The 64850-nt window shown below is 42.2% G+C and overlaps 1 protein-coding gene and 1 long non-coding RNA gene across 2 annotated transcripts; both read right to left on the bottom strand.

Annotated features, from left to right (window-relative positions):
• Window positions 1–35034: 35034 nt before the first annotated feature.
• On the bottom strand, window positions 35035–38323 carry LOC124878769. The gene is made up of 3 exons (XR_007040854.1): window positions 37934–38323; window positions 35677–35833; window positions 35035–35456 (listed from the first exon to the last, which is right to left on the bottom strand). It is a non-coding gene; the product is annotated as an uncharacterized LOC124878769 (long non-coding RNA).
• Window positions 38324–39688: 1365 nt separating this feature from the next.
• tcf19l (transcription factor 19 (SC1), like) lies at window positions 39689–56213 on the bottom strand. Its single transcript, XM_047382763.1, has 5 exons — window positions 55661–56213; window positions 51577–51746; window positions 49500–49890; window positions 48905–49412; window positions 39689–43395 (listed from the first exon to the last, which is right to left on the bottom strand). The coding sequence occupies exons 1-5, from the start codon at window positions 55932–55934 to the stop codon at window positions 43065–43067; spliced, it is 1674 nt and encodes a 557-aa protein (XP_047238719.1). The 5' UTR covers window positions 55935–56213; the 3' UTR covers window positions 39689–43064.
• Between the last annotated feature and the right edge of the window lie 8637 nt (window positions 56214–64850).

The raw sequence follows: 64850 nt of genomic DNA on the forward strand, positions 1-64850 counted from the left end.
CCAGGATTTTTTTCTATGGCACCAGTGACCCTACGTTGGGTGGGGGAGGTATGCAGTCTTTGACCCTCTTGTTCAGCTGTTGCGATTTCATAAATTGTGCAGGTGAGTTATTGGACTGAGCCGAGGAGTGCATCTTTTCATTTAAAGTTATAAAACTTCGAAAAGACAGCAGCACCCAGTTGTTCTGCAGGTCCTAGCTGCAGTAAAGAGTCAAAATATGTTCTCAGGAAATAACAAAAAAAAAAAGCTTTTTCAGACTTGTTCAAAGCAACAACACAATGACCTTTTCTTTCCTGGCTAATATCGAAGGACTTTCTTTTTCTTTTAGGCCATCTATAAAGAAAGAAAAATCGATAAAATCGCTGAATCCATCTGGAAGAGAAAAGTCAATTCCTCAGTTCTGAAAAAAAAAAAATCACAAAAACAGTTTTTATCCAGTACATTTGTGCTGCCTGTCACCCTGAGCTCTGCTGCGGGTACAGCCTTTTGTTGACACTTTGTACCAGCTATCACATTCCCCACTGAAAACAAAGATTTAGATAGATGTGTTTTTAATGAAAATATTAACTCTTTTACTTTTAATTTGTGTGACAGAAAATATCTTTTTTCTTGACAGGCTGTCAGAAGATCAGTGATGTTTGTGTTGCAACCAGCAGCTGCTATATTTACTCTGCTGTCACAATCTGATCTCTTCTTACTCACTGGACTGCTGAAGCCTCCGTGCAGAAAACTGCAAACAGAAAGGAAGAGCTGCAATCAGAAATCCTTTATCAAAATAAGAGCCAAACCAGCAACAACTGTTGTTAAAAAAGAAGGTATTGTATAATAAATAACCATAATCTGTTAACAAAGGAGTATCCACTGAAGGTCAAAACCTTTAAGGAGAAAATTAAAGCCAAGAGTCTTCAGTTTGTTGATTAAGGGTTAATCTTCGAGAAGAACTACCCAGACTACGTCACCGCCTTTGACAAATATCATTCAGTATTTTGTGACAGCAGAATAATGTTTTAAAGATCAATGCTTTATATGCTGCCATGAAGATGGCATGTTTTATTGGTCATTTACAGCATGCCATTACAATGCCAGGTCTGCAGAGAAGTTTAATGAACTGAGTTGCTTGAACTCCGGACCTACAGAGAATATATGAAGAATTTAAAACTGATATATATGATAATCCTGCACCGTATTGCTGAAAAACATAGGAAAAGCAGAAGGTGATATGCTAAAGGACAGCATGTCCAGCTGTTATATATATATGTTTTTTATGTTATATAAAAAACGTTTCTTCAGACTTGTTAAAAGCAGCAACACAATGACCTTTTCTTTCCTAGCTAATATGGTAGGACTTTATTTTTCTTTGGTTAAAAAAAAAAATCGATAAAATCACTGAATCTATCTATAAAAGAAAAGTTAATTCCTCAGTTCTGAAAAAAAAACTCACAGAAATTGTTTTTTTCTAATACATTTTGTGCTGGCTGTCACTGAGTTTCATTTGGTTTTTTCACTTATCCAAGGTGACTGAGGGAGCAGGTCCAGGATGAAACCATAATACCATCTCTCCTTCTTAGGGAGGCAGTCCTGGGTCAGAGAGGATATGTGATCTCGGATCCCCTCCGAGTGGGACATGCCCAGGAAAACCACCAATGAGAAGCGTTCGGGAGTAATTTTGACATCCAACATCTAAATAGTTAGAGAAGAGTGGGACAAAAATTTAACAAGTATTTCAAATGTGTCTTTTTGTTTGCAGGTTTTAAAAAAAATACAATTATAGGCGTGGAGGTATGATTGTTATATGGAAAGCAGGTGAGTACAATGAACAGAATGAATGGCAGCTGATTGGGGAGCAAGGCAAAGGGATCGAGGAGACTAAACTAAAAACAGCACAGAAACATGGAATAACTAGGACAACAGTCAACACCAAGTCATCAGGGCTAAATATAGAAATAACCCAAAACACAAGATTCAAAATACAAAAGTCAGACAAAAAGTCACATAGTCTGTGGGATGATCCACAAAATACACCTGGATCAGACAATCAAACGGCTATGACTCCCTCGGTAACTCCACAGGGCTAAAGACCAGATGAAAGCCACACTGCTCTACTTACTTAGTATTTGTGAGTAAATAAAAAGTGACGGATGAATGTAGGATGTTGACCGCTCCATAAAACCGAAAGAGCTCCATATAAAAATGAGTCTGCCATTAATCTGTTCAGGATGTTGCACAGGGTTGGACAAAAGGCCCTGTCAGACATCAATCAGTCCGTCACTCATCAAAACTGTCCTCAACAGGAAAGCGTGTTAACATTCCCAAAGTCGTAATGAGTCTGACAGTTGGTGGCCTTGTCATCAATATTAAGTTTTCAACCTGTCACTTCTACAGAAAACAGAAACCACTTCCACTAGAGTCGGTGAAGCTGTGTGAGAACCTTTTTTGCTGCTCTGACACCATGGTGGGAACAACTGATTGTTTGCTTTACCACCTGTGGTCCGAAACCTGGAGAAGATTGCTCTCCAACTGCAGTGGTGAAATGCACGGTGTCTGTGTGCGCGTATTTCTGTCACTTCTGTTTGCGTGAAGTTTATTCTCATCAAATGTGGGAGTCTGAGTTTAGCTCCTGAAGTTGACACAAGGGATGTGTTCATAAAGCGTGTTAGAGAAGCCATGAAAGCACCGTGTGCCTCTAATTTGCGCAGGTGTGAGCAGCTGAGCTTGTGCAGGTGTGTGGGTGAGAAACAAAACTCTTTTCTAACAATAAAGTAGATGAGGAGGTGATGGAAAGAGACTTCAAATACGGCAGGCAACAAAAAAAACGTAATAACAGCAACAGACTTTGTAGTTGATGGGTCTGAAATTGAATTTGTGCATTGGCCCTGTTCACCTGACACGTCGCAGCGGGTCACATCATTCCAGCTCTACCTGCAGCAAACTCAGCCTCACCCCGCTCACTTTGCTGACCCCATAATGGCTAAAACGAAGCCATTAAACTGTCTCGTCCAATTACAGAGCCACTTTATCTGACACATGCAGTCATATTCTGCAGCAGGCAGTTTGTCTCTGATCTGTTAATTCACAGTGAGTCGCCCTCACCAGGAGCTATCATAAAACTTTAATGTCTCTCAAACCCTAGCCTCGGTCTAACCATCATGTAAAACAGAGAGAAATCCACAGAGTGACCCCAGGCTTTCCTATAAGCCCTGCACCGTCAGAGGCTGCACTGCAGCTCCGCTCATTCTCGCTCTATTTTTATCACATCTTCCCTTTCTCTTACTTGTTTGTCTTAGTTTCTGCTGCCACTGTAGGTTCTTGGATCAGTCTGAGTTGGTTTTATTTAGCCCAATATTAGATATTTAGATTACAGAGAAGTTAGTTGGAGCAAAATTACACAAAAGTAATTTTAATTATTTAATCAAAGCTCAAAGGTCCATCCATACAAGACATCCATAACCTTTTTTTTCTGCATCACTTTGCTAGAGTATTCATGTCTGTTGAAGTTTTTCAGTTTTTTGCACTAGTAGTGCATAACTGTGAAGTGGAATGAAATAGTTTATGGTTTACAATATGTTTGCAAACAGAAACTGAAAAGGGTAGAACGGATGTACATTCAGCCCTATTTATTCTGACACCCCAAAATCAAAGATAAGTACAACCAATTGCCCTCAGAAGTCTATTAATCACACAATCAAGCCCACCTGTGTACAATTTACTCTCATTATAAATCCAGTTCTATTTCTAGCCTCAAAGGTTTGTCAGAGAACATCAGAGAATGAACGGCAGCATGAAGACCAAGAAACAGAGCAAACAGGTCAGGGAAAGGGTCAGGGTTAGGTTATGAAACAATATCCCAAGCTTTGAACATCTCACAGAGCTCTGTTCAATCTATCATTTAAAGAAATTATAAGATCTATCAAGACATGACTGTCCCCCCAAACTGAACAAACCATTCACATTGTTACACATGGTGGTGGCAGCATGATGCAGTAGAGATGCTCTGTTTCAGGAGGGGAACGATGATTCGAATGGCTGCAAAAGACATAAAACTGGTGCAAAGCTTTACCTTCCAGCAGGACATCACACCTAAACATACAGCCAGATCTGAAATTAGTGATTTAGATCAAAGCATGTCACTGTGTTAGAATGGACCAGTCAAGGTCTGACCCTAAATTAGTTTGAGCAGGAGGTATTTTGCAAAGACTAAAGCCTCTAGATGTACAATGCTGACAAAGAGATTTTCCAAAAGACCTGCAGGAGTAATTGCAGCAAAATATGGTTTTCCAAAGCATTCAGAGGAACTGAATACAAGTGAACAGCTTTTCAATTTTTTTTTTTTTTTTGTCAAGGCCAATACGTATCAGGAGTGTGAGGCGCACATCAGAAAATACACCGCTCTTATTTTCCATCAAAAAAATTATTACGCCAGCAGCATGCGGTTGGCAGTGGAAACTGCAAAGCACGGCGTCCAGAACCTGTTCTATTAAGAACGTCTACATTTCTAATGAAACTATCTAAGCCTGGAGTCCAGCAGTCTGTCCCATCTCGATGCAGCTTCGCTCTTCTGCTCATCTGGTCCAATGTTAAAGACGTGCCAAATGACACACAGATTTAAAAGAAAAATACATCCTTTTCTTTCTATGTTTAAGTTGTGTGCTGCATCATGTTGATGTACCACATAAAGTCCCAAATCAACAGATTTTTTCCTGGTCATTTATATTTATTTTGTGGAGAAATAACTGGGAGAAGACCTTTACTTAGAAACCAAGCATAGAGAGCTGCACCTCGATCATTTCAACCCATAGTCTGCGCTGTTGATTTAATAATGCTTACATTATTGGTGTTTAAATCCAGTCCTCAGAGGCCGGCGTCCTTTATGTTCTAGATTCACCGCTGTCCAAACACATTTCAAATAGTGAACTAACTGCCTCACCAGGCCTAGTGATTACTGAAGGAATTAAATCATTCAAATGAATATATTCATAACCTGCATTCAAGTTTTTGAGAACCTTGAACAAAGTAAAGTGTTTTTTTTGGGGGGGGGTTGACAATATGATTTTCAAGGGCAAACCTTTGATACTTTATGCAAAAAAGAGCCAAAACATTTGGTGACTGCTGTGTGTCTATGTGTGTACAAGCACAGTTCCGTTTTTAGACCAAATAGACTGATAGACTGATGGCTCATGCAACAACCACCATTTTGGTATTTCTCCAGGCGGGTTAGCAGCTCCTGCAGACGAGCAGAAGAGTACAACTGCAGCAGCAGATCTTGTTTTCACTGGTGATCCAGAATCAGGATTTTATCAGAGACACAACCCCTGAAGTGCATCAAAAGTTGCAACAAATCCAAATATAGTCTTGTAGTACCATTGCACACTGAACATTTTGACTTATTTTGCTTTTTGGCAGTGAAAGCATTAAATTGCTGCATAAGGACACAATCTGTATGCTAATTGGTAGAAGACTGTTTGACCTTCATGGTATATGAAAACTGTATTTTAGACATAATGTGACTAAGGATCTATGAAGGATCTATGAATTTGTGATGAACTATGTAAAAAAATTGATTCATTTGAGCCTGGATAAACTAAATGGAACTAGTTCTTTTTTGTGAATTGGGGCAACACTGAATCGGCAGAGCTGCATAAAGAACACAGAATCTAAAACTGGATCAAAAAAAGAAAAAAGCCAGGAGTCCTTTCCTCTGCTCTTCCATGCTTCATCTGAAGGGAGCACTGTGTTTTTTAAATCAATGCTTTCTTCTTTTACTTAAGAAAACAATTTTTGCTGCCTCATTTTCATCAGATGAAGAATAAAGTCCTTTTAGAAGGGCCCTCAAAGAGAAAAGTGCTAAATTGGAGCTTTTCTGAAAAAGAAATGCTAATTATCTCAGATGGGCCCCCGTCTAAAAAACACCATCTATTTCAGTCTAAACCCAAGCAAGATTTATCATTTCTTATCAATGTTGTTTATCACAATATAACCCAGGAAAGGCCTAAAAAATGACCAGGGAACTGTTTTCCTGTAAAAATGAGATTATTTTTGATAATGAAACCAATAATTAAAAAAGATCTGGTAGCTTCTCCCATTTGTTAATGCTTGATAAAAATAGATATGTTGTTGTGATGGATGATGACGCATGAGTTCCAGCCTGAAGGGGACATGAAGGAGAGTTTAAGAACAACTGCTACGTTCCATAACATTTATAGCCAATGCAATAATGTAGCTATACGCACACAAAAACAAGTGATGAATGGAAAGAAATACCAATAACTGATCACATTTGGCTGTATTGTTTTAAGAAATGCAAATTAAAATGTTTTCCGTCATAATTTTGTCCTAAATGAGATATTGAGGCAGTTTCTAGTAATTTTTTTTGTCTCAATCTTTCAGTCATTGTGTTATTTTCTATACTTCTTACTCTTTTCTCTCATTCTTACCCCTCCAGTAACATTTGTTTCCCCTCCAAATTCATCTGGGAGAATGAAAATCCAATCCACTCAATTAATTCGTTCTTCCTCCATCATTTTGCTGTTGTTCAGATTTTCTCTGCTTGATTTTTTCCCCTCTAAATTCCTCCCAGCTATCATCACATCAAAGGCAGTCCGAGTGTGCAGCACGATCATAACAGCAGACGCTGCCTCTCACCTACCACTGAAACGGTCTGACAGTAATTGATGCCTTAACAACTTGTAGCCACACAAAGCACCGGCACTGCCTTCGTTTTCTGCATGAAATGACACCATTAGTGAGCAACACTCCTGTGCTTAAACATCCCTCACAAACCCCTGAATGCAACCTAAATACAGAGAAAACACTCCAGTGTTTGTTGAAAGGTCCTTATTTTCCTGAAGATGGAGAGTTCCTCAAGTGTCAGCTCAGCTGATTGTTAGCTGGCATCAGACCGGAGGATCTCTGCTTCTTTCCACCACGTTTCTGTTCCTGTCAGAACAGGATGCAGGAGGCAAACTGAGAGAATACTTTTTTAAATTTAAAAATAGATTTACCTGCCTTTTTTGTCTTGCTTTCTCCTCTCTTTATACCTTTCCTTTCCAAATCTCCAGACTGCTGACTTCTGTGTTTTTAATCTTTCTGGGTGACAGAAATATCTGTTCCTACCCACCACAAACAGTCTGGTTATCTAAACTGATAATCTCTCTCCAACAAAAAGTTTTTTTCTGCCTTTTGGTGCGACATAACAGAAAAAAAATATTAGGATTATAGAGTTTTTATTCCCTCCTTGGTAATATTTTTTACAACATGTACTTTATCAGGGGTGCTGGATAGTGCCCCTCCTGGGTACCCCATTATTCTGCTGGGGGACTTCAACGCCCACGTGGGAAACGACAGTGACACCTGGAGAGGCGTGATTGGGAGGAATGGCCTCCCCGATCTGAATCCAAGTGGTGCTTTGTTATTGGACTTCTGTGCTAGTCACGGATTGTCCATAACGAACACCATGTTCAAACATAAGGGTGTCCATCAGTGCACTTGGCACCAGGACACCCTAGGCAGGAGGTCAATGATCGACTATGTTGTCGTATCATCAGACCTTCGGCCGCATGTTTTGGACACTCGGGTGAAGAGAGGGGCTGAGCTGTCCACTGATCACCACCTGGTGGTGAGTTGGATCCGCTGGAGGAGGAGAAAGCTGGACAGACTTGGCAGGCCCAAACGCATAGTGAGGGTCTGCTGGGAACGTCTGGCAGAGCCCTTGGCCAGGGATGTATTCAACTCCCACCTCCAGGAGAGCTTCGACCAGATCCCGAGGGATGTTGGACACATAGAGTCCGAGTGGACCATGTTCTCCGCATCTATTGTCGATGTTGCTGCCCGTAGCTGCGGCTGTAAGGTCTGCGGTGCCTGTCGCGGCGGCTATCCCCGAACCCGGTGGTGGACACCGGCAGTAAGGGACGCTGTCAAGCTGAAGAAGGAGTCCTATCGGCTGTGGTTGGCTTGTGGGACTCCTGAGGCGGCTGACGGGTACCTTGGGGCCAAGCGTGCCGCGGCCCGGGCGGTGGCAGAGGCAAAAACTCGGACCTGGGAGGAGTTCGGTGAGGCCATGGAGAAGGACTACCGGTTGGCCCCGAAGCGATTCAGGCAAACTGTCCGGTGCCTCAGGAGGGGGAAGCAGTGCTTCGCCAACACTGTTTACAGTGGGGGTGGGGAGCTGCTGACCTCGACTGGGGACATTATCGGCCGGTGGAAGGAGTACTTCGAGGATCTCCTCAATCCTGCCATCACGCATTCCCTGGTGGAAACAGAGGCTGGGGACTCGGGGTTGGACTCTTTCATCATCCAAGCTGAAGTCACCGAGGTGGTTAAAAAGCTCCGCGGTGGCAAGGCTTCGGGGTTGGATGAGATCCGCCCTGAGTACCTCAAGTCTCTGGATGTTGTAGGGCTGTCATGGTTGACACGCCTCTTCAACATTGCGTGGCGGACGGGAACAGTGCCTTTGGATTGGCAGACTGGGGTGGTGGTCCCCCTTCATAAGAAGGAGAGTGTGTTCCAACTACAGGGGGATCACACTCCTCAGCCTCCCTGGTAAGGCCTAAGCCAGGGTATTGGAGAGGAGAGTCCGGCCGATAGTCGAACCCCGGCTTCAGGAGGAGCAGTGTGGTTTTCGTCCCGGCCGTGGGACACTGGACCAGCTCTATACCCTCTACAGGGTACTCGAGGGTTCATGGGAGTTTGCCCAACCGGTCCACATGTGTTTTGTGGACCTGGAGAAAGCATTCGACTGTGTCCCTCATGATGCCCTGTGGGGGGTGCTCCAGGAGTAGGGAATCGGTGGCCCTTTACTAGGGGCCATCCGGTCTCTGTACAAGCGGAGCAGGAGTTTGGTTCGCATTGCCGGCACTAAGTCAGACCTGTTCCCGGTGCAAGTTGGACTCCGGCAGGGCTGCCCTTTGTCACCGGTCCTGTTCATAACTTTTATGGACAGGATTTCTAGACGCAGCCAAGGGCCAGAGGGGGTCTGGTTTGGGGACCAAAGGATTTTGTCTCTTCTTTTTGCAGATTACGTGGTCCTGCTGCCACCCTCTAGCCAAGGCCTACAGAATGCACTGGGGCGGTTCGCAGCCGAGAGTGAAGCGGCTGGGATGAAGAACAGCTCCTCCAAGTCCGAGGCCATGGTTCTCGACCGGAAAAGGGTGGCTTGTCCTCTTCAGGTTGGAGGGGAGTTCCTGCCTCAAATGGAGGAGTTTAAGTATCTCTGGGTCTTGTTCACGAGTGAGGGAAGAATGGAGCGGGAGATCGAAAGACGGATCGGTGCGGCTGCCACAGTAATGGCGGCGCTGTGCCGGTCTGTTGTGGTGAAGAGAGAGCTGAACTGAAAAGCGAAGCTCTCGATTTACCGGTCGGTCTACGTTCCTACCCTCACCTATGGCCATGAACTTTGGGTCATGACCGAAAGAACGAGATCCCGGATACAAGCGGCTGAAATGAGCTTCCTCTGTAGGGTGGCCGGGCACTCCCTTAGAGATAGGGTGAGGAGTTCGGCCATCCGGGAGGGGCTCGGAGTAGAGCCGCTGCTTCTCCACATCGAGAGGAGCCAGTTGAGGTGGGTCAGGCATCTATACCGGATGCCTCCTGGACACCTTTCTGGGGAGGTGTTCCAGGCACGTCCCACCGGGAGGAGGCCCAGGGGACGGCCCAGGACACGCTGGAGGGACTATGTCTCTCGGCTGGCCTTGGAACGCCTTGGGCTCCCCCCGGAGGAGCTGGTGGAGGTGTCTGGGGAGAGGGACGTCTGGGCGTCTCTGCTGAGACAACAAGTACGAGTACGAGTATGTACTTTATCACTAAAATAGGGATGTCCTGATCTGGTTCCAGTTAAAAGCGTGGGATGCAATTCACTTTTTTAAAAGTGAATGAGAAAACTCATCTCTTGATACTTGCTGTTGGTAGCCTGACTGCCATTAGGTACCGAGATGAGATCCTCAGACCCCTTTTAGACCATATGCTGGTGCGGTTGGCCCTGGGTTCCTCCTAATGCAGGACGATGCTAGACCTCATGTGACTGGAGTGTGTCAGCAGTTCCTGCAAGATGAAGACATTGAAGCTATGGACTGGCCCGCCCGTTCTCCAAACCTGAATCAGATTGAGCACATCTGGGACATCATGTCTCGCTCCATCCACCAACGTCACATTGCACCACAGACTGTCCAGGAGTTGGTGGATGCTTTAGTCCAGGTCTGGGAGGAGATCCCTCAGGAGACCATCTGCCATCTCATCAGGAGCATGCCCAGGCATTGTAGGGAGATCATACAGGCACGTGGAGGCCACACACAATACTGAGCCTCATTTTGACTTGTTTTAAAGACATTACATCAAAGTTGGATCAGCCTGTAATGTGTTTTTCCACTTTAATTTTGTGTGTGACTCCAAATCCAGGCCTCCATTGGTTAATAAATTTGATTTCCATTGATAATTTTTGTGTGATTTTGTTGTCAGCACATTCAACTTTGTACAGAACAAAGTATTCAATGAGAATATTTCATTCATTCAGATCTAGGACGTGTTATTTGAGTGTTCCCTTTATTTTTTTGAGCAGTGTATTACAATTTTTACTCACTTTAGGAAATGCAAACTTATTTGGAAAAATCCTGCAAAGGTATTTGCTGCTAACTATTCATCTGTGTTTTATTGACATTTAGGACAAAAAAATTTACCTACATCAGTAAGAAATCTGTGATTGCTAGTAAATGAAATGGAGAAGACTTTTGTAAATTGTCACCATATAAATAAAACTGAAATGATTCTTATTATTTACAATTCCTGCTCTAAAGGCTCCAAAGACTAAATTCCAATAACCAAATAAGTCAGGTAAGTTTGCATGAAATGACTCTCAGGTTAGTGCGCAAGATTTGTTATTAATATGAGGATTTGCACTTTTTTTCTGTAATAATAATATAAATGATATAAATAATTGTAGGAAATGATTATTTTTCCTTGCTGTGTTAAGGTTAGATATGTTGCAAGTCCACGCATAAAGCTCTTCTACATCTTGTTTCATCAAAGGCTTTAAAGTGCAAGAATGATTTTGTGTTTTCTTGATATGAAGAAACAAAGCAGAATCAAACCAACTCTGCTCGATGAATAAAAGAGCGACTCTATAATAAAGATGCAAATGTCCTGCGGTATCATCATGTTATGTATGCTAATTACTTTGAAGATAATTATCGGATTCTCCCCTGAAGGAAAACATTTATTGCTTCATGCTCGAGGCAGAAACAGTTTTTCAGTACACGACTGTGGGTCCATATCGAGATCTTTCTAATGAAAGGACATTTCTGAGATGAATTGTTGCTGATGTCGTGCATACTAAATGCATACTGTCCCCCAAAACTGATTTATTTCTGAGTTTGTAGCTCCAAACCTATTTTATGAAAAGGTTCTGCAGCCCAGCAACATGTAATTGCTGCAGAGACCTGGGTGCTCCCTCAGGTTAGAACCTCACCTTAACGGACCTGAAACAGTCCCAATAACCAACTCAAGCTGGGCACAGTGCAACCCAGCTGGGATTTGTTTCCATTAGGTTTGACCGGACATTTCTCCTAACTTATATTTGAGACAGCCTGTTTGTCCTGTTGCATATTTCCTCATGAAATAACCTGTAGCTTGAGCTAAATATAAAAGCTTGATGATAAGAGAGAACATCACAGGGAGGACCTGCCCCTTCCAGAAATCATTAATTTTAACACATTTACCCGTAGGTTTCTTTGTCTCGCTAATTTCCCAATGTCCCTGTGCACAGAAAAGACATGTTTGTGTGCCTCACAGGAAACTAGTTTCCTAAATCATAGCGTGCATGCAGGAAGAGTCTCTCGGGATGTGTTTTGCAATTGTACTGAATCTCCCGAGCATCCGATTTGCTTATGTAGAGGCTTCCTGTAGGATCAGTGCACTGATGCAAATGTCTCAGTCAAACTGATGGTTCTTAGTGATTTAATACAATTATAATTTACATTTTGCATTTGTTTTAGAAAATTTGTGGAGAGACAGAAAGAATGAGGTGTAACAAATGTAAAAAACTGAGCTTTGGTCACAGAAATGTTGCAGCATTTCCCAAAGGGATCATTCATGTAAATGCTAATTAATGGTGTGTGCCAGCACAGCTCAGAAACATTAGTTTAACAGCATAGCAACAATGTTGTCTGTTAACTAAGTGTGACTTTTTGCAATCATAGATGATAATTTAAATTGTGAAAGTGAGGGCAACCTGCAGAGCAAGGTTCATCACAAGCTGTACATATCAGTCATAAGCACAGTTCTTCCTTTCTTTCCTACTATCTCAACTGAAAGTACCACCCGTCCTTTAATTGTCTGGCTAGTTGTGGGCTTGCTATTGAGAGTTTCAAGTATCAAAATCCAATAAATAACTCATCCCACAGGTTTTCTACAGGATTTAGCTCTGATCACTGAGATGGTCATGGAAGAAGGTTGATTTTGTGCCTGGTGAAACATTTCTGTGTTAATTTAGCCAGTTGTTTAGGATCAATATCTTGATCAAAGGCACTTTCTGGGTTTTTTTTGGCAGAGCTCAACAGATTCTGATTTAAAATGTCTTGACATTTCAAAGAGATCATGGAGCCATGCGCTTTTAGGTTTCCCATTACATTACAAATAGGCCCACAGCGTCATAGATCCTCCACCATACTTACCATTGTACATGACATACTTTCCCTACTGAAAAACGTTTGTTTCACACCATAACAATCTGGAGCTTTTGTTGCTGAAAAACTCAATCTTAGTCTTAAGTGCATCATGACAAGATAAACTTGGGTCCTCATCCAGCCTTGTTCATCACAGCTCCAGTTGTTTAAACATTTTAATTATTAATTGGACTTTGGATAAAGGGTTTGGCCGGTAGCTATTTCCTTGTTGTAAATTATTGACTTATGAAGATCAACACACATCTGCCTTATTTGACAATTGATTGTAATGTAAATGTGATTTCTTTGTCTTTATTGCATAAATGTACTCCTCTGAGGTGCCAATAATGATGGTGTGCGCTGTATATATTCAGAGTCAGAAGAAACCTGGATTCGTCCACTGAATAACTGTTGTTTTGGTTTTTTGCCGTGTAATTTGTTCTGGTTCTGCAGGGCAATGTTTGAGTTTTTCCATCTGTAACGAACGTTCCTATGACTGAACATTGTGGGTATACAACTATAACAGCTTTCAAATGTAAAATCCACACTTGCAATCAATTTCAGACATGACGGATGAAGAAATAACAAAGAAACGCTTCCATCTGAGCATGAAACAGCTTTTAAATCCACTGATTACATCGGAAAAATGGGCTACTACACATTAAAGAACTGTTACCTTCCCTTTCAAACTGATCTTAATACACTCAAATCAAAGTTGAGAGTTTTATATTGGAGCATGAATACAGAATTTCAATGAGTTTTGTTCCAAGTTGGGCCTCATTCATCCACATTAAGTCGAGGTGGTAAGGTTGCAGCCAACCTCCTGAGATATATTTTTCTGTTCTGGATGTCATCACTCATCTTAACCACCAGTTCTGCTGTGTTTTCTGGAGACTAAGAGAAATTTGTCCTGCCAGTAATGTGAATTTAATTACATCTTGTGAAATGTAGGAGTTTTCCCCAGAGTTTGAGCGCTGTCTGAATTTACTGTCACTTTAAATGCCTCTGAGGACTCATTCTGAATCCTGACCTCTCCCTTTGCCTTGTTAATTAGGTTGGAGCCAGAAAATTCAAAACATTGGGAAAACAAGATGGACCACAGCTGTCAGTCAAGGAGATGATTAATTTTCAGTCAAACCAGAAACATGGAAGAAATTAAGTTCTAGTTTTCAAGGCAGGGTCAGGAAAGTTCATTATTTTTATCTGTTAAGTTGGAATCATTTCAAGCAAGAGCAGTAAGAGAATTACAAATTACTTTAAGACATTTATTTGTTTTAAAGAATAAAATAAATTTTATTAAGTTGTTCAAATAGGAAGAGCTGGTGCTCATGTTTGGTATGGTTCAAATTAGGAGTTCCACATCTGGTTAAATTCAAGCAATATAAGCTGTCTGTGTACAAATTAAAACTGGTGGTTTTTATTTCCCTGTTTATGTAAACTAATTGTGTCATGTGTTCTCTAACCAGAACCAAAAGAGAAACTGGCTCATGAACAGAAAGTTTAATTGCTGTGAGCAGATTCTGATTAGACGAGTGGATTGGATAGTTTGTAGCCAAGGAGCAGACACAGTCAAAGGTTTTCTGTTACTTCATTGTTTTCTGTTGTTGCTCATGTGAAAGGATTAAAGCAGCACTTCTTTACATACAGACGCTGATCCAGATCCAAAGTCAATCTGGGCTTAGTCTATGCTTTATTTTTAGGGCCCACTCAGTTCTGTCACAGTATGTGGTTGGTTGGGACCGGGATGCAGACAGACGCCTGGAAGCCACATAATTATGAATCTTCTTTAATAAAAATAAACAAATAACTTACACGAGAACACGGAGCAGGAGACACAGGAAGATAACAGGAGGAACCAACGGGGAACAAGGAGAACCAGTAAGTAAATATACAGAGGGAAGTGCAATGTAAAACCAATGGGAAGGGAGGCAGGTAATCAGATGATAAATGACAGGTGTGATGACCAGGTGTAGGGAACTGAGGGAATGGAGGTTACTATGGTTACTGGTGCAGGGAATACAGAGACATGAGGAGAAACTAGACTGGTGACAATAATAAGGGAAACTATATACAAGGAACAAATACAAAACTAACCGGGAGGAGCAGTGACACGAGAACCTAAGTCAACTACTAAACCATAAAGAACCAAAAACACCTAACAGCAAGAGTAAACAAAAACAAAAACCAAAATGGCAGAACCTGACAAGTTCCCATCCACATCTGTGAGCAAGAGACAAAATCACAGCTTAACACACTGGCGCAACACCAGTCATTATAACATTGTAACTGCGTTGTCAAAACCCAAATAATTCGGTATTCCGAGTTGTTGCAGTTCAACCTCATCAAGAAGTAGTTCTTAAAAAGTTCACATCCTTAAAGTTGATTTGATTCCTGTTCATAGTTCATCACCTAAATCACCTAAACTGTGTTCACACTATCAATTCAATTCAGTTTTATTTATATAGCGCCAATTCACAACACATGTTGTCTCAAGGCACTTCACAACAGTCAGGTACATACATTCCAATTAATCCTAACCATTGAACAGTGCAGTCAAAGTTAGTTATTTATTCAAATTGGATAAAAAGTTTTACTATCTAAGGAAACCCAGCAGATTGCATCCAGTCAGTGACTTGCAGCATTCACTCCTCCCGGATGAGCATGTAGAGACAGTGGACAGTCACTGTCATTGACTTTGCAGCAATTCCTCATACTGAGCATGCATGTAGCGACGGTGGAGAGGAAAAACTCCTTTTTAACAGGAAGAAACTTCCAGCAGAACCAGGCTCAGTGTGAGCAGCCATCTGCCACGACCGACTGGGGGTTTGAGAGAACAGAGCAGAGACACAAAGAGAACACAGAAGCACTGATCCAGGAGTACTTTCTATGGGAAGGAAAAGTAAATGTTAATGGATGTAGCTCCTTTAGTCATTTCATCTAGAAAGAAAGAACAGATAAACTCTGAGCCAGTTTTCAAGGTTAGCGTCTGAAAAAGAGCACATACAGTTAGTTACAGTTAAGCTCAGTCAATCACCATGTCTAGGAGAGAGAAAGGGTTAAACACTAAATGGCAGGGTCATGTGGATCATCGGTAGAGGGTGAGCATTAAGTTGTTGCCAGCAGAAGCTCGGACGATTCCCCTCTCCAGAAAGATGTCACAGGTAGACATAGAGTCAGGCCAAGTGTAGCTTCTAGGAAGAGAAAAGACAGAGAAAAAGTTAAAAGCTGAAATAACAGCAAATAATGCAAAATTGGAGAGTAGTGTGAGAATGTAGCGAAGAGGGTGAAAGTGGTCATCCTGGGCTGTCTCTGTAGTTTTGCCACTATATGCTCACATGGCTGAAAGATCCTGATGGATTTCCTCACTATTTTCTCTTACTACTTTACTTAATTTATTATTTGTAGTTATTGCTTCCATTAACCCTCTCTTCTCTCTTTGTTTCTTATCTGTAGAATTCCCTTCTATCACAGTGCATCTTTGTTTAGCTGTGTCTCTTTCCTGGGCAGAACCTTTGAAAGTATTGGTGCTATTTGTGTGTTTACTTGAATTTTGTTCCTATTAGAAAGCACTCCTGGCCCAGTGTTTCTGGATCCGTTTGACTCCCTTTCCTGGATGTAGCCATTCGCAGAGCTATTGCTGCCATTAACCTTTGTGTAGTCTTTGTTATTATTTTCAGTAGAATGTATTCCTTGTCCAGTGCTTCTGTTTAGCTAAGTCTTTTCCATGGATTGAGCCATTGGCTGAGCTATTGCTGTCAGTAACTTTTGAGGACAATCCTTGTGTTTTGTTTTCCATAGAAACTATTCCTGAATCAGTGTTTCTGTGTTAAGCTGTGTCTGTTTCCTGCAGAGCTCTAAATGTAGCTAATGCTGCCATTACAAAGTGTATTATTCTTGTTTTTGATTTCCATGGAAAGTACTCCTGACCCCGTACTGCTACTTTAAGCTGTGTCTCTTTTTTGGGTTAAACCATTTGTGGAGATATTATTAATAATATTAGTATTCCCTTTGTTTTTTCCCAAAGAAAGTACCCCTGCCCCAGTGGCTCCATATGTCTTTTTTTGAGAATGGAGTGATTGCAGGAGCTATTGTTTCCATACATTTTTGCATACTGTCTTTTTTTATTTCTACCTGCTTCAGTGCTTCTGTGTTTAGCTTTGTCTTTTTCCTTGACAGAGCTGTTGCTGTCACTAACCCACTGGTACTCTCTGTTTTTATTCCCAATAGAAAGTATTCCTTGTCCAGTGCTTCTTGGTTTTTCTGTGTCACTGTCCTGGATTTCTATTGATGGACTTATTGCTGCCATGAACTTTACTGTTCACCGTTTTTCTCTCCGATAGGTGCCACTGCTTGTTCAGTGCATCGGTGTTTCTTCTGTGACTTATTCTATCCTCTCCAATCCCATCTAGTCATGGCAAAAAAAAAACTCAATCAGCTTGACGGTTGCCGAGGACTTTTCTTATTAAAAGGGAATATTTCTTTCAATTGTCTCCAATCGCTTACTCAGAATGAGGAATTGCTGCAAAGTTTAAGACATGAAGTAATTGCTTGGACTTCTGTAGACTAGATTTGACCAGTCTGCATTTTATGTTCAATTGATAGTGAACATTCTGTTAATCTTAACATTCTTAAGACCACATTTGATCGTGTTTATTTGGATATGAATTGAGCCCGTTCGTAATGTGCTTTCAAATAACTTGTGTTGTGATCTGGAGCTGTACAAAACAACTGAATTGAAAAATGCAACTTGCAATGTTTTCCTTTCTCTCTCTCTGTTTATAATAAAAAGAACCAAGCAGCGTGTAAGACCACATTCATTTGGAGCTTTTTAAGGGCCTTTGTTGAAGCTTGGGGCCTTCAGGACTGGTAACCCATTTAAGTCCACTTACAGAGGCAACTTTAGAACCCATTGATTAATGGCATTATTAAACAGTTTAGAGAGGTTGTGTGTTTTTTTTTGTTGGTGCTAATAGAGGCTGATTTGTGAAGTGAAACAATAAACTGAAATGAAGCGAAGCATGTGTGTGCACGTGGGAGGGAAGGGGTTTAAAAGTGTGTGGCTTTACTTTAGGAATCTGTGCACAAATAAAGGAGAATGTCTGAGTTTCCTGAATGTTTCTTCTACATTAGAATCAGAAATCAGAAAAGCTTTATTGCCAAGTATGTTTTTGGACATACAAGGAATTTGTTTTGGCGTAGTCGGTGCAATACAATACAAATTAAACAGTATAAACATATCTACAATATAATATAAATATATGTGCACAGTTTTAAGTGAGTGAGAGTAAATATAGAGCAGTATTGGGTGCGAGAGCACTACCACAGTGCAGGTGATCAGTGTGCAAGTATGGCAGTGCAAGTAAAGCAGGAGTCCAAGCTGAGCGTTAATGTGACGCATAGAGTTGCAGGTTACAGGTGTCCTGTCAGCAAAAAAGGGGGGGTGTGGGGGAAAGGGAGAGTGTCAGGGTGGTTTCCGGGCTTTGTTAACAAGGCTGGTGGCAGATGGGAAAAAACTGTTCTTGTGGCGTGAGGTTTTGGTCCGGATGGACCGCAGCCTCCTGCCAGAGGGGAGAGTCTCAAAGAATCTGTGACCGGGGTGGGAGGGATCAGCCAGAATCTTCCCTGCCCGCTTCAGGGTCCTGGAGGTGTACAGTTCCTGGAGCGACAGTAGACTGCAGCCAATCACCTTCTCAGCAGACCGAATGACACGCTGCAGCCTGCCCTTATCCTTGGCTGTAGCAGCGGCGTACCAGATGGTGATGGAGGAGGTGAGGATGGACTCAATGATGGCTGTGTAGAAGTGCACCATCATAGTCTTCGGCAGGTTGAATTTCTTCAGCTGCCGCAGGAAGAACATCCTCTGCTGGGCTTTCTTGATGAGGGAGCTGATGTTTGGCTCCCACTTGAGATCCTGGGAGATGATGGTTCCCAGGAAGCGGAAAGATTCCACAGTGTCAATTGTGGAGTCACAGAAGGTGATGGGGGCGGGTGGGGCTGGGTTCTGCCTGAAGTCCACAACCATCTCCACTGTCTTTAGAGCGTTGAGCTCGAGGTTGTTCCTACCTGTTGGGGGAAAGAAATTACAAAAAAGTGTATTTGAATGGGTCTGTTTGCGAGACACACAGAGGTCAGACTGGGGACAGGTGGAAATAAGCCAATAAGCTCGAATCTCATTTCCTGTGAGCCAGAGAGGTGAAAGAGTGAAAGTTCGATGGAAAGAAAAACGGGAGGGAGGGAGGAGTGGGAATAAAAGATAAAAGAGGGAAGGTAGAATGCCATTGATCCAGTTCTGCATGTGAAAGAAGGCTGAACACAAACAAAGAGCTGCCAAAAAAAGAGGAGAAGAAGGTAAAAAGAGGAGTGATATAAAAATGCGAAGATAAAGGAGATTAGAGAGGGAGGGGATCTGGAAGAGAAACATGTTGAGCGGAAAGGAAACAAGATGAAAATGTGAGGAAAGAAGAGAACAGGGTGAGACAGGAGAAGAAAGAGGAGGAGAAGACACGGGTAGAAAAGTGATGAGAGTGGAGACAGAAAAAGCAAAAAGAAACAAGAAGGAACAATAAAAGTAGATTTAAAATAACAGAAGAGGATAAATGTGAAATAAAGGTGAGAAGGTGAGAAGACTGGAAGGAATGGAGAGAAAAAGCTTGGCGCAAAGGACTAAATAGCAGAATAATCAAGGAAACAAAGAAAAGAGCCATGGGTTTACAACTGGCAGAAAATAAAAAAGAAAGAAAACTTAAGGTGGTTTGAATAGAAAAGGAAATGAAAAGGAAAGAGGAAGAGGAAGAGTGAAATGAGATAAAAACAAAGAATGGAAAGAAAATAGGATGAAATGAGGAGGAAAATGAGAGACAAAACATAAAGGGAAATGCACAGAAAATGGGAAAGAAACAGAAATTGCAATCACAACTGGATAGGAGTTGAAAGGAGAGGAAATGAATCAATATGATGGGAAAAGATAAATTAGAGAAAAAGGAAATAGAAGGTAGAGTACAGTTGGGATGAAGAAAGCTGAATTGAGTTACAGAAAGGTTGATCACCTCTTCACCATTTCAAATGTTTATGGTTTTGGTCATTTTATACCTTTATGTGTCGAAATGGAGCCTTCTACCACAGGAAATGTTGTATGTATTATTTCATACTGAGTCGTTTCTTACTAACTTTGACATTTTAAAGTGATTTTCTACTATCTACTCATAGACTGCTGTAAAAACCCGGGATCATATGATTCCAGTAATTCATACGTTTTTAATCATTCATCTTCAAATTTGATCAAAACACAAAGAAAAATACTGCTCAAAAAAATAAAGGTAACACTCAAATAACACATCCTTTGTTCCGTACAAAGTTGAATGTGCTGTCAACAAAATCAGACAAAAATCATCAATGGAAATCAAATTTATTAACCAATGGAGGCCTGGATTTGGAGTCACACACAAAATTAAAGTGGAAAAAAACAATACAGGCTGATTCAACTTTGATGTAATGTCCTTAAAACAAGTCAAAATGAGGCTCAGTATTGTGTGTGGCCTCCAAGTGCCTGTATGACCTCCCTACAACGCCTGGACATGCTCCTGATGAGACGGCGGATGGTCTCCTGAGGGATCTCCTCCCAGACCTGGACTAAAGCATCCGCCAACTCCTGGACAGTCTGTGGTGCAACGTGACGTTGGTGGATGGAGAGAGACATGATGTTCCAGATGTGCTCAATCGGATTCAGGTCTGGGAAACGGGCGGGCCAGTCCATAGCTTCAATGTCTTCATCTTGCAGGAACTGCTGACCCCCTCCAGTCACATGAGGTCTAGCATCGTCCTGCATTAGGAGGAACCCAGGGCCAACCGCACCAGCATATGGTCTCACAAGGGGTCTGAGGATCTCATCTCGGTACCTAATGGCAGTCAGGCTACCTCTGGTGAGCACATGGAGGGCCATGCAGCCCTCCAAAGAAATGCCACCCCACACCATTTCTGACCCACTGCCAAACCAGTCATGCTGAAGGATGTTGCAGGCAGCAGATCGCTCTCCACGGTGTCTCCAGACTCTGTCACGTCTATCACATGTGCTCAGTGTGAACCTTCGCCAGTGGCGAATTTGCCAATCCTGGTCTTCTCTGGCAAATGCCAAGCATCCTGCACGGTGTTGGGCTGTGACCACAACCCCCATTTGTGGACGTCGGGCCCTCATACCATCCTCATGGAGTCGGTTTCTAACCGTTTGTGCAGACACATGCACATTTGTGGCCTGCTGGAGGTCATTTTGCAGGGCTCTGGCAGTGCTCCACCTGTTCCTCCTTGCACAAAGGTGGAGGTAGCGGTCCTGCTGCTGGGTTGTTGCCCTCCTACAGCCTCCTCCACGTCTCCTAGTGTACTGGCCTGTCTCCTGGTAGCGCCTCCAGGCTCTGGACACTACGTTGACAGACACAGCAAACCTTTTTGCCACAGCTCGCATTGATGTGCCATCCTGGATGAGCTGCACTACCTGAGCCACTTGTGTGGGTGGTAGAGTCCGTCTCATGATACCACGAGTGTGAAAGCACCACCAACATTCAAAAGTGACCAAAACATCAGCCAGAAGGCATAGGTACTGAGAAGTGGTCTGTGGTCCCCACCTGCAGAACCACTCCTTTATTGAGTGTGTCTTGCTAATTGCCAAAGATTTCCCCCTGTTGTCTATTTTATTTGAACAACAGCTGTGAAATTAATTGTCAGTTTGACAGTTGGACAGTTTGATTTCACAGAAGTTTGATTTACTTGGAGTTATATTGTGTTGTTTAAGTGTTCCCTTTATTTCTTTGAGCAGTGTAAATTGACATGGTACATGGATAAAAAATGAAGGTAACAATGGACAAAACTCCAACGTGTTGCTTTGAAAATAGGGTACAAATTGCCAAACGAGGGAACAGAGCAGGAACCAGTGTGATATTATGAAGAAAAGAGGGAAACAGGTAAGAAGTTGAGAATATAATTGGGAAGCAATGTGACAATCCATCCATTAACTTGCAATACCTGCTTTTCCTTTTCCTGCTGGTGCCCATCTATAGCAGCCATTGCGTAAGAGATGGAGTACACCCATGGAGGTGTAAAATGGAAGTGGAAGAAAAAAGAAAGAAAACTGTGGGATAGGAAAGAAGAAAGATGAAAACATTAAAAGAAAGAGAAGGAGATGTTACAATTATACAGAGAATAAATAGGAAAAGGAAAGACTGCTCCCTCCAGATCTGGGATCAGTCTCTTCCTCAAGTGGAGGAATATCTTGGTGTCTTGTTTAAGAGTGATGGAGATGAATTGTCTCTTCTACAGTAACATGGGTGCTGCTCCAATCTGTCATGGTGAAGAAAGAGCTCAGCCCAAAAGACAAACCTTTCGATTTACCGGTTCGCCTGTGTTCTGACCTCACATATAGTCATAAGATTTGAATCAGGACAGAAAGCCTGACAAGTGAAGAAACTTCCTTTATATGGGTGAGCGGGTTCTACCTACAAATGGAACTCAGAGTGAAGCTGCTGTTCAGTTGAATATGAGAATGGGAAGGTAGGAGGAATTTTATTTATAAAGCTCATTCAGTTTCATGATATTTTTCTATTTGTACTGTCAGGGCTTCCCTCCTGGAATGGGTCCAGGATGGAAAGAAGACAAAAGAAGAGGGAAATGGAGGTACAATCATTACCAAGGAGGAAGGGGGAAGCAGAGAAAAAAGAAGTTGCGATGACAGCTAGAAACAAATGCAAAAGGAGGAGGAAATTAAGTGATGTAATTAATGAACAAAGGAAAAATTAAGTAAAACAAGAAGAAGTGACAGATAGAAATGAGGATAACAGAAGTTGTCGTCTTTGGACCGGAGTCTTTAAAAAAGAAACTGCTTAGTCAATCACTTAACCTGGATGGCATTAAATTGAACTCCGATAATAAAGTAAAAAAGCTTGGTGTTATTTTTGACCAGGACATGTCATTTAAATCCCATATTAAACAGGTTTCTATGATTTCCTTCTTTTACCTCCGGAACATTGCCAAAATTAGAAATATCCTATCCAGGAGTGATGCTGAAAAACTAGTCCATGCATTTGTTACTTCAAGGCTGGACTATTGTAATTCTTTACTATCAGGATGTCCACAAAATGAAGTTAAAAGCCTTCAGCTGATCCAAAATGCTGCAGCAATAGTTCTGATGAAAATTAAAAAGAGAGATCATATTTCTCCTATTTTAGCTTCCCTTCATTGGCTCCCTGTTAAATCCAGAATATAATTTAAAATTCTCCTCCTCACATATAAAGCCCTTAATGATCTAGCTCCATCATACATCAGAGATCTGATTGTTCCATATGTTCCTAACAGGGCACTTCGTTCTCAGACTGCAGGTTTACTGGTGGTTCCTAGAGTCTCTAGAAGTAGAATGGGAGGCAGATCATTTAGTTATCAGGCTCCTCTCCTGTGGAACCAGCTCCCAGTTTTAGTCCGTGAGGCAGACACCCTGTCTACTTTTAAGGCTAGGCTTAAAACGTTCCTTTTTGATAAAGCTTGTAGTTAGAGTGGCTTAGGTTATCCTGAGCTATCTCTATAGTTATGCTGCAATAGGCTTAGGCTGCTGAAGGACATAATGACCACTTTCACTCTCTTCGCTACATTCTCACACTACTCTCCAATTTTGCATTATTTGCTGTTATTTCAGCTTTTAACTTTGTTTTCTCTCTTTTCTCTTCCTAGAAGCTACACCTGACCTGGCTCTGTGTCTGCCTGTGACACCTTTCTGGAGAGGGGAATCGTCCGAGCTTCTGCGGGCAACAACTTAATGCTCACCCTCTACCGATGATCCACATAGCCCTGTCTTTTAGTGTTTAACCCTTTCTCTCTCCTAGACATGGCAAGACTGAGCTTTTACTGTAACTAATTATATGTGCTCTTTTTCAGACTCTAACCTTGACTAACTGGCTCAGAGTTTATCTGTCTTTTCTTTCTAGATGAAACGACTAAAGGAGCTACATCCATTAACATTTACTTTTCCTTCCCATAGAAAGGACTCCTGGATCAGTGCTTCTTTGTTCTCTTTGTGTCTCTGCTCTGTTCTCTCTAACCCCCAGTCGGTCGTGGCAGATGGCCGCTCACACTGAGTCTGGTTCTGCTGGAGGTTTCTTCCTGTTAAAAGGGAGTTTTTCCTCTCCACTGTCACTACATGCATGCTCAGTATGAGGGATTGCTGCAAAGTCAACGCCAGTGACTGTCCACTGTCTCTACATGCTCATCCGTGAGGAGGGAATGCTGCAAGTCACTGACTGGATGCAATCTGCTGAGTTTCTTTAGATAGAAAAACTTTTTATCCAATTTTGAATAAATAACTGAATCTGACTGAACTGTTCAATGGTTAGGATTAATTGGAATGTATGTACTTGACTTTGTGAAGTGCCTTGAGACGTGTGTTGTGAATTGGTGCTATATAAATAAACTGAATTGAATTGAAAATAATTAAACTAGGACAAAAGTGGAGGAAAGAAGAGAAAAAAAAAATACAGACCAAGAAGAGATAATGAAGAACACATCGAAAAAAAAGAAATTGGGTAATACTATAGAGAAATGAGAAAGGAAAGATAGACGACATAAGAGGAAAATGCGTAAAATAGAATGAGTTGAGAGATTAGCTGACAGATAAAGAGAAAAGAAAGAGGAAATGAAAAAGGGGAGGCAAAACAGAAGAAATCAAAAGAAATAAGAAGAAAGAAAAAGATGGAGGAAGAAAGGTGAAAGGACACAAGAAAGGAATTTTGTCTGCAAGGATGAAAGAGGAGAGTGGGAACAGAAAAAGTGTGAAAGCAAAAGATGAGGTAGACAAAGAGATGAAAGGGAGAGAAGAAGAGAGGGAGAAGTGAACGTGAGAGACTGTTGGGACAAATCGACATCTGCTCCCGAGAATCTATTACAGCCCAGCCTGAAACACACGAGCTCTCCCACATTAACTGAGCATGCTCAAACAAGCCTCATTGGCTCCAAATTGTGTGATTGCAAAGTCATAGAGCTGCACGGACAGATGCACACAGGTTGAAACTCTGCCCGCTGCAACATTTTGCTCCGAAACAGCCACAACAGGGGCCACAGCAGCACAGGTAGGAGATAAAAGCATTCAGATGATCCAGATCACTACAGGATCCACAAATTTCTTCCCTCCTCACAAACCCCTACTGCTGACTCCACTTCCACTCACAAGCAATTAAAGCAGCATCAGCAGCGCTCTCGGAGAGCAGAAATGAACACCATCATTTCAATTCAGGGTGTAATGCTCAGGGAGGGGCCCTGCACACTTATCACTGTGTTGCTCCTTTCCCTCCTGCTGACAGACCTCTGTGGGCGTCTGCTGGGATCAGTCAGCTCAGCACTGCCCCCTGCTGGGCTGGGAGATAACAAACACTAAAAACTGCCAGGAACGACGTCCTTTTGCAAGATTTTCTGTAGTGAAAATGACTGATTTTCCATCTGCTATTGGTCTATTATTTGTTATGCGCTTAATTGTTGTAATATTCAAAATTAAAACAACAAAAAGAGCTGAAAGCTTTATAGAAACTAAAATCTCTACTTGGAACAGCAGATGTTTAATTCCTTACCACACGTGGAGAATTAAAATGCAGGCAGTGATAACCCATTCAGTCGTTTTAAAATAATAAGAAATTATGCTAAAGCTCATTTAATGTTATTGTTTTAAATCTAGACTGTTTAAAATTAACTTTTTTATTGCACTGATTTTATTTAATCTTTTTAATAGTGCTACTATTGGAATGTGGTAAATTAAATTAGCAAAACACCTCCACATCTTCAAATATTTACCATAACCTTCAGTCATTTTTCCTCACTCCTCCTTGATGTTTAAAATTAACTTTTTATTGCACTGATTTTATTTAATCTTTTAAATAATGCTGTTATTGGAATGTGCTAGATTAAATTAGCAAAAAAACTCCACAGCTTCAAATATTTCCTATAACCTTCAGTCATTTTTCAGGACTCCTTGATGGGATTCCTGTTCCCAGAAAATCAATACGGGTCAGGGATATTTCTCTGAATCCAATAAATACAGGATCAGAACAACTGATAGTGTCCATAACACAGCAAGATTTATTCTCTGTGGAGTTTATAGATGAAGATTGATTACAGAGTCACTAAAAATAGAATATCTGAAACACAATGAAAAATGAAGACCTTGTCAGTTACTTTCTATGACCCTTCTTTGCTTCATGGTTTAATGTTCATGGATTTAACCTGGTTTTACAGCTGTGATAAACCAGGACTAGATAATTAATGATGAGTGACCATAAGAAACATGTTTTATTTGCTTTAGCCAAAACTCATTTCCTGATGGAAGCTTCCATCATGAGACACATTGGACATATTCATCTTCCTGTCCATAGGGCTGTAAAACTCGTCTCAGCTACAGTAGAAGGAAAGAAAGCACCACAGATGCACCTGCAGATTCTCCAGGATGGTCCTGAAAGTTGAGCTGAAGGCAACAGGACTTCTCTGAGATTCTTGATTAGGAATTTTAATCTTAATAGTTGGCCGTTCATCTGCAAGTTGCTGATTTTATATGGTTATCATTTTCACTCTAGAAACTCCCAAGAGTCTTTATTGGCCCATCTCAACATGACCCAAAGCTGTAAAGACTGGACAAACAGAACCAAAGACTTATTCCTCTCTTTATTATTCCCCTTAATATTTTGACACTGATGGCATCTATAAATGGTATGCTAGCTAAAGCTATTTTAGACCTAAGTGCACAGATTAGTATTGACCTAAAGAGCTTACTCTAAGGTGTTGTGCTATACTCCCTAGCAGAATTCCCTTAAGGAGTGAAAAATAAAACTTTTCATAACTAAATAATGCTTTAATGTGGCTAGAAAATGAGAACTGAAGACCGAGCAAATGCTTTGAAATTAAATCACTATTCACACCTCCCTGCTTTACTCATCAGAACTGAATTCTGCATCTTGTTTATGCTTTTAAATTGCACAAGGTGCCTAAATCCCGCATTGAATTGTTTTGTGAAAGAGGCTACAAACTGTAGACGTTCAGTGTTTGGAGGGATGCATTTTTGCCAAAAAAGCAGCAGAAGAAATTGAAGCATTGCAATCAATCGTAGACATACAGTTTAACGTTTTAATTAAATGAAAATAAAAATAAAGTGTTACGAATAGAATGTCTTTTGATTTTTTAACCTTTATCTTTGCAGATAAGAAATGTCAGATGTATGAATGTGCTGAGTTTCCAACTTGAACACTGAACTCAATAACAAAACAAAACCTGAATGAACTAAAGCAACGATCATCGTTTATGCTGCTGTAATTTGGCTTCCAGTGGAAACATTCTGCTAATGTAAGAGCTTTTACTCTAATCATACAGCTTTTATACGTTTATCCGACATTCATTCATTGATTATCTATAGATTTATTTAGACTATTTAAGCTTTGATGCATCTACCATCAAGGAGAAAAGAAAGTTAGTGTCAACGCAGTGATTGGAAAAGCTACACCCATCACGTTAGTCTGTGGCCACATTCAGCAGCTTTATCATTGTCTCAAGTTGTTGTGGAGGGAATCTTTGTCTTCTCCTCTTTCCAACAATGTTTCAGCTCGAAGTTTTTGCACAACTCTCCAAAGGGCTTGACATACTTCGATGCATCTGTGTCCACCATTTGGACCTTGTGCTCTCACATTTAAAGTCTTATTTGCTCAGCTGAACAAAAGCATTCCACTCAGAGATGAATAGTTTTAATTTAAGCCTCTTGTGGGTCCATATTGTGCTGGTTTCTATACTGTCTTCTACAGAGAAGAAGAATATGAAAAGAAAAGGGCTTTTGTATTGTTGCTGCCCCTGAGAGAGAAGAAAGCAGCAGATCTTTCCTCACTTTATTTCTTCTGTGTGTTTGGCACCAGCCTCTTCCCAGGAGTATCAGGTCCCTGCCTGTGCACAGTAAGCACGCTCACAAAAATCTGGGCTGCACAAAGACATGTGCAGAGAGTCCTGGTGGATCCTTGTGGGTGAATACAGATGATCAAATTTACTCCACACAGGCTTTGAGGTCAAGTGAACAACAAAGCGAACACTAGGAGTTGTGGTCTCATCACAGCATTTCAGTTGGATCAAGATCTGGTATTTGACTGGGCCCATGCAACACCTTCAGTTGTGTTTCTGTTTTGGATCATTGTCCTGTTGATGGCTCAGTTTGGACCAAGCTGCACCTGTCGGACAGATGGCTTCACATTTAACTCAAGAATACTTTGGTATTCAGAGGAGTTTATGGTCTATGGCCCATTTACTGCAAGGTGCCCAGGTCCCGCAGCTGCAGCAAGTCCTCAGCCCTCCAGCACCATACTGGTCAATTAGTAGGAGATATTTGTGCCTATGTGGTGTGTTTGGTGTACATCATGGCCAGACATCTCTACTTTAGTCTCATCCATCAGAAGAACATTTTTCCACAAGTCTTGAAGGTTCAGTGAGATGCAACCTTACAAACTTCACGCTATTTTCTTGTTAGACAGAAGTGCCGTTCATTTTAAACCCTTCAGAACAATTCCCAGTTGTTCAATGGTTTTTTTTTATTATCCTGTGAGGAACTTTAACATTTAACATGCTAAAGCCTCAATGCTCAGAAAAAAGAGGCTCATTTCAGACTCTACGTCTGAAATGAGCCTCTTTTTTCTGAGCATTGCACGGTCTGACCTTGGAGTGAATTGGCTGGGATGTCCACTCCTGGGAAGACTGAATGTTTTCCACCTGTGAATAATGTTTCTGTCTGTAGAGTGTTTATGTATTAGTCTGAAAACAGCCTTTTAACCGCTCTCTAATGGGCAGCAGCAACAGCTGCTGTTTGTCTACCTATCTCTGCCTCTATCTGTCTTGGTTATTGGAAGTGCAGGCTTGCCACTGAATTCTCTGGTGACATTTGTGTGTGTGAGGGAACTGTTGAATGCAGATTGAGGTCTTTGCAGGTTTTAGCTCTCTGTGTCCTCCGCTTTTATCTTTCTGTGACCACTCTGTTCGAATGCAGTATCAAGACAAGACGGCAGCAGCAGCAGGTATTCCTGCCGAGCGTCCCTTGACCAAGATAGACATGTATGTGCAGCCATGATATTAGCATGCACATAAAAACACATCTGGACCTTCAACAAGTCTTAAACCTCTGACAGACCTCAGTTATTTTCTAGTTTGTTTAATGTGCTTTATAGCAATGTCCTCTTAGATATTGTATTTGGGTGTAATTTCTTTCATCTATATTTGGTTCTTTTTATTTTGATTATTTTCTCGTACCTTTGTTGTTCCATCTACAAATGAATATCCTTAGCTTCAGTCAACTAAATGTGCTTTATGAATAAAATTACCCCAAACCTCCCATAATCATTTTCAAATGAACATGAATCATTTTTGGAGCTCTTTTCTGTGTCGGGACATTTATCATTGAAGGGAATGAAGGTGGCAGACAGTATTACACGATGGAGAACAGCCTGGTTTCTTGCAGCCCCAACACCCCCCCGCCCGAAATCACACAAAAATAAAAAGCCAGAGAGAGGAGTGTTGCTATGGAAACAGTTCAGACAATTGTAATTGTCTACCTCCATCTTTGCAGGTCAGAGCAGTGGGCATAACAGCTCCATAATCTCTCTATCACTCGTATAACTCCCCACTGGACCAGCACAGTAAAATGGGTTTGCAGGAGGTTGGAGCCACAAATTTGCTGAGTGATACATCGGGTGATTTTCAACCCAGTGTGTGTGGATTTTTTCTGCTCTGAAATGAGATACTGCATGTTTCTGACTCTGGTGGGACATATGACAGCCCATCATGTTTTACTTTCATCATCCATCCAACTCCAAAACATTTTCGAGACCTCCTTGACAATTTGAACAATTTTTAAGATATATACTCAAAGTCTCATTTCAGAACAGTAATCACCCTGTCAATTCAGAAAAATCTGTGGGTTTTTTCAGTTAAAAAAAGCAAAACCAATCTGCACTGAGGTGGTCATACCCGGCAAATATTGTGCAACAAGGAGATGAACCAAACATGAACTTTTACTGGAGATACACTGTGAACAAGTCTGCTTATATTAGTCAAAAGACGTCTTCTAGTAGAAGGTAGACATGCAAGTATGGACATGAAGATGATGTAGAATACAGTGCTATGAAAAACAATATTTGCTCGCTTACAGATATGTTTTGTTTTTTCTTTTTTGGCACCAAAACACAAACTTGCTTAAGCGTTACAGGTAGATATTAAAAATTTTAATATTGTGAGAAAGTTCAATATTTTCGATTCCTCATTTTAGAAAGATTCATTACAGTAGAGTGAAACATTTCAGGCCTTTATTTCTTGTAATTTTGATGATTATGGCTTACAGATAGTGAATTAGACAATCGTGAAAAGGTTAAATATTCATCACCATTATTCATGGTGTCACATCCTAATCAGCTAATTAACCTAAGCTTCCTGGCCTTTAAATGGTCTCTCAGTCTGAGTCAGTAGGCAGCACAGTCATGGGGAAGACTGCTGACTGGACAATGTGAAGTTTCCACACTCTGTGATGATTTGGGGTGTTATGCTATCTGCTGGTTCTGGTCCACTGAGTTTTCGGAAGTCCATAGTCAACACTGCCATCTATCCAGACATTTTGGGGCTTTTCACCTTTCCTTCTCCTGACAAGATATTTGGAGATGCTAGTTTTATTTTCTAGCAGTACTTTGTACCAAAAGCTTGTCCAATGACTATGGTGTTAATGTGGTTGATTGGCCAGCAAACTGGCCTTACCCGAAGCCCGTAGAGATCTATGGAGTTCTGTCAAGAGGAGTATGAGAGACACCAGACCCAACAATGCAGATAATCAGAAGGCTGCTATCATGGCAACCTGGGCTTCCATTATACATCAGCAGAAGCACAGGCTGATCTCCTCCATGCCACATCGCACTGATGCAGTAATTCATGCTAAAGGAGCCCCAACCAAATACTGAGTGCATAGAAATGAATGTACGTTTCAGAAGCCTGACATTTAAGTTTAAAATATCATTTGTTATTCATCTCATGTACAGTGCCTTGCAAAAGTACTCGCCCCCCTTGAACTGGTCCACCTCTTGCCACATTTCAGGCTTCAAACATAAAGATATAAAATTCTCATTTTTTTGAAGACTCAACAACAAGGGGGACACAATCGTGAAGTGGAATGAAATTTATTGGATGTATCAAACTTTTTTAACAAATAAAAAACTGAAAAGTGGGGCGTGCAATATTATTCGGCCCCTTTACTTTCAGGGCAGCAAACTCACTCCAGAAGTTCAGTGAGGATCTCTGAATGATCCAATGTTGTCTCAAATGACTTATGATGATAAATAGAATCCACCTGTGTGTAATCAAGTCTCCGTATAAATGCACCTGCTCTGTGATAGTCTCAGGGTTCTGTTCAAAGCGCAGAGAGCATCATGAAGACCAAGGAACACACCAGGCAGGTCCAAGATACTGTTGTGGAGAAGTTTAAACTGGATTTAGATACAAAAAGATTTCCCAAGCTTTAAACATCCCAAGGAGCACTGTGCAAACAATCATATTGAAATGGAAGGAGTATCAGACCACTGAAAATCTACCAAGACCCGGCCGTCCCTCTAAACTTTCATCTTGAACAAGGAGATGACTGATCAGAGATGCAGCCAAGAGGCCCATGATCACTTTGGATGAACTGCAGAGATCTACAGCTGAGGTGGGAGAGTCTGTCCATAGGACAACAATCAGTCATACACTGCACAAATCTGGCCTTTATGGAAAAGTGGCAAGAAGAAAGCCATTTCTCAAAGATATCCATAAAAAGTCTCGTTTAAAGTTTGCCACAAGCCACCTGGGAGACACACCAAACATGTGGAAGAAGGTGCTCTGGTCAGATGAAACCAAAATCCAACTGTTTGGCCACAATGCAAAACGATATGTTTGGCGTAAAGCAACACAGCTCATCACCCTGAACACACCATCCCCACTGTCAAACATGGTGGTGGCAGCATCATGGTTTGGGCCTGCTTTTCGTCAGCAGGGACAGGGAAGATGGTCAAAATTGATGGGAAGATGGATGGGGCAAAATACAGGACCATTCTGGAAGAAAACCTGTTGGAGTCTGCAAGAGACCTGAGACTGGGACGGAGATTTATCTTCCAACAAGACAATGATCCAAAACATAAAGCCAAATCTACAATGGAATGGTTCACAAATAAACTTATCCAGGTGTTGGAATGGCCAAGTCAAAGTCCAGACCTGAATCCAATCGAGAATCTGTGGAAAGAGCTGAAGACTGCTGTTCACGAACGCTCTCCATCCAACCTCACTGAGCTTGAGCTGTTTTGCAAGGAAGAATGGACAAGAATTTCAGTCTCTTGATGTGCAAAACTGATAGAGACATACCCCAAGTGACTTGCAGCTGTAATTGCAGCAAAGGGTGTCGCTACAAAGTATTAACTCAAGGGGGCCAAATAATATTGCACGCCCCACTTTTCAGTATTTTATTTGTTAAAAACGTTTGACACATCCAATAAATTTCATTCCACTTCACGATTGTGTCCCACTTGTTTATTCTTCACAGAAAAATTAGAATTTTATATCTTTTTGAAGCCTGAAATGTGGCAAGAGGTTGAAAAGTTCAAGGGGGCCGAGTACTTTCACAAGGCACTGTAATATTCTGATTTTCTGAGAAACTGATAATTTAGTTTTCATTATCTGTAAGCCATACCCATCAAAATGACAAGAAATAAAGGCTTTAAATATTTCACTCTATGTGTCTATATCTAATCTATATAATATTTGAGATTCACATTCTGAAATGAGTGACAAAAGATATTCAACTTTTCACGATATTCTGATTCTTAGATGTATATTTTTATGTTCTAAAACCCTTAATTTTTCTAACTCTGGAGGGAAAATAACAGCCTGACCAGTTTTACTTGCAGCATCCATCCTATTTCAAACTATCTTTAAGACCACCTTGACATTTTTAGCTTATTATGGTGACTGGGCTAAAAGCAGTTGACCCCATCTGCACTGAGGAGTTTATACCCTACAACTAATGACTAATAAAGAAAAGCACATAAAACAGACATTGCATTTTACACATTCAGGCTGAGCTAATAGTTTATTCAATTTAATTGGGATGGAGGGTCAACCACAAATAGAAAGGATGGTTTACAAAAAGGAAATGTACACTCAGTGGAACATATGACCATGTTTTAGCACCCTGTTTTACCTCAGGATATGATTTAACTGGAGGCTAAAAGTTGCCCCATAACAAAATCTAATTTAAATCAAATTTAACCAGATTCCAGGGAATTAAACATTTATCAGATAATCTTGAATTTTTAAAGCTTTAGTTAATCCACAAGTTGTATTAGTTATGAAAAATGTTGTGAAAAATAAAGTATTTTTTAGTCTGCATTAGGATCTACCTATGGCAGTCAAAAACGTTTTTTGTTGTTTTTTTAAATATGGACGTCTGCATTAAAGTAGAAAAAATAAACTATAAAATGATAAGGGAACGCCTGCCGGAGCCCTTGGCCAGGGATGTATTCAACTCCCACCTCCAGGAGAGCTATGACCAGATCCCGGGGGATGTTGGACACATAGAGTCCGAGTGGACCATGTTCTCCGCATCTATTGTTGATGCTGCTGCCCGTAGCTGCGGCCGTAAGGTCTGTGGTGCCTGTCGCGGCGGCAATCCCAGAACCCAGTGGTAGACACCGGCAGTAAGGGACGCTGTCAAGCTGAAGAAGGAGTCCTATCGGCTGTGGTTGGCTTGTGGGACTCCTGAGGCGGCTGACGGGTACCGTGGGGCCAAGCGTGCTGCAGCCTGGGTTGTGGCAGAGGCAAAAACTGGGGCGATTCTGGCAAACCGCCCGGCGCCTCAGGAGGGGAAAGCAGTGCTTCGCCAACACTGTTTATAGTGGGGGTGGGAGGCTGCTGACCTCGACTGAGGACATTATCGGGCGGTGGAAGGAGTACTTCGAGGATCTCCTCAGTCCTGCCATCACGCATTCCGTGGTGGAAACAGAGGCTGGGGACTCGGGGTTGGACTCTTTCATCACCCAGGCTGAAGTCACCGAGGTGGTTAAAAAGCTCCGCGGTGGCAAGGCTTCGGGGGTGGATGAGATCCGCCCTGAGTACCTCAAATCTCTGGTAGGTATGTTGTAGGGCTGTCATGGTTGACACGCCTCTTCAACATTGCGTGGCGGTCAGGGACAGTGCCTCTGGACTGGCAGACTGGGGTGGTGGTCCCCCTACATAAGAAGGGTGACCAGAGGGTGTGTTCCAACTACAGGGGGATCACACTCCTCAGCCTCCCTGGTAAGGCCTACGCCAGAGTATTGGAGAGGAGAGTCCGGCCGATAGTCAAACCTCGGCTTCAGGAAGAGCAGTGTGGTTTTCGTCTCGGCCGTGGAACACTGGACCAGCTCTATACCCTCTACAGGGTACTCGAGGGTTCATGGGAGTTTGCCCAACCGGTTCACATGTGTTTTGTGGACTTGGAGAAGGCATTCGACTGTGTCCCTCATGATGCCCTGTGGGGGGTGCTCCAGGAGTATGGAATCGGGGGCCCTTTATTAGGGGCCATCCAGTCCCTGTACGAGTGGAGCAGGAGTTTGGTCCGCATTGCCGGCACTAAGTCGGACCTGTTCCCGGTGCATGTTGGACTCCGGCAGGGCTGCCCTTTGTCACCGGTCCTGTTCATAACTTTTATGGACAGGATTTCTAGACGCAGCCAAGGGCCGGAGGGGGTCTGGTCTGGGGACCAGTGGATTTCGTCTCTTCTTTTTGCAGATGACGTGGTCCTGCTGGCCACGGTCACTCCCTTAGAGATAGGATGAGGAGCTCGGCCATCCAGGAGGGGCTCGGAGTAGAGCCGCTGCTCCTCCACATCGAGAGGAGCCAGTTGAGGTGGCTCGGGCATCTATACCGGATGCCTCCTGGACGCCTTCCTTGGGAGGTGTTCCAGGCATGTCCCACCGGGAGGAGGCCCAGGGGACGGCCCAGGACACGCTGGAGGGACCATGTCTCCGGGCTGACCTGGGAACGTCTTGGGCTCCCCCCGGAGGAACTGGAGGAGGTGTCTGGGGAGAGGGACGTCTGGGTGTCTCTGCTGAGTCTGCTGCCCCCGCGAACCGGTCCTGGATAAGCGGAAGACGACGAGTACGAGTACGAGATTAAGGCACAGACCTGGAAGCGAGGAGGTCCTTCAAGAAACTTGTTATAAGAGATAATAATATTTATTTAGGAAGTCCTATTCTTATATAAATAGAAAACATACAAATTTGAACAGTTTTTTTCTTATTTCACTTCTGTTTTCCATCCATACAGCATGTTAAAAAACAAAGTTAATATTGAGATTAGTTAACTATAAGGAAGCAAAAATAAAATTAAATAATATAGTTTTACATAAGGCTGAAAAACATGATACATTGGTAAATTACAGTCTATTAATATAAAATTAGCTAACTGTACCATTTGCAGCCATTTTATTGGGTATTTTTGTATTTAGAACTATCTTATTTCTTGCAGGTATCGATTCAACAAGGTGTCAGAAACATTCCTTAGAGGTTTTGATCCATATTGACCTGATCGCATCACATAGTTTCTGCAGATTTGTGGTTCTGAACATCTATGATGTGAATCTCCTGGCCAGCACATCCTGAAGGTGCTGTACTGGATTAAGATCCGATGACTGTGGAGGCCATTGGGGTACAGCGAAGTCATGGTCATGGTCAAGAGAAGCCCGGTTGGGAAGATTTGAGCTTTGTGACATTATCATCCTGATGGCTGTTGAAATCAAAAAATGAGTATACTGTGGTCATAAAGGGATCGACATACTTAGGTAGACTTTGGTGTTTAAACAGTTCTCAGCTGGTACTAAAGAGCCCAAAGTGTGCAGACAAAATATGCCCTACACCATGACACCACCACCACCAGACCCCTGACCTGTTGATACAGGGCAGGATAACTCAATGTTTTCATACTTTCCATTATCTTAATGTCTCACCTGAAACCAAGACTCATCACAGCAGGCAGAATTTTGCCAATGTGTTAGTTTTGTTAGCCAGTATGAATGTAGTCTCAGGTATCCGTTGTGGTCTTCTGCTGCTGTGGCCCATCTGCTTCATGGTTCCACATGTTCTGCTTCAGATTTCAGGACCAGCCTGTCCGTGTGTATACGGTGAGTGTGTATGGAACAATGAAACAAAAACATTTCCCTTGAAAATATAAGCTCTTCTTACTTCTAAGGTAGGCTTCAGTCTTTGAGCTGTGAACGTTTTTTTTTTTTAAATTCAAACATTTAAAATGATTCAGAAAATAAATTTCTTCTGTTTCTTTTTTAAGCTGCATATTAGTGCTGAAACCTTACTGGGCTCATACAACAATGCTCAGCTACAAATCCTTAAATCATTTTTAACGAGCAGTTTGAAACGCACATTGTTTTCTGTTTTATAACCTTAATATTGCACATAAAATTGTACACATTTTTACAAACACATTTATAATACCTAAAGTAAGTAATCTAAAGGAATCTGGATGATCGTAGCATGTCTGCCATGAATAATTAGTAGTCTCACATGTTTATCTCTGACCGCCAGTCACGATGACCTGCTGTTAGTGAAATATAATTGTTTCTGGCTGCAAAAACAGAGCAGATCACATCATGCAACAAGTCCAAACAAAACACAGCAGCATAAACAGCTCCAACAGTTTTAACCAAACATTTACCGTCTCACAAGTCTTTGCACTCACATGCTCACAAGCATGAAAACCACACACATGCCAGGACTGACTACTACATCTGGACTGCATTGTCTTCACGGTTGCACAAAGCTTTTGTTTTGGCCTCATAGGGGAGCATACACAGGGTTCTGGTTCTGGCACAGTTACTGTCAACACAGTCTGTAAAAATCATTGAGGGTGATTTTAAAGAATCAAATACAAAACCATAAAGATGAAAATTGAGTCAGACCAAACTATGCAAAAGTCCCACTGCGAACCTGTTGTCTGAGGTTAGGCTTGCAAGGTTAAAGAATCAAAGCCCCACTTAAGCTCCATGAAACATACAGAACATCATGTTTCAAAAATGTACAACAAATATTTTTGTTCTTTATTTCCTCTGAGCTAAGTTTTGTTGGTTATTTTCTGAATGTTTTTTGCCTTTCATTTGCCCTGGAAGTTCGGACATGAATGTATGAATTATGTCTCACCCAACCTCACCTTATTCTGTTGGAAAGTTGGGAAAACATCAATTTATTGACATTATATACAAAACAAAAATGCCATTTGTAAGACAAACCACTGCTGTTCATATCCAATTATAAATACTTCACTTACGTCCAAATTAAATCTTAACCATATACTGGAATTCACATCCAAATCTCCAACCGTCCATTGTCCATACTTGCTTGGGTGCCTATCCTCAGCAGTCAATGGGCAATATGTCTGGTACACCCTATCTCTCACTTTGTTTTAGATTTGTATCAGAGATGCACAACCATGCATGCATGCACTCACACCTAATGGCAATGTAGTGATACCAATTAATCCAATATGCATATTTCTGGACTGTGGGAAGACGCCAGAGTACAAACAGGGAATCCATGGATGCACTGGAAAACCAGACAAACTCCATGCAGAAAGGGCCTGGCCAGGATTGGAACCTAGGACCTTCTTACTGCAAGGTAAGATTAATAAAGACTAATTCAGTTGATCATAAAGAGCCCCATGCTGAAATAAAACAAGTCGATTGCATCAAGTCAGGAGACTTTCCTCATCTAGAGCAAGCATGTAGGGAGAGTGGAAAGACATCCCTCATTTTAATGGGAAGAAACCTCCTACAGAACCAGGCTCAGTATCATGAAGGTTTTAGTTTGCCCATTCAGCTAACGTTTCATTGACCTGTAATTTGCATGTTTAATCCCACCATTGAGATGAGGTGAAAATATAAAAACTTTCTAACAGATCCATCTACTGAACCAAAGCAGCATTTACAGTTTACTTTGTCTTTAAATGAAAACCAAATACAACTACTGAGTCTCACTGAAATTACATGCAAACAAAAAGTAGAAAACAAACCATTTAATTAAAAATCAAAAGCAGTCAGATGGCAGTAAGCCGAATTAAATAAAGGCTTTGTTTTGTATCACAGTCTTGAATCGATTCATCACCTTTTATAATAAAACCTGCAGATTCATCAACAATCTGAACTTTAAAATCCTCACCATAGGTTATATCAACCTACACAACAAATGCCACCTTACCTTAAAGCAGAATGTAGTCTTCCTCAGCAGCCTTCACTGATGCAGAATTCCTTGCAGCTGGACCTGAAGATGAACCCTCACCCTGAAGCAACAGGCCTGTTCACCAGGCCATGATGTTCCCTGTTAGAGATAGTTTCTCCTCTCTGTGGCTGCTTTCATGAGACAAACATCCACAGAAATGTTCCCAGGTTGTGAGGCTGTAATTTCTTCAAATTACCCGTTTGCACCTCACTAAATGTAGCACTTAAGCTCTCAAGCTAAAGACAGAAAGGATACTATCAGTTAACCTGCGGTCCACACCAACAAAAAGCCATCCTGAAGACCAATCAAAATCCAGAAAATCCTTTCAGACGTGGGCCAGAGGAAAATGTTATGAGGCCCATTCAGGTAAGCTGCTTCCTCTGTCAGCAGCAAACAGGATGTGGACACTCAGCACAGGAGGCATGACAACTCCTCACTTATAGCACATGCACCCCCTTTATATCAAAAACTGCCACCAAATGTCCAAATAATGTTATTTTTCTGAAATGCTGTTAGTTTAAGGCCATATGTAACGGGGAGCACCTTCCACAGTCCACAGAACATTGTCTGAAAAGTCTTGGGGATCATACAGATGTTTCTGGTAAATGTGAGGCGAGCCTTTGTTCTTTTTGTGCAGCAGTGCTGGTCTCACATCGGTGCCATTTTTGCCCAGACCCTCTTTCTTTATGTTGAATCATGAACTTTGACCTAAACTGAGATAAGCAAGACCTAGAGTGCTTTAGATGTTGTTGTGGGTTCTATTGTGACCTCCTGGATGAGTCATCAGTGTGCTCCTGGAGACATTTTGGTAAGGTTCTCCGCTGTTCCATCTTTTCTCCACAACTTGTTTCTCATGTTCACAAATTTCTTTAGCTCGAGGCATGATGTATTGTTTTTAGAAACTTTTGCCTACTTCATGTTGTCAGACAGGTTCTATTTCTGATCTACAGATCAGGCCTGGGTGAATCTGATGCATTTGAAATTAGGTTAAATCACTACTCTCCTGGACACAAGCTAGAGCCACAGTTTAGTCCTTTTTATTATCTAAAAATTGTGAATAAAATGCAGATTTTCCTTGACATTTATAGTTTTCATGTTTTCCTTTGAGACAAAACAAGAGTAGTTTCTGCTCCTTCAGGCACATTTTTGCCTGTGTGGGCTATAAAATGTCCTCAAACTCTCAGCTAAAACCATGTAACACTGGAGGGATATTAACTGTCAGGTTCTTCAGTGAACATCTCCACGCCAGATACGACATTGCTCTACATTATGGGTGTAAATTATTAAACCTCCATATCTGTACATGCCCCTGCGGCGATCCTGTTCAACTCTAATTCTGTGAGCGAATGTAACGTCATGCATGGAGAACCAGGATATCATCCAGTCTGAAGTAAAGGGAAAAACGTTGGAGATAATGGGTCTCAAATATGAGAATGCTGCCTGTTTGTTGGATCACGCTCCTGTGTAATCGCTTCAAAGAAAATAATCAGCAGAAACATCATATCGGTGGCTGCGGTTAATGGTTTAAACAGAAGAAAATAACAGAGCTGGAGGAAAACAAAAACTGTGATATCAATGTTTGATCAATCCTGACTGGAGCTGGATGAGAATCTATAATAAATGAGATGTGCTTTTGATCACGGCCCCCTTGTCTCCGAAGATGTTTCTGTAGAAGAGGAGAAAAGTTCAGCCTCTGAAGATAAAAAAAAAAAAGAAAAACAGATAATGCAGCAATACATTTTTTGAATAATCTTTATTTCTCCTCTGATAACTCTGACGTTCGTGGCATCTCAGAGATTTATGATTCTGTACAACCTCAGAAAACCCAACAAAGTCAAACTGATTCTCTGCATTTTTTATGTGCTAATTAAAGCGCCGGCCATGTAAAAGCAGAGCGCTGTGAAGCTCCGAATCAAAGCAAAGCAATTTACGAAACAATCCTTTTGATTCGCTGCTCACTCATAAAGCGGTCACCTCGTAAGTGCAGCTTTGTGGGACTTTATCAGGAGACAAAAATCTGATGTAGATCCAGATGGTACAAACAAAACGCTGAACACACGAAGTTGTGACCGGAGCAAAGTAATCATCAAAATGTCTGCTGGTTACAGACTGTCAAAGTTGTTCAAGATGATGGAAAAGATAAAAAGTCTCAGATCTGCAGAATAATGACCCGCAACAACAGAACCAACAGCTACAATTAAAAGAGGTCAGTTCTCTCTTTCATTAAACAGTTTTGAAGAGTCGTTTGAATGATCTGAAGATGCAGAATTTTTTAAAGGTTTACACGCCCCTGTTAAATGGCAGTTTTTAAGTGATTTAATAAAATTAGACCACATCAAGTCATCTCAACTTAAAAAAAAACATCTTTTAGGAGGAAAAAATGAAAACAAAATTGAAGTTGGAATAATCAGGTTGCCTGATGGTGCAAAACTTTGTTGAAGCAATAAGAACAATGAACCAGAACAACCCGAAATTAAGTTCAGTGGTTCTGGCTGGATTTTCGCATCTTTAAGTTAAAGTCCAAATGTGCAGCGAGGTTGAAAAGGATCAAAAGTATCAATCAGAAGAAGAGCACGAAGAGAAATCAAATATTTTAAATATTTATATACCAGGGCACAAGCAAGGCCATCATCAATAATTGGAGAAAATATGGAAAACTGATGGATATTTTCTCCAGAACCAGATTTAACTGGTTTTTAATTGTTATTAGGGTGGAGGAAATTCAGAAAAGTTCCAAATGCTAATCAGATCTGACCCAAACCCTTCAGGTGTCCGGAAGGACCCTCTGGAAGGACCCAGTCGGAGTCCAGATCAGAAGATCCCACCAGGTGAGCTCACCAGAAGAGGACTGTGGACAAGAGACGTTCTCACAATCGGAGAACTTGCAGAACCTTTGCAGGATAGAGTGGAGAGATTCTACCGGCTCAGGATGTGGGGTGCTGAAAGATTTCTTTCAAAGAAGAATAAAGTTAAAATTAAATAAAACAACGTATTATTTTAAGAGTGTGCAGACTGGTAAAACTAGGTCATTGAAACTTTAACTTGTTTTTACAATTCCTTCCGATTTGTTGGTATTTTAGCTGAATTGGACGGTTTGAACCCAATATTAAAAGGTTACATAAACATGCTGTTTCAGCAGGGGTGTGGACACTTTTTAGATCCTCTGATCTCAGTATCTGTCTGCACTAATAGGACACATTTCCATCATCACCAAGCAAAGAAGACAAACTATAAAAACAGAACCTACCAAACACAGAAAACAGTACAATTAGACCACATTTTCATTCACAGGTTTGTTGAATGAAAATCCTTCCGAGATGTTCAGGAAATCCACAACAAGAAAAAACTTTGCCCTAATATCATATTATTTGACTCTTTCCAGACAATTCCAACACTTCGGTATTAATTTAGAATCAGGTAAAAGTTAGAAGTTGTCTGCAAACCTGCAGGGCCTCATTCTGCAATCTGCTCAGAATAACCCTCTACAAAGATCCAGTTTTCACGTTTGTGGTTCCTGCGGTCGACATTGCAGTCGTTTCAATTTCCCAGCAAGTCAAACCTTTAACACGTGTTGGAGCCAAAAACACCTGATTTGTAAAAGATCTACAACAGTCGGTTTTACCACATGAAAGTGGAAAACCGGCTGCGTGCGAAGGTGCGTTAACCCAACTGCTCCACGCCGTGAAGATCGCAAACACCTCGTGTGAAGCAGAGAGGCTGAAAAGATGCATTTTAAACATTTTTATCCCAATAAAACTGCAAACAAACAAACAGAAACGTTCTGAACACAGACGACTAAAAGATCAACAGAAAACCCAACAGGCTGCAGCAACGCCTGAGCAACCTGAGCTGAACAGCACCTTTACGTTTGTAATGAGGTCAGAAAGTTCATTGCAACTTATTTAAAAATAAATTGATTTTTTTAAATTGTTAGTAAAAATCTAAACCTTTGAGCACCTATTTAATTTATTCTCGACAAATTAGCTGAATATATGTACTGAATTTCAACCTGCTAACTAGTGATATAAAGTTCATTTAGTTTGGTTATGATGTCATACAGACGGCTGTGAATTTCTGCCTGGGTTACTAAGCTGCAGCAACGTTGGATCAAATCTAAACGCGAGTGAATTGAAAGTAATTAAATCTGCAAAACTTCAGTCGCTTCAAATAAAAATAATTTTTTTTTCCATTAATCTATCTCTTTTTTTCCAACATTTTCTCCCACTTTCTCTTTTTTTAAACTTGTACGACAAACTTTTTCCCAGATGGGTTTACCAGAACAGAAATTCAAAATGAAGATTATGAAACGAGTGAAAAAACTAAGTATTTTGAGAAGATTTGTGTACATTCAGGGTAAACACAGCAACTTTGGCTTAAAGTTTCAGTAGTGTGAAGAGCCTATGGAAGCTGAAAGGAAGACCATAAAATCATCTCTGACATTAACACCTAACCCATCGGACCCAGAAAAGAGCATCGGTTTTTCTGTCTCCATTAGGAGTTTATATTTCATATCATTTCAGTGGTTAGGAGTTATTTTCTGACCAGCTGCAGCTCTGCATTTTAATAAAAATCCAATCCTCCTTAAATCCTGCAGCTGCTCCTGCAGAAGTGCTTTCAAACATCTGATGATCATCCTCAGCAGCGGCGACACATTTCTGTGCTTTTAATTGCCCCGCCGCCTCCCACGCCCACTGCTGCTTCCACCCAGGAAAGTCTTAAATATCCGTGAGGCGGCTGCATCAGCAAAGCGAAGATCTGCAGAGGAGATCTGAGAAAAGTTTATTCTGTTAAAAAACATTTCATTAATCTCCCTGAACGCAGCTCCGGTCAACAGTGGGCAGGAGCTTAAACATTTCATCAAGTGTTCCCGTCGTCATCTCAGCTCTTCAGGCAGCGGGAGCCGTAATGAAATCCAAGCAAAGACATTTCATTAGTTTCTCTCCTCTGAAGCTTCAGAGAGGGACTGAGGCTGGAGAAGCAGCTGCTTCACAAGGGGATGAATCATGACTGCCTGCTTATGCAGAGGAACCAGTTTTCATTTCATGTTTTTAAGACTAAAGGAATTAAACATTTGAGGGTTAAAATGTTCAGTCGGAACCCCGGGCCTCCGTCAGCGGCAGCCGCAGTGGAAGTCGGCGTTGGGGTCCATCAGCACCTTCTTCCGGTCCACGTGCAGACAGTCTATGTGGTACCAGGCGTCGCACACGTCGCACTGGATCCACTGCACCGTGTCCTGCTGTGGCAGCCGGCACCGCGGGGCGGCGCACGGCTCCACCACCCCCACCGCCACACCCTCGTCTTCGTCGTCCTCTGAAGAGGAGGACGAGGAGGAGCCGGAGGAAGAGGAGGCCGATGAAGTGGAGGAGGAAGAGGAGGAGGAGGGAGAGGGCAGGAAGGGCCTCGGAGGGAGGGGGTGTTTTCTGGGCCGGCCTCGTCGTTTACTTCAGGGAGAGAAGAAAAACACAAAGCATGAACTGAAGGAAACTAGTTACAGGGTTAAAGTTATAACCTTAATAAACTAGAACAACATCAAGAAGCTTCTTTAATTCAATAATTAAGTTCTTTTATTTTACACACAGGGATACATTTCAAGTGGTTTGGATGACAGCTGACAAAAACCCAAAAATTCTCAGACAATTTGAATATTTTACAAGACCAATAAAAATAAAATAAATACATTTTTATTTTAAGAAATGATGCCCTCCGCAGGAAGGGGAAGCCACAAAGGTCATTGTAAAAGTGGAGAGGTTACAGAATCCGTGCGACTTGAGGTCCAGAGCAAAGTTTCCAGTCGGTGAGGATTCGGGTCATCGTTACTTCTGCTGGTTTTGGTCTACTATGTTTTATTAAGATCAGAGTCAGAGAAGATGTCCACCAGAACATTTTAAGACTTAATGCTTCCTTCTGCTGACAAACGATCTGGCAGCTGCCCTCATGGTCCAGCATGGTCTGACCACTTAGATCGCCTCCCCTAAACCCAACAGAACCTTTGGGCTATTGTTCAGATGAAGATAAGAGACACGAGAACCAGAATGAGTCAGTTTACTGTCCAGTACATGGACATGCCTTTTATTAGGAGTGAATTTCTGTGTGAAAAATCCTTTTAGTGGTCTTATGTTCCATCCAAACATATTGATAAAATCTGAATTTTTGGTTTTCATTAGCTGTAAGACATAATCATCAAAATTAATAAGAATAAATGCTTTGAATATATCACCTCATCATCCTTTTATGTAGGTTTACCACCACTTCTGATATTTATACGTATTCTTTTTAACAGGCGTCTCTCTTCTGAGTAGGCCAGATCAATTCTGTTATGTTCGTTTTAAATGTTCTCAATAAAAATATTATTGAGTTACGTGCCATTAGCTGAATAATAATTAAAACTAAAAATAATTACTTAAATGTCTTAATAATCTTTGCAATAACAAATTGTCTATGAATTACGCACTAATTTAATTAAAAACGTGACATCTAATGAAACTGTCGAGCATTTTTTTAATGTAAAAACATTTATTTTATTATTTATTTGTGGCATTCTACGCTGCAGAGCGTCACAGAGGTAGATGCTAGTGGCGTTGCTGCTCCATCTATCAGTGTGTGTAAATAAAACAGGCGAGAGGCGGACGATCATTAAATCTGCTAAGCGGTCAGGTTGCTACTTTACATTTTTTTCCAGGTGCTTCCATCTGCTCCCCTAACTGTCCAAAACCTCCCAGCATGCACCAAGCATGACGTTTGTGTTTTTGTTGTGAATAATGTGAGCGTAGATGATTATTAAAACATAACCTCTGGTGCAAAATGTTTCAGCCTGTTGGCTTCAAGATGAAAACCCACTTTTCTACGTTCTGATGAACAAATTCTGCCTGTTGAGATAAAAGCAGTAGATCTAAACATTGTTATCATTAATTTCTAGATTTGTTTTAAATAAATTGGTTCTCATTTTGGAAACGGTCCAAAGCAAATTTAATAAAATCTATAGAAGTTCATCTGAAATGAACCGTCAGTTTGTGTTTAGCAGAACCGGCCCACCAACAGATCCTAACCTCATTCAAAGGTTCTGTTTTCAACACAGAAGTTGAGTTTCTTCTAAATGTTTTAGGGTTACGACATCTCTTAAACATATGAGCAGATGTTTATGCTGAAAGAGCTCAGCAATAATCTGGACAATAACGTGTCCTCGTCCGTTTCCTATAGTGTTCCTCAGGGTTCTGTACCAGGTCCATTTGATTTTCCTTATACAGGCCTTCTTTGGGTTCAGTTATCAGAAAATCGATCTACTTCCGCTGCTATGCTGATGACACTCAGCTTTGTGTTAGCAACGAAACCTTAGGACATCGAACATTGAAGTTACAGGCTTGTCTTAAAGAGACATAAAACATAATTCTACCTTTTACAAATTAAATATATATATGTAGTCTTTTCCCCTCCTTGAACCGCCACCTTAACGTGGTGGAGGGGTTTGAGTGCTCGAATGATCCTAGAGATGTTGTCTGGGGCTTAAATGCCCCTGGTAGGGTCTCCCATGGCAAACAGGCTCTAGGTGATGGGTCGGACAAAGAGCGGTTCAAGAATCCCTCATGAGGACAAAAATATTGAGGCACGTGATGTCGCCCGGTACGGCGGAGCCAGGGTCCCACCCTGGAGCCAGGCCTGGGGTCGGGACTCGTCGGAGAGCGCCTGGTGGCTAGGTTGCTCCTCGCGGGACCCGGCCGGGCCAAGCCCGAACGAGAGACGCGAGACTGTCCCCCAGTGGGCCCACCACCTGCAGGGGGAACCGTGAGGGACCAGTGCAAAGAGGATTGGGCGGCGGACGAAGGTGGAGACCTCGGCGGCCCGATCCCCGGATGCTTAGGCTGGCTCTAGGGACGTGGAATGTCACCTCACTGGGGGGGGAAGGAGCCTGAGCTTGTGCGGGAGGTCGAGAGATATCGACTAGAAATAGTCGGGCTCGCCTCCACGCACAGCGTGAGCTCTGGAACCCATATCCTTGAGAGGGATTGGACTCTCTTCTACTCTGGAGTGGCCCACGGGGAGAGGCGGCGGGCTGGTGTGGGTTTGCTTGTTGCCCCCCAGCTCAGCCGTCTCGTGTTGGGGTTTACCCCAGTGGATGAGAGGGTCGTATCCCTGCGCCTTCGGGTTGGGGAGAGGTCTCTGACTATCATTTCGGCCTATGGGCCGAGTGGTAGTGCGGCGTATCCGGCCTTCTTGGCGTCCCTGTCGGGGGTGCTGGATAGTGCCCCTCCTGGGGACTCCATTATTCTGCTGGGGGACTTCAACGCCCACGTGGGAAACGACAGTGACACCTGGAGAGGCGTGATTGGGAATGGCCTCCCCGATCTGAATCCAAGCGGTGTTTTGTTATTGGACTTCTATGCTAGTCACGGATTGTCCATAATGAACACCATGTTCAAACATAAGGGTGTCTATCAGTGCACTTGGCACCAGGATACCCTAGGCGGGAGGTCAATGATCGACTTTGTTGTCGTATCATCAGACCTTCGGCCGCATGTTTTGGACACTCGGGTGAAGAGAGGGGCTGAGCTGTCCACTGATCACCACCTGGTGGTGAGTTGGATCCACTGGAGGAGGAGAAAGCTGGACAGACTCAGCAGGCCCAAGCGCATAGTGAGGGTCTGCTGGGAACGCCTGGCGGACCCTTGGCCAGGGATGTATTCAACTCTCACCTCCAGGAGAGCTTTGACCAGATTCCGAGGGATGTTGGAGACATAGAGTCCGAGTGGACCATGTTCTCCACATCTATTGTTGATGCTGCTGCCCGTAGCTGCGGCCGTAAGGTCTGCGGTGCCTGAACCCGGTGGTGGACACCGGCAGTAAGGTTAAGCTGAAGAAGGAGTCCTATTGGCTGTGGTTGGCTTGTGGGACTCCTGAGGCAGCTGACGGGTACCGTGGGGCCAAGCGTGCCACGGCCCGGGCGGTGGCAGAGGCAAAAACTCGGACCTGGGAGGAGTTCGGTAAGGCCATGGAGAAGGACTACCGGTTGGCCCCGAAGCGATTCTGGCAAACCGTCCGGCGCCTCAGGAGGGGGAAGCAGTGCTTCGCCAACACTGTTTACCGTGGGGGTGGGGAGCTGCTGACCTCGACTGGGGACATTATAGGCCGGTGGAAGGAGTACTTCGAGGATCTCCTCAATCCTGCCATCACGCATTCCCTGGTGGAAACAGAGGCTGGGGATTTGGGGTTGGACTCTTTCATCACCCAGGCTGAAGTCTCCGAGGTGGTTAAAAAGCTCCGCGGTGGCAAAGCTTCGGGGTTGGATGAGATCCGCCCTGAGTACCTCAAGTCTTTGGATGTTGTGGGGCTGTCATGGTTGAAACGCCTCTTCAACATTGCGTGGCGGACGGGGACAGTACCTTTGGATTGGCAGACCGGAGGGTGTGTTCCAACTACCGGGGGATCACACTCCTCAGCCTCCCTGGTAAGGCCTACGCCAGGGTATTGGAGAGGAGAGTCCGGCCGATAGTCGAACCCCGGCTTCAGGAGGAGCAGTGTGGTTTTTGTCCCGGCCGTGGGACACTGGACCAGCTCTATACCCTCTACGGGGTACTCGAGGGTTTATGGGAGTTTGCCCAACCGGTTCACATGTGTTTTGTGGACTTGGAGAAGGCATTCGACTGTGTCCCTCGTGATGCCCTGTGGGGGGTGCTCCAGGAGTATGGAATCAGTGGCCCTTTACTAGGGGCCATCCAGTCCCTGTACGAGCGGAGCAGGAGTTTGGTCCGCATTGCCGGCACTAAGTCGGACCTGTTCCCAGTGCATGTTGGACTCCGGCAGGGCTGCCCTTTGTCACCAGTCCTGTTCATAACTTTTATGGACAGGATTTCTAGGCGCAGCCAAGGGCCGGAGGGGGTCTGGTTTGGGGACCAGTGGATTTCGTCTCTTCTTTTTGCAGATGACGTGGTCCTGCTGGCCCCCTCTAGCCAAGACCTACAACATGCACTGGGGCGGTTCGCAGCCGAGTGGGAAGCGGCTGGGATGAAGATCAGATCCCCCAAGTCCGAGGCCATGGTTCTCAACCGGAAAAGGGTGGCTTGTCCTCTTCAGGTTGGAGGCGAGTTCCTGCCTCAAGTGGAAGAGTTCAAGTATCTCGGGGTCTTGTTCACGAGTGAGGGCAGAATGGAGCGGGAGATCGACAGACGGATCGGTGCGGCTGCCACAGTAATGGGGGCGCTGTGCCGGTCCGTTGTGGTGAAGAAAGACCTGAGCCGAAAAGCAAAGCTCTCAATTTACCGGTCGGTCTACGTTCCTACCCTCACCTATGGCCATGAACTTTGGGTCATGACCGAAAGAACGAGATCCCGGATACAAGCGGCTGAAATGAGCTTCCTCTGTAGGGTGGCTGAGCACTCCCTTAGAGATAGGGTGAGGAGCTCGGCCATCCGGGAGGGGTTCGGAGTAGAGCCGCTGCTCCTCCACATCGAGAGGAGCCAGTTGAGGTGACTCGGGCATCTATATTGGATGCCTCCTGGACGCCTTCCTCGGGAGGTGTTCCAGGCACGTCCCACCGGGAGGATGCCCAGGACAAGCTGGAGGGACTATGTCTCTCGGTTGGCCTGGGAACGCCTTGGGCTCCCCTAGGAGGAGCTGGAAGAGGTGTCTGGGGAGAGGGACGTCTGGGCGTCTCTGCTGAGTCTGCTGCCCCCGCGACCTGGTCCCAAATAAAGCGGAAGACGACGAGTACGAGTAGTCATTTCACGTTTTATATCTGTAAACACTTAAATATCTGGGCCTCCTTTGTTTTAGGTCAAATATAGGTTTAAGAGGTCCTGTACAAAGTTTAGTTAAATTTATTTTCGATTCATTTATTTTGAGATTTTATTAAACATTGACACATTTAGGAAATTAAATTTCAGAAACTAAAAATCATCACATTTGGCCATTTTTACCCTCCCCTGATCATCGGGACAAACTTTGTTTCTAACATCTTACGCTGTTTGATGATGGAATCGGTTGAACTGTACCCTTCCTCTCTCGTCAGTTCGGATCCTCACTGTGGGCGATGCCAGGCTGTAGTTCTCCCCTCCCACCACCAGGGGAGAGAACACCGGCGTGCTGTTGGGCCTCCGCCTCCCTCTCTGCGCTGTCGGCGAACCGTGGGCCGTTTTCTGTTGACGGAAAGTGGCGATGTTTCCATTCACCGCGGTTTTGACCCGGTGTGTGGTGTCCACCTCCGGTCTGTGGGGAACCACGCTGGTGAAGGAGGCCTGCAGTAGCTGCTGGTTCAGTCTGCTGTTGGTCATGGCGCCGTGGAAGCTGCCGATGGTCCTGATGCCTACTGGGAAGGGTTTGGCCTCCAGCGGACGCCGGATGTCGCTGTGGAGCTTGGGCTGCAGTGGGGGAGGGGGAAGAGAGCTGAAACTGTCAGACTCAGATTTATAGAGTCTCCTTCTCTTCTTAGGTCGCGACCTCTGTCCTTCCTCCACAACTCCTGTCATGGCTGGACCAAAAAATTTAAAAGAAAAACAACTTAAGTCCCATTTTAAAACATATTTGTTGTTAAAGCTCAAAGTCAGCTGATCTTTACCTCCTCGACTCCTGGGCTCATCTGAGCTGTCGTCCTCCAGGAGAACCGTGTGTGCAGACTTTCTCCTGCTCCTGGATGCGGTCTGGAGCGGTTTTATCAACGGCACCGAGGTTGTAGAAGAAAACGATGGATGTGTGGAGGAAGGAACCAGCGAGGAGAAGCCCACAGGTGAAGAGGAAGAGGGGGTTCCCGGGTCAGAAATGGTTCCCTCGTGGCTGTGGCTCCTCTTAAAGGTCCAGGCACTGCCCTTCATCTTACTCAGGCTGCCGATGGAGTTCAGAATTACTGTGGCCCGGTTGATGGACATCTGGGAGAGGTCCAGGTTGATGGCTGATTTTCGGTCCAAGTTGGTCCTGATCCGGTTCTGCAAGTCTGACGAAAACGTCCCTGCCTGAAAAACAACAAAGTAACATACAGTTCATAGCTGCTCAAATGGACCGACCCTCTCCGTCTGGAGAAACGTTTTATGGTCAGACGAGAACGTTTGAACTTTCAAAATGACAAGAAGTCTCTTTGGAGGAGTCAAGATGAAGCCTTGAAATCTCAGAACACCGAACCAACTGCCTAACATAGTGGTGGGAGCATCTTACTGTGGCACCCCATCACTCCCAGTGGCACTGGTCCATCGCACAACGTAGACAGAACAACAGAGAAGGACTACCTCAAAATCCATCAACTTTACCGCAAATCAAAAGTTTAGATGGTTTTTAAACATATCGAAACTGATTTGGAAAGGGTAAAGCAGGGTAACATCGAGCTTCTGGAAGGACCACACCTCAACCTTACTGAACATCTGTTGACTGTGCATAAAAGCTGGAAAACTCCCAGGAAGTCAAACAATGAGCTCCTCCAATTAAGCCCAGAAGGTTGATCAAATACCCGGCCTGAATATCGCCTGAATCTTGGTGATGGCTGCAAAATGTTTGTGGTCAAGGTGCAACTGGACTTAACCAAACAATAGTGGGAATATATTCATATATTCATAAATCTTGTTTATTTGCTTCCTTTATGAGATTAATGAAACTCGTTCTGTCATTAATAATAAGTGGAGCTCAGTGGGTTCAGTGATATGGTGAGGTCTGGGATTTTATCCAAACCAGGAAATCTCCTCTGAAAAAATTAAAAGACAAATCACTGAGTTTATTGCACTGGGAAAATTTTATTTATCTCTTCCTGTCAAATTCCAGTACATATTTACAGCCTGTGAACAGCATTAAATGGGTATTTTACCATGTTTTTTATTACTGAGACGCCCACAGGAACCAGAAAACCAGTTAATTTAAAGTTCTGGATGCTTTGGTTATAATCCAGCTCTTTACATTAGACCAGTGGTGTCTGAACTTTCTGCCACATGACCCGTCAAATCAAAAGCACCGGCAGGCCATGAAAGTTACATTTTTTTCAAAAAAAAAGAAAATGCTGAAATAATTTTACTGTACTTTTTTTTTATTTTTACCTGTTCAACAATGAACTAAACTTGCAATATTTTAACAGAACAAATAAAGTTGACATATTTTTGTCGAAAAGGTATACGTTTTTGTAGATCCGAAACATGGAACAGCTCTTGTACGTTTGCCTTATTAACAGAAAACCATTCAATTTCTCAATACTTTGGGGGTTCGAATGTCTTCTGGTCTGCTGAACGAGAAAAACAAAGGTTCGGTCTATTACTCTCTTTCAAAACGCTTGCTGTATGTAGCTTACAGTTAATAAACGGGATGCTCGTTGTCCTACATACTATGAAATAAAAAAGGTGAATAATAAACATGAATGACAGACAAATACTTTGTAGCACCAGACGTTCTCTGTGTTAGGAAGAATAAGTTGTCTCTGAAAATCTGGTCCTAAAATTTTTTTAAAGAGTTTATCTGCTCAGGAGAGTAAGCAGGTTGAAAAACTGAATAGGAAAATTATTGGTTGAATAAAAAAAATCTCAATAATTTATCATCTGGTGAAAAAAAAAAAACGAATGCGACATTTTTTTTATTTTAATGGTACAAACACATGCAGAACCTACGCGTGAATATGCCTCGTGTTTTCTGTCTCTTCCAGCTTCCATAAAAGCATCAATCTTTACCTTTGGAATTGTGATGGCATCGAAGTCCAGAGGACGAACTTTGACCTTCTGGAAGAGAAAGTAGAACTCAGGGCTTCCTGGAGGTGAATGACCTCCAAAGGTCAGCGTGTCACCGTCGGAGAGCTCCCACAGGATGCCCGGCTGGAGGTGCGTGTCGTTCACCCACGTTCCTGAAAACGAGAGAGAAAATGTTTCACTGAAAGCGGATGCTGCTGAACTCCTGCGCAAAAAGTAGACGTTTACAGAGGCGGTTGCACTGATATAGAAACTGTCTGAAGTCGAACTAAATAAGAAGCACTGTTGCAGTTTCAGAGAAGCATCACCCGAGGCCAGAAATTCACAACTTTGTCATATTCCAGCATCTGACAAAGAAAGAAATAATCAGACCAGCAGAGCCCGGAAAATAAAGCCGTTTGTTGACTCTGGATGTGTTTACAGCTCCAAGACTTTGGAGGAAATGTAAAGCAGGTTGTGAAATGGAAGCAGAAATGAAAAGCTGGAAGGCTACAAGCCAATCAAACAGCCTTGACAGCAAGACAAATGTGGCGGGAATACTAAAACACGAGGCCGATGGCAAAAATTGGAAATCTGGGAAACAGACTGTGAAATTACCAGAAAAATTAGACAATAATGTTGCAGTTTAGATGCAGAGTCCATCAGTCACAGTCCGCCAGGCCCAAGACCAAGTTTTAACTCGACATGTTTCTATAGATCTATAAACATTCACCTGAGACGGCATAAAATCCACCTGAACACGCACCTAAACATGAGGTAATCCTCTGCTCGTGGCTCCAATAAGCTCAACTGCAAACATAATATTGTTCTTCCTACATTTATTAAAATGTTGCTTTTGAATTTCTGTCTACTGCTTTTTTGGTGTTGAAATCAGTGAGATGCAGCTTTGCATTTAAGTATAAATAAAACTGAGCGTTATTTGTGTTCTTCCTTATAATAAATTGACTTTTTTTTTTGATAAAGTAGACATTGAACTTTGGGTTTTCTGATCAAATCAAAATCAATAAACTGGATGGTTGTTGGTGTGTCTCTGTTTTCCTGCGATGGACTGGTGACTTGTCCAGGTTGTCCCCTGCGTCCCGCCCGCAGACTGCTGGAGATAGGCACCAGCTTCCCTGCGACCCACTACGGAAGAAGTGGTAGAAAATGACTGACTGACTGGAAAGAAAAAATTAAAACCCATTTTATTTCATTTAATTTAAAAAGGTTCTGGCTTTGTGTGACACAATAAGAACGCACCACTACAATTTCCTAAAACTCCATTTTCTTTACATCAAGAAAAATACATTTAATTTCACCAGTGAATTCATTGAACTGCTACAGATCTGCTCATAATAGGACTTTACCGATGAATTCTGTTGAACAGTTCTTGGTCTTTAAAGCCGAACCAACCAACCTGCCTCCTTCAAAAATACTTTCACAGGTCAACCTGAATTCAATTCAATTCAAAAATACTTTCTTATTCCCAATTAAATTAAATGTTTTGAATTGAACTGAATTAAATTGAATTCAGGTCGACCCGTGAGCCTCCAGCTGCTCCTGCAGCTCCACACAGATCACTTCTCAGTCCTACTTCATCTAAATTGGCATCATCTGATAACCTTCCAGGAGATATTCATATATTCTGACATTTTAATAACAGCAGGTAATAACTGAGATGGCAGATATCCTGGTAATAAAAGAAAATGAAAATAATCTATTAAAAGTAGATATTTAATGAAGGATCAGGGTCTCATTGAGCTGCAGAGTAAATATTTAAATGGTGTGAGCAAAGCTTTGCAGTTAGAACGTCAGTCTGAACACCTAAACATGGTTTTACAATTATTATAACATAAAACACATCATTCTTTTGAGGTTTTCCTGCATGAGGCTGGATCTGTTTGTATTTCTGAACGTAAAAAGACAGAAAATTATTTTAGTTTTAAACTTTCTTTTCTTTACAACGTTTGACAGCGAGTTAAGTTTTTGTTCTACTTACAGAAAAACTTCAGGGATTGATGTTGAACTAAACTGAACTTTCCTTTTCTGTCTCTTCTGATCCCAGCGTTCAGACAAACATATTTCACCAATAAAATAACCATTAAAAGAACACGCAGTTTAATCATGTTTAAAAGATTGGTGTGATTAACACGTATATTTAATATTTAAAAAGTGGTTTTAGTAATAATATTTATGGAAGACATCAGTGCTTTTACTCGCAGTAACCATCGCCTTGTAAAAGTATTCCCACCCCTTGAACTTTTTCACATTTGATCACATTACAAACATAAACTTTAATGTATTTTATTTGGGTTTTAGGTGATAATTCTGAAGTGGAGGAAAAACTATAAATGGTTTTCAACAAATATCAGAAAAGTGTTGCCTGCATTTGTCCTCAGTCCACCTGAGTCAACACTTAGAGGACCCACCTATTGCTTCAGTCACAGCTACAGTCTCGTTGAGCATGTCTCCACCAGCTTTGCACATCTACAGACTCAAACATTTGTCCTGTTTCCAGAGTAGCTCAAACTTAGCCAGGAGAACGTCCGTCAAAATCAGTTTTTGAGTTTTGTGACAGATTCTTAGATGGATTTAGACCTGGACTTTGACTGGGCCAGTCTAACACAAGAACATGCATTGAAATATAGCCCTGGCTGTGGGCTTGGAGGCCATTGTTCTGCTGGAAGGGAAACCAATGGCTCAGTTTCGGGGTTTTTCCCTCCAACAGATTTTCTTCCACGATTGTCCTACATTTAGATCCATCCATCTTCCCTTCAACTCTGACCTATACTGCACCAGCATGATGCTGCCACCACCATGTTTCACCAAGTGATGAGGGTAATGCGCCGTGTTTTCTGCTACACTTTGTTTTACCTTTTGGGTGAAAAGTGTAATTTTTGTCTCACCTGACCAGGACACCTTTCATATGTTTGCAAAAGACTGAAAACAAGACATTTTATTGCACTTTCTTCCTCCCACTCTTCCATTAAAGACAGACTTGTGAAGTCCATGCCAATGGATCTCTGCAGCTCCTCCAGAGGTACCATGGATTACACTGGCTGTTTCTCTGAATGATGTTTTTAGAATACTCGTGAGGCAGAAAGATTTCAATATGTTTTAATTTACAAACACAAAAATAATTCTGTGGAGAATTTTTTTAGTCTTACCTGTTTAACAATAAGCCATACATTCAATATTTTATTGGATGTGAAGAGAAAGGAATACAATGCAATCATTTTTTGTTGGTCTGTAAAAATGTTTCAGTCTATGCTCAGCAAGCAGAACATGATTTGGGTCACTGTTCTGTATTTTTGCCGGGTTGGGTGTACGGCTCAATCCAGGCCTGTTTTGTGACTGAAAATCTCTGCATGTTTTTGGTCCTTCTAACCAGGAAACTAAAATAAAAGCAAAACACATGGTTATAAAAGGTGAATACTTTGTGCTGTGACTAACATTTTCCATTTTAAGATAATTTGTCAGTGAAAATCTTGCACAAAAACTGTTTATTGTCCCTCTTGTCCATTAACCGCCTGTACTGGCAGGACACAGTGGTAACATTCTTGAATTGTGACTGAGGACCACAAAAAATCCTTAAAATGGCCCCTGGGTCAAGTCTGGACACCCCCTGTTTTAGGTGGACGTCCATCTCTTGGTAGGTCTGCAGGTGGTCCATCATCTCTCCATGTTCAGATGATGGACTGAACAGAGCTCTGGGAGATGTTGAAAGCTTGGGATATTGTTGTAGAACCTAAACCTGCTTTAAACTGAACCAGAACTATCTACCCGACATGTCTGCTGTGTTCCTTGGTCTTCATGATGCTGGTTGTCTTCTGAGGTTCTCTAACGAACCTCTGAGGACTTTAAAGAACAAGTAAATTTATAATTACACACAGGTATAATGAAGTGACTTCTGAAGGTAAATTGGTACATTTGCCTTCAGGCTCCATTTGTCTGCACGGGCTGCTGTCTTTCTCTGTAGATGTGGTATTTCCTGTAAGTGGGTGTGTTTTCCTGTGTAAGCGAGCATGTCTCATCTTGACTGTGACCGAGCAGGTGTGTTTTAGGTTGTGTGTCACCTCTGTTGTCTCACCATGACTGCTCCTGTCTTTGATATGGACCTTCCAGCCCTCCTCCTGCTCCGGCTCTCCGTCGCCTTCGCTCTCCTCCTTCTCAGCGTGCAGCTCGGCGTGGATGCGCGACACCGAAGTCGAATCTAGCGTGACGTCGCACAGCTCCGCGGCCCGACCCAGACGGAACACGGAGTGGGTCAGCGCCGGACGGAACGTGTACAGATCCCGCGCCGAGTCGCCCGTTGACAGGCCGATCCGAAGCAGCTGGAAGCACGGCTGTGCCCCGGACAGCATGGCTGAAGCCTCTGATTGTCTGCCACCTTCTCACACACTGAGGCCACCCCTGATCTGTGACCGGCCCGGAGTTACAGCAGGCCGCGATCCATTTCCAGATACACCTCTGAGCGAGTGGAAAGCAGCCAAACTGGAAGTGTTGGAGCAGGGAGAGCTGACAGCTAGCATAAAGACAACCTGCCAGATAAAAACGTCGGCGGGAAGGTCACAGGCAGGTGAAGCAGCTCTCAGCAACAGGTGTTTCCATTAGTATGCAGAGCTGCCGTCATGCTGAATGAATAATGAGGATTTGGAGCAGTGTATAAGATGGTGAAAATGAGCTCCTGCTCTCTTTTATGAGAACCGGCTCAAACAGACTAAATCCCTTGCGGAGAGGGGACTAGAAAGCTGCGAGTTCAAACATAGGGAGCCGCGTGAACGTGGACAGCATGTGTGTCACAGCATCGCTAATGTAAAACAAAGCTGGACGGATTACAGCGGCGGAAAGTAAAACCTGCTGGAAACACTGCAGCTTGGACTTTTTCTTTGAAATGTACGATTTTCAAGTTTGAAGAAAAGAAAATAAGCCGGTCAGAAGGGAAACATCATAGACGTTAGAAGATTGAGCTGATCGATCTGCAAGAAAACAAAGAAAAACATCCAATTAAAACATTGTATCTGTTCAGGACCAATTTATGACCAGTACTAAGGACATAAAAGCCTCCTTATAGGTTTAAAATAGAGTGAGCAATCAGAAAAGTACAAAGCATCTCAGTAAAGTACAATATCATAAAAAAGTTCATTTACTGCACTAAACTAATTTAAAAAGTTAAAATGATACATTCAAACATGTATTTCTAATAATAATTATGAACATGGCTTTTAGCTAATGAAAACCAACAGTCTACTTTATTAGAAAATTACAATATTGTGTAAGACCAATAAAAAATGCTTTTCAATACAGAAATGTTGCAGCCTATAAAATCATGTGGAAGACAGCTGTCCAGCAGACGGTCATTGACATCCTGCACAAGAAAGATGCAGCATTTTCACAGAATGCATATTAATGGGAAGTTGAATGGAAGGAAAAAATGTGGTGGAAAACGCTGCACAAGCAACAGGGATAGCCACAGGCAGGTTGCTTTAATAGCCATCTTCAGCAGGTCTGCATAGTTGGTTCTGGTGTCTCTTATCTTCATGTTGACAGTACTTTAAAGATTATCTGCGGGGTTTGGATCAGGCCAGTTAGCTGGACAGTCAAGCACAATTATACCATGGTCATTAAACCAGGTATTGGTGCTTTTGGCAGTGTGGGCCGGTACCAATTCCTGCTGGAAAATGAAATCAGCATCTCCATAAAGGTTATCAGAGAGAAGCATGAAATGCTCTCAAATGTTCTGACCTGATAAAAACAGTGGGCCAACACCAGCAGATGACATAGTTCCACAAATCATCACTTAATGGAAACTTTACCCATTACTTCAAGCAGCTTTCTCTGCCTCTCCACTCTTTCTTCAGAACCTGGGACCTGGATTTCCAAATTACATGCAGTTTCATCTAAAAACACGACTCTGGACCACTCAGCAACAGTGCAGACCTGTTTCTCCTTAGCCCAGGTAAGGATGGTTTAACACAATGAATATAACAGTAGTAGCTCATGTCCTAGATACATCTGTGTGTGGTGCCTCCTGCAGCTCTGACTCCAGCTGCAGTCCATGCCATCTAAACTCCTCCTTTTAAAACTAGCTTTTCTTGACAATCTCCTCAAGGCTGCAGTTATCCCTGATCCTTGTGTACTTATTTCTACCACACCTTTTACTTCCACTCAATTTTCCATTACTATATTTGGATACAGCACTTTAACAATGACCTCTTATGGCCTGTCCTCTTGTGAAGGATGGCAATGAGTGTTTGACAAGTCAACTCAGTAGTCCTCCTAATGATTGTGGCAATTACTTAACATTTCTGTAATAAAAATCTTTTTCTGAGAAACTGAATGTGGGTTTTTTTTAGCTGTAAGACATATTTACACATTAAAATTAACTCAGTAAAACACGTGACATGTGTATGCATTGGATTTGTGTCAATTTAACTTAATCACTGACAGATTATCTGAACAATGACAGTCTAGTTTAGTGATCTGCGGCTGTATGAGCAGAAAAAGCAGCTTTAGGAAACAGAAGTGTGCGTCGTGTTTCAGCTGCCAAATCACGGGATCAGGACACAAAGCAAGACGCATTAACTATAATTATCATCTAAATATAAAACGTTAAATCAATATATTTCATTACAACCAGCACCAAACACTCTCCGCCCGGATCAGCCTGATTAAAGTGAATATCAGAGCAGCGGTGAGGCTCCGGCTCGCCCTCGTTAGTTCCTCGTTAGGATGGAAGTCAGAGGCTCCACTTACAACAATGACAGAGCTTCTTCATCCGCGTCCTCCAGCAGAAATACCTCCATCCACTCCTCAGACAGCCGCCTTTACATCCATACTGAAGCTGGGTTTAACTTTCATGCGTTATTTTCACGTCTCCGTTGTTCCAGCGGGGTTCCGTGCGGGTTTCAGTGCGGGTTGTCGCCTTCGTCCAGGAGGAAGTGCTTTGAAATTTGGCGCGCCAGTCCCGGGTCTTCCGTACGCTACGAGCGGCGTCACTTCCTGATTCTCCCCGGTTGGCTGAGAGCCATGGCGGCTTTAGCGGGAGTAGGAGGACGGGTTTGACCCATTGGGACTGGAGCCAAACATGACTTTTGCTAAGCTGACGCAAGGAAACAATCCGGAAGTGCCTTGTAAAAGTGTTCATATATCTTCCACTTTGTACAACCACAAACCTGAATGTTTTCTGTAAAATCTTTTATGAAGTTCAAACACAAAGCAGAACACACATTTTAAGTGGAAAGGATTCAACAAACCTTTTAGAAATAAATATCTGAAAAGTGTGGGGTCCATTTGTATTCAGCACCTCTGTGTCAGTGGTTTGTAGAACCAACTGTCAATTACACGTTAATTACAGCTACATGTGTTTTGGGGTTTGTCTCCTCCAGGTTCGTACATCTAGAGACCTTCTTTGGAAAACACTTCAAGTTCTGTCAGACTGGATGGACGATGTTTGAGAACATCAGGATTTTAAGTCATGCCACAGATTCTCAAATGGATTTAGGTCTGGGATTTGACTGGGCCACATGAGTATGCTTTAATCTAAACCATTCCATTGTAGCTCTAGCTGTATGTTTAGGGTCATTGTCCTGCTGGAAAATGAACTCATGTCTCAAGTCTTTTGCAGCCAATAATAACATCTTCAAATATTGACCTGTATTTAGATTCCTCCATCCTTCTTTAGGCACTTAGGACAAAAAGTTAAAATTTGACTTCAACTCATCAGAGCACCTTCTTCCCCACATTTGATGTTTCCCCTGCATGGCTTGTGGCAAACTGGACCTCTCATTGCTTTCTTTTAGCAGTTGCTTTCTTCTTACTACTCTTCCATAAAGGCCAGATTTGTGGTGTGCACAGCTATTAGTTGTCTACAGATTATCCACCTGTACCGTGGATCTCTGCAGCTGCCCCAGAGTTACCATGGGCCTCTTGGCTGCTTCTCTCATTAATGCTCTCCTTGCCCAGCCTGTCAGTTTAGGAGGACGTCCAATTCTTGGTTGGTTTGCAGTTGGTTCACCTCTTTCCATCTTCAGAAGATGGAAGGAACAGAGCTCTGTGAGATGTTCAAAGCTTGGTATTGTGTTTTATAAACCATCTGCTGTATTCCTTGGTCTTCATGATCATCTTAGTTCACTAATGTTCTCTAACAAACCTCTGAGACCTAACAAATATTTGCACTTATATTTATATTCTGCAATTATATCTGTTTTAACTTAATCTTATACTGAGATTAAATTAAAACTGATGGACAATAAGGTGATTTATGAAAGCAGGTGGTTGCATATCATTTTATTTTGTGGTCTAAATACAACTTTGTGCCACAATTCTTGTATATTTATTTCAAAAATGTTTAAAAATCATGACTTTCATTCTACTTCATGATTATGCACTTTGATATGCTGGTCTATACTATAAATGACTAATAAAATAGAAGTTTGTGGTTGTAACATGATAAATGTGAAGCATGAAGATATATAGAATAACCCTAACGTTAGAGCAACCCACTGCAATGTTGCCTTCGTAAAGTGAAAATAAAGGGATGCAAAAGTGTGGTTAGAAGCAAGAATAGAATATTAGAATATTTATTTATTTGCTGCCACATTTTTGCATTTTTAGATTTAGGTTTGATTGTGCTTGTTTAAGTCCTACAAATAACATAAATTATATTAAACAATATGTTGATGAGGAAGTCAGGATCTGGATGGAAAGATGGACGGACAACAGCTACATTTGACCAGTTGACATTTGTAAAAAGAACCAAGTGTTATTCAAACTTCAAAAACCTTTTTAATGCTCAGCCATTTCCTGCTCTCAGTGTGTGTCTCCACTGCAGTCGATCTGTGTCATGTTCAGTGTTTGCATTGCCAGCAGGAGGACATCATCATAAGACGGACATCGTGCCATCTCTCACTCTGACCTCCTGAATAGCTCTGTTTTGTCTCCTGCACAGATGAGATAGACATGCTGATATGATTCAGCGTCTGGAGATGATACTTCAGAGCTCATCTCTGCAGCCGCTGTTTGTCTCATCCAGCTAAAAGGACACAGCCCTGCTGGAGTGGCAGATGGTGACAAAGACTTCACAGGGACAGGAGACCATGTGTGGTTGTAGCGGTCATAAAGTGGAACTGTAAAAGGGCTTTCAGAGGCTCCTATTTCTCCTTCTCATAAAACAGCTTTAAGATCCTAAAAACCCTTATGAATAAAAATATCAGGGAATAATTTAAGGTCTAGTAAAAAACTAACTTTTATTGAGCTTAGAGTTATTGGTGTATGGAAGCATTTTAACAAATGTCTAGCCAAGAATAAAACCTCATTCACTTTAAATGCATTAAAGTGTTCAGAAGGTGTGAAAGGGGCAAGATCAATGAATAGTAAAACATTTACAATGAAATGAAAACACTTTGGATGAAAATTGCCAGAGGGAAAAGAAGCGAAGTCAGCATAGTGTAAACATCAATGTAGAAATTTATTCATTATTGTAACAAGAATCTGTTTAAGCTTTTAACTGCAGTTGGATGAAACATTGGACTTTGTTGAGGTAGACAGCGTTAGCAGGAGATATTTAATTCTCTGGAAAATTAAAGTACAGCACTGTGAAGACAAATCTGCCGCCTTACAGCTTTTTCTGTTGTTGCTTTTTATCACACTCGAATGTTTCAGATCATTAAACACATTTTAATTCCAGACATAAATAATTTGACTCGATACAAAAAGCAGTCTTCCAATGAGGATTTTATTTATTAAGGGAAAAAAAATATTTTTTCCTCTTTGCAAAATCATAACTTAACTGTGATTGACCACAGGCAGACCTGATTAATGCCAAACCTGTGAAAATTAAACAGAACCTGTCTGACAACAGGAAGTAGGCTAAAGGAACTCAAAGAGCAACACATCATGCCCCGATCTAAAGAAATTCAAAAACAGATGACATCTATCAGTCTGGGAAGAGTTACAAAGCCACTTGTAAGGGCCAGTGAACCACACCAAGAGCCAATTTTCACAAATGGAGAAAAGATGGAATAGTGGTGAACCTTCACATAAAGGTATTTGAGTGGCCTAGTCAAACTTAGGATTTAGTCTAATTTTGATGATGTTGCATGACTTTAAATAGGCCTTTCATGCTCCAATATGGCTGAATTAAAACAATTCTGTAAAAAAAGAGTGAGTCAACATTTGTCCACAGATATAAAAGACTTATTGTCAGTAATCAAGAAATGGTGGCACAGCCTGTTGTTGAAGCCCAGCTGTGGGAGGAACAAAAAGGACTGAACTACACATAGAACAAAAGAGACTGGTAAAAACTCTGAATCCCAGAGAAAACTCTTGGATCAAATCTAAAGTACATTCTGCTGTCTGTGTATCCGGTTACCTTATACTGGCTGAAAATAGGACTACTCGCCTTAACCTTTCTGTCTGAGGTTCTGCAGAAAAGAATCTGACCCAAAGATTTCCTAAGAAGAGACGATGTCCTTGATTATGATGACAGCATTTTTTTCTCACTGCCCTGAGGGAAAACCGCAGTGAAACAGCAGCTCCGCACGTTGCCTCAGTGCACGTGCGCCGGTCCGAGCAGACCCTTATCCCAACCCTACACGCCTGGAACCAGCCATAGTCCAAACAGACGCTCCTTCATGCGACTAGACCAAAAGCTGCTGCTCGCCAAGCAGCTCACCGGCCCTTGGACATCCTGTGATCCTGTTCGTCAGAACGGTTCACGTAAGAGGTTGTGTCTTGGATTTCTAATTCAGCAACTCATTTTTAAAAATTATTTTTAAATATTTTATTTACCCTTCTGAACTGGTTTCGTTTGAACACATAGCAACTGTTTTTTTTTTACTTAATTAGTTTTAAAGCTAATTTGACCTCATTTCAAATTCCTCAAAACAAACCATGGCTCTTAATCAAACATATTCACACTGAACTGTGATTTCACTGCATCGATTTATTTGTAATTGGCTTCAGTTTTATTCTTCGGTTTCCTTTTCTCGTAGTGTATTAGTTTTCCTCTTTATTTTCATTTTACTTAGAAGTTAAATGTTACTAGCCTAGTTGAAGAGTTTGTCAATTAAAGTATTTTAGTTTGAAGTTTGTAAATAAATTACTGTATTTGGAGAGAAGTTGTTTGAGTTTAGTCTCTATTTGTTGAGGGCTTGCTGTTCGAGAACGCCAGTGCAGGAATTCACCCCTTCATCTATTGTTCTATAATACCACACCTCACAGGGAGGTATTCATGCCACAATAACTTACAAACACTGAGAGCTAATTGGGTATTATTTCCTGATTATCAGGTGGTACCCAGACTTAGTAAGTTTAAATAAAATTACTAACTTTGTTAATGATTCTACTTTTAATAGTCATGGATAGCCAAAACAAATTAATTTGTGCTTAGCACAGTTATTAGGTTGAGGTAGCAATTAGTTTTTCATAAACTGCCAGATTGGTTTGGTTGTTTCCCCCCTTAATAAATTAAAAATAATTGTCTAAAACCTGCACATTGTAATTACTCAACTTATCTTTGCCTGATATTAAAATGTGTTTTATGGTCTGAAAAATTTAAGTGTGGTTAACAAGTAAAAACAGAGAAAAGGATGAGAATGCAAAGACTTTGTCACAGCGCTGTATTTTGAATCTCACGTCCAACCTACAAGTCATTTCCTGAGTCAGTCACATGGTACCGCCGACTCCCGAGGCTTTGAAGGTCACCACATACAGGTCCTTCTCAGAAAATTAGCATATTGTGATAAAGTTCATTATTTTCTATAATGTAATGATGAAAATTTAACATTCATATATTTTAGATTCATTGCACACTAACTGAAATATTTCAGGTCTTTTATTGTCTTAATACGGATGATTGTGGCATACAGCTCATGAAAACCCAAAATTCCTATCTCACAAAATTAGCATATTTCATCCGACCAATAAAAGAAAAGTGTTTTTAATACAAAAAACGTCAACCTTCAAATAATCATGTACAGTTATACACTCAATACTTGGTTGGGAATCCTTTGGCAGAAATGACTGCTTCAATGCGGCGTGGCATGGTGGCAATCAGCCTGTGGCACTGCTGAGGTCTTATGGAGGCCCAGGATGCTTCGATAGCGGCCTTTAGCTCATCCAGAGTGTTGGGTCTTGAGTCTCTCAACGTTCTCTTCACAATATCCCACAGATTCTCTATGGGGTTCAGGTCAGGAGAGTTGGCAGGCCAATTGAGCACAGTGATACCATGGTCAGTAAACCATTTACCAGTGGTTTTGGCACTGTGAGCAGGTGCCAGGTCGTGCTGAAAAACGAAATCTTCATCTCCATAAAGCTTTTCAGCAGATGGAAGCATGAAGTGCTCCAAAATCTCCTGATAGCTAGCTGCATTGACCCTGCCCTTGATAAAACACAGTGGACCAACACCAGCAGCTGACACGGCACCCCAGACCATCACTGACTGTGGGTACTTGACACTGGACTTCTGGCATTTTGGCATTTCCTTCTCCCCAGTCTTCCTCCAGACTCTGGCACCTTGATTTCCGAATGACATGCAGAATTTGCTTTCATCCGAAAAAAGTACTTTGGACCACTGAGCAACAGTCCAGTGCTGCTTCTCTGTAGCCCAGGTCTGGGGAATGCGGCACCTGTAGCCCATTTCCTGCACACACCTGTGCACGGTGGCTCTGGATGTTTCTACTCCAGACTCAGTCCACTGCTTCCGCAGGTCCCCCAAGGTCTGGAATCGGCCCTTCTCCACAATCTTCCTCAGGGTCCGGTCACCTCTTCTTGTTGTGCAGCGTTTTCTGCCACACTTTTTCCTTCCCACAGACTTCCCACTGAGGTGCCTTGATACAGCACTCTGGGAACAGCCTATTTGTTCAGAAATGTCTTTCTGTGTCTTACCCTCTTGCTTGAGGGTGTCAATAGTGGCCTTCTGGACAGCAGTCAGGTCGGCAGTCTTACCCATGATTGGGGTTTTGAGTGATAAACCAGGCTGGGAGTTTTAAAGGCCTCAGGAATCTTTTGCAGGTGTTTAGAGTTAACTCGTTGATTCAGATGATTAGGTTCATAGCTCGTTTAGAGACCCTTTTAATAATATGCTAATTTTGTGAGATGGGAATTTTGGGTTTTCATGAGCTGTATGCCAAAATCATCTGTATTAAGACAATAAAAGACCTGAAATATTTCAGTTAGTGTGCAATGAATCTAAAATATGTGAATGTTAAATTTTCATCATGACATTATGGAAAATAATGAACTTTATCACAATATGCTAATTTTTTGAGAAGGACCTG

The sequence above is a fragment of the Girardinichthys multiradiatus genome, chromosome 13 (genome assembly GCF_021462225.1).
Source record: "Girardinichthys multiradiatus isolate DD_20200921_A chromosome 13, DD_fGirMul_XY1, whole genome shotgun sequence".
In the NCBI taxonomy this organism is placed as follows: Eukaryota; Metazoa; Chordata; class Actinopteri; order Cyprinodontiformes; family Goodeidae; genus Girardinichthys; species Girardinichthys multiradiatus.

Coding starts and splice junctions, on each gene's coding strand:
- tcf19l (XM_047382763.1), bottom strand. CDS start 55,934: ATGCTGTCCGGGGCACAGCCGTGCTTCCAGCTGCTTCGGATCGGCCTG. Junction 49,891..51,576: donor ATGCCATCACAATTCCAAAG/GTAAAGATTGAT, acceptor GTTGTTTTTCAG/GCAGGGACGTTTTCGTCAGA. Junction 43,396..48,904: donor CGATTCCATCATCAAACAGC/GTAAGATGTTAG, acceptor CTCTCCCTGAAG/TAAACGACGAGGCCGGCCCA.